Genomic DNA, 72,089 nt, shown 5'->3' with positions numbered 1-72,089 from the left:
AGTCAAAGTGTATAATACACGGCAGGAGGAACTGTGACTCTTTACAGGTAGGCAAATGTCTCATCATCTAAATGGTGACATCCATGAATTGATAGATGAGATTCCCACTGTACCTACTTCCTGCCTAGCAAAATCACAGCCAAGGAAATGGGCTTGTGAAACTCAGTGGGGAAAGAAGTCCATGTTGAACTTGATACTAGCCTGGCACTGTAAAAAGACATGAGAAATGTGAGATGAGTGGGAGACCCTCTGGCCGCTGGTGAAATATCACTACCCCTCCTGTTTTTTTTCACTTGTCCGGTGGAAGAGGGGTGAGTCCCATTGGGCTCTTGCTTCTGACTCCAAGTATCTCGCACTTGCCTGGCTTGACCCATTCCAGGGACAGTGACAGGTTGGGAATTTGACTGGGGGAGTACATCTGTCAAACAATAATGCAAATGTCCTAATGCGAGTTCAGGGAGCATAGCAATCTCCCATGAAATAGTGGGTCAAATGTTCCTTTTATTTTGATTTTTAGTATAAATACAGACCTTGAAAGCAGAACCTCATGACCCTACTGGCTCTTTGGGTTTCAAGCAGAAGGTATCAGAAAAATTACCAGAGGGTTAATTGGATTGTGGTGGCCAAGCATTTTGATCCTTCGATGTTGGCTTTTCCTATCATTTTGTAGCAAAATTCACCAATCCTTGGATTCTTCATCCTCCAATAGGAAGTGTGAGCCTGGTTTAGACAGTCGTGAGAAAGGTCAGTTTTACCCTACTGATGATGGGTAATCTTGCTCAATACGAGAGGACCCGCAGATCCAAACATTTGCTGAATGTGCTTGGCTGAAGGGAAAGTGGGGGCTAAGCTACCACCTGTGGGAATATGACTGAATACTTCTAAGTCAGAACACCCTCCAAAACAGTAATGCCACTGCAGTGCTGTGGAGTCTCAGTTGGCCTGGAATAGCCGGCCTCTGGGATGGTGCTTAGAGTCACTCACTCGTGGAATGGATTGCGGATGGAAGGGGGCCACCTTCATCACCCTTAGTGCATGTTCATGGGGCACCTGGTAATAAATCGTTTGTAGATGACTTGATTCTAGGTCAGGGGTTCATAACTAGCAGAGCAGTTACTTTGCTGCAGTCTATTGAATTTCATCCTCTGAGCCAAACATTTGTCACTGTGCATGGTTGTCTGTGCTGGGGTCCATCTGCTGACAGGAGGATAGGAGGGATGGGATGTTGGCCCATGGGAGGTGGCCTTTACCACATGCAATGCCCCACTGGGGCCTTCCTTCTTGGACTGCACAACAGGGTACAGGGATGGGAGCTCAATTCCTCGCAGGTCAGCAGGGTGACCCAATGGCTAGAGTGGGCAGCACTGGAGCTGCCCAGAGACAAGAAGCTTCTCCATAACTTGAGGAAGGGGACTCCTGAGTGCTGGCCTTATCATTGGCTGCTGCCTGGGCACACTTGTTAACAGGTTGAGTGAGCCATCTGGTCGTTGGGCTGGGCAGCCACATGATCAGCAGGTGGCTGGGCAATCAGATGATCAGCTGATTTCTAGTTGACCACATGACCGGCTGGCTGGCTGGAGCAGCTAACTCAAAGTTGAGGAAAATGGTGTTCCACGCAGGCCCAGGGGGACTGGGGGGATGGATCCTCTACCCTCCTTATCTATCCCGAATCATGCTCAAGGAAGTTGGAAGGCACCAACCACAAGCATCCTTAGCCAATGGGCTTTCGGTGACAGTCCCTAACCAGGGCATTGTGACTGCAGAATGAAGAGGACTCTCATGCCCTTTCAGTATATAGAGAGGAGACGGGACCTGTTAGACTTGGCATCTTTAGGGTGGTCTTCCCCCAATCATTTTGTGTTTTACTTCCACGCTTTGCGCTCTCTTTTTGTTGGCCTTAAGACATTGATCATTTACCACTGCTAATCAATGCTAAAGGGCATGTGCTTCTTCCCTAAACATATGTGTAATTTGTGTATACATGAATGGCATGTTTAATTTACTTGTAAGTCCCTTGTAAAATGGTATACCATATATCCAGGGCCTGTAAGTTAAATGCTACTAGTGGGCTGAAGCACTGATTGTGCCATCCACACAAGTAGTATTTCAAACCTTTCTCAGGCCTGCCACTTCAGTGCCTGTGTGCACACTTTACTACCACTTTGACTTGTATTTTAAAACTACTTGACATCGCTTAAAATTCCCTTTTCATTACATATGTTACCCTTAACATAAGCGCTAATCAACTCTAAGGGCAGGGCACTATGTAAGTAAAAGGTAGGACATGTACCTGGTTGTTTTCTGATGCCCTAGCAGTGACAATCACCCAAATTAGTTTTTCACTACTGTGAGGCCTGCTCCTCCCATAAGTTGACATTGGGTATTCCTTAAAATACCTTTAAGTGGAAATTCCTGATTGCAGAGGTGTAGCGGCTTTATGTTTTATATCTTTGGATTGATAATGACAAATCCTCTTTACTGATAAATTTGAATTTAACAATACTAGTTTAGGATTGCTACTTTTAGAAAGTGCAAAAACAACAGTTGATTGACAGAATGCAGAACATTGTCATACATTCACCCCAGTACAGAGAACTGGGCCTAAATCCATCGCTTTTAGTTTTTTTGCTCACCATGACATTCCAGTTTGAACCACAACATATGCAAATCAGTCTTGAGCCTGTGCCTCATGGGAACAGTCCAGCCCGAACTGCCAAGCCAGGTCCTTCTGGACTAGAAACAAGCATCCTAGGACGGGTTTCGGGGTTTCACCCCATTTCAGCTAGGATAGCTTTGCTCACTGTGCCATTGGAATCAAGCTATCCTGGTTGAACAAGGGTCAAACCCCAAAACCGGTCCTTGAATGCCTACTTTCTGGTCCAGGGAGGACCTGGCTCGGTAGCTCAGGCTGGACTGTTCCCATGAGGCACAGGGTCAAGACTGATTGTCTGCATATGGCCAGGTCTAAAATGGGGTGGCATCGTGAGTAAAAGAATTATGGATTTAACCCAGATCCCTTGACTGGGGGTGCATGTATTGATTTGTTCTCCCTTCCATCCATCAATTGCGTGTATTTTACTTTTAGAAAGTGAGCATTCCTTAGGGTGACAGTTACACTTTGTGTGTCACCTTTAGAATACCACAAACACAGGATACTTCAGGGCATCTGCATACTGATAGGTCTTCCTGGGCAAGAGGGAACGGAGGAGCTGACACCTATATTTCAACAGGTTGTGTGCTGTCCACACACAAAGCACTGATCAACCCCCGACAGATAGGCATGTTAGACAGGACTGGACTGAAAGGAGACCTGTGCACTTCAGTCTTTGCTTTAAAGTCACCTCCACTTCAAAGGCAATTTGCTTGGAAGTTCTGGGGCTCTAACCCCTTAAAATCAGACACTACTGGACTTGTAACTAAGCTCTGCCAGTGCAGCTTCTGTGTTGCCTAAAAGACTCAACTGGACTGCTTTTCTTCTTTTAGTCTTGCTGCCTGCTGCTCTCTGACTCTGTTGAAGGAGTGCTGGATTATGCATTCTGCCAAAGTGATATCCAATGGCTTGCTGACTTGCCCCCTGTTCCTGAATTCTCAGGGCCACCAAAGACTTTGCCTGCCTACTGTTGTCATGGGACTCTGTCAATCGTGAGTCCGGCAGCTGTTCCATTGCAAAAGTGTGTGCAGGATCACTAGTGTGCTCTGGGGAAAGAAAAAGCATTTCACTTGTTAAGAATCAAGCGCCCTATTTTCGCAAAAGATGCAGCAGTGCCGAGGGAAACCCGTTTCCAGAGTGGCCATGCCTGGCTGCCTTGACCAATATTGAGTGCTCTGTTTTGATGGGGTGGAGTGACCTGGGTCTGCAACAGATGCCACAGCACAAGGAAGCCCTTTCAGCATGGTCAAACGAGATGCCTTCTTTGCATCAGCTCTGTCCGTCCATGTAATCAGAACCAACCCTGCGCACTGAGAGGGCTCACTGCATCAGAGGAAGGTACGGTGAACAACGAAGCCCGTGAGGTCTCTGCAGCTGACCTGTGGAACATCACGGGCGGCTAGTTCTAATTCAAATGTATCGGTCATGAGCGACCGGCCATAAACATAATTACCACTGACTTTTGGAGTAATGCTTGTGCACTGCAACCTTAAGAACGCCCATTTGCTTTTTTCTAGCATTATGGCAAGGAATCTTATGGAGGAGTATGTGTTTCCCGCAATGTGTTTACTTTTATGCCTTTTAATGCCATAATTTGAAAAGCGATCATTCAATTTTTGCCGTTTGGCCCTTTTTTGTTGACAATACAATAATGTATTTTCTAAACCTATGTTGAAGCTTTTTGTGGTGTATTTCTTGTGTTACTGTGTGTGTGTGTGTGTTTCACAAGTACTTTACACAGTATCTCTTTTGATACGACTCACTGCTCCATGCCAAGCTACTAGAGGGTTAACACAGGCTATTGTTTTGTGTGCACCAGCTTACCCTGACTAGAGTGAGGATTCCTGCCTGGCCTATGTGTATACCTCAGCCAACCAAGATCCCAATTTCTAACAGGACCCAACGTGAAGGCCCAGGCTTATAATGAGGAAAGGTGGTGTTAGACTGGGGAATGAATGTGGGGCTCTTGTGGACTGAGCAGCTCTCGTAATCCCCCATGAGAGGCGCGCAAAACCATGGCTTTTGCGTGGAATGCCAGGGCTCTGTGCACCGGGCAGGGACACCTTCCCTACTAGTGCCAGGGTGGCATCAGACCAAGGAGGAGTCTAGGGCTCCTGTCGTCTGAGCAGCTCCCAGAATCTCCCTTGAGAAGTGGGTGAAGCTATGGCTTTTGCCTGAGAAGCCTGAGATCCAGGCACTGAGCAGGCCCTCTTTCTTACCTGTATCAAGGCGGCATCAGACTTGTGGAGGAGACTCTGCAGGCTGTACAGCTCCCATAATCTAACTGGTGTAATTCTTCCCAGGATAATTACTCATAATTATGGCAAAATTACCCATAAATATGCATAATTGTGTGAGAAGAGTAAACTAGCATCTAGTGCTATTTTCTTATTGCAAAATGCACCCTTGCATCCTAAATGGGTCAGAGGATGCATTGTGCGCTAAGAAAATAGCACTTAAAGCCACAGGACACTAACAGCAGTAGTCAGTAGCACTCTCAGTTTGTTGTGCCTGTGGTAGGCATTTTGCCCCAAATTACTCTTAATTACGCAAGCTGGGATAATTGCGTAGTTTTGCATCGCAAGAGTTACGCGTATTTACTGAAATTACTTCTGCCTAATTCAAATTTCACTCATACCTACCTTAATTACCCATTCGGAAGCTCTCTCCCCACTGGCCAGTGGTGCTAGTCAGCAGACAGGGTCTCTTACCTTTCCCAGCTCAAGTTGCAACCCCTTTTGAAAGGGTTTCCCAGGTTTCAATATTTCCACAAGTCATGTTTTCAACTTCATATGGGCAAATGCATCACCAGTGATGTTTCATTTTCAAGGCCAGTCAAACCTAAAGACGAGAATGTATGTGCTAGCCCTGTGGATCCCCAACTGTGTGCTGCGGCACCAGGGTGTGCGGAAATTAGGTGCCAGGGGCGCTACGCGCACACTGTGGGAAATTGTATGCTAGCGAGTAATGGGCAAGGAGTGAGTGGGTATCAGAGGCGCAACTAGAGGCAAATTTTGGGGGAGGGCTAATCAAATATTTTTGGGGGGCTGAATCTTAAGCAATAGGCACACTGAAGCTCCAGGGGTTCTTAGGAGGGGGAAACAACAACAAGGCCTCATTAACATGCAAATGGTCTTTAAAGACATGTAAAGTGCTCGGGTGCAGCTGTGTGTGTCTCGGGAAGCTGTATCATCCCGGGGTGCCACACACGAAGGGGGATGGGGGGGGGGGGGGGGGGCGGTGTTTCTTGAAGCCCTTTGAGCAGTCGCAACTGGTGACATTTGAAAGTGTTGGGGCGATTGTGTGAACTTGTGTACTGTGACGGCTAGAGAGGCCAAAGGAGGACAGGGAAACTGGCAGTTTGTGCTTGCTTTGGTGTACAGAGACAACAAAATAGATGTATAAGGGGTACATATGAAGACATAACGGGGCTTTATTAATCAAACAACATAGGGTGTGTGTGTGTGTGTGTTCGTCTCTCTCTCTCCCATACTGCAATTGAGAGACATACTATCTAAGAGCTCAGAGGTGGAAAGTTTGACAGCAAATTAAATCAAATTAATTGGCCTGATTTCTGTGTATTCTCTGCATTGTGCTTGTGTTTCTTTGATGACTGATGCCCAGTTGTGTTGTCAAGCCTAACGTGACATCATCATTCTTCCTTTAAACACTTGCTACTCCATTGCAGGATTTGCAATGGGACAAGAGGCATGTAGTGGACGCTAGAAACTCCTCTCGCCCCCACAGAACTGCACCCCTGAGTTCTGTACACCGTACACTACTGCTCTTCTACATTAATAATGCAGTGCACGTTACACCGCCAAGTCGGTCTCCTGTCAGCCGCAGCACCTACCGCCCTCTACCCCAACCGGCTGAACCCTTCTGACCTGAGCGTGCCGGGCCAGGCCCAGCTGGTAAGGTAGCTCAGGAGGTGGAGTGCTGAGTGCAAAGAGGTGCGTGTAGCCTGCATGCTTGAGTTGCAAGAGGAAAAACCAGCCTTTCATCCTTCTGAGGTCGTTCCAACGTGCTTCACTGAGTTAGGCAGCAATAGCTCCGAGTATTCAAGAGGCAAGAGGCCATTGAGTGTGTGGCCTGCAATTTTATGCGCCCTGTGATCGAGACCCACAAAACTGACACCAGACGACTGCAGGGAGAGATGCAGCATTTTCAGACAGCGGGAGTTAGGGTCAGCCCAGTTCAGAATTCTTTACACCCCAAGAAAAACTTAGTTTTAGTGGAGAAATGTGGTGACAGTGTCCCGGTTTAACCCCCGGCCTCCCCAGGGAACGGATTCTATTTCACTGAGACACAGTCATGGCCATTTATTTTTCTGCCTTCTCGCACTGCGAGAAAGCAGTGGGGCGATGCCCCCATGCCCCAATGGGGGAGCCGCCACTGCCTTTGAGTATAATGGGTGTTGCGCGCCTGGTGTGTATGTGTAAAAATGCAGTGCTGGTAAGGGAATGCATGTAACAGGCTGGTCGAGCGCTGTGTTGGTCAGGCAAGTGCATTATAAAGCGCGGGGGCTGGGGTTACCACGGAAACCAGAGGCCTCTTCGTAGGAATGAAGGGGTTTAACCAGTGATTTAAGTGGGATCCAGAGGGTGGCTGTGGGTGTGGGGTGAGTCTCTTAAAGGGGCATGGTAAAAAAAATGGTGGGAGCCACGGCCAACTGCCGATTAGGTCAAGGGTGCTGCAGGTCAAAAAAAATTGGGAACCACTGTGCTAGCCTATTGAAACACATCACAAGCCTAGCCTTCCTAATCTGAATTATGCCCAGGCCAAGTTTTGACATTCAGAAACTGAAATAAATGATACAGTCTATGAGAGCCATAAATAACAGTCCTTCACTCCTCTCTTGCCTTTTTTAATGTGTTTGTTACCTGTGTAATAGCTACACTATGTGCGAGAGAAGCTTGCGCTATACCTATTGTAACTGCCCCTTTTCTTTACTTATACTTTATGTTAGGGAAGACTGTGCTGCTGCTATCCATGCTGTCCCCTTATTGTGTTGTAAAGCTTAGCATAAAAATTTCCATTTGAAAATAGGCAAAACGACTTGTATTTCCAATGTTGGTTTAAATGCATTATATAAAAAAAGATAGACGCCTCTATTATTAGTGAGCAGAGTGCACCTTTGATTGTATATGTATATATATATATATATATTCACTGGAAAAAACATAGGTTTCAGCCACGTTATAGTTAGGAATTAGCATTTAAAAAACCTTAGAAATTCGCTGAAAAACCATAGGTTTCACACATGTTATAGTTAGCTGGACATTTCACTCATACAAAAAAATTGAAATTTCCCCATTATAGTTAGTTCAGCTAACTATAACTTGCGTGCCCGCAATGCACTGCTGATGACGTCACATATTACATCACTCATGACATGGTCAGTGACATCACTCATGACATCACTGATGACATCTCAAATGACATCACTGATGACATCACTGATGACATCATCCAGTGAATGTGGGTCTTTCTGGAAAAAAAATCTTTTTTATATATGTATATCTAAAGGTCTACGGATGAATAAATGGGTAAATAAGTGTTTAAATAGATGGGTTTTTTGTAAAATTGATTGTATAACTGACTTATTAATTGTATCTTTGTGAATATATGTATTAACGAGCAATGTTTTAATATTTAAATATCTGTATCAGTGTCTCACTTTGTGTATAAGTGGCTGCATGGGTTGGTGAGTAGCTACATGAGTGTGAATAAGGGTTATTAGTTTGTTTTTTGAGTATCAATATGAATATCTGTATGGTTCGGTGGGGGATATTACTTAGCGTTTAGATGCATGAATGCTGTTTTGATTCTAAGGATTCCGGACTCGCTGTGTTGCTTCCCGCGCTGCCAGAAGAGAAGGACTGCCAAGATCTCCGTGTCCGCTCTGCTGCCTCCCCGGGGACTCGCTGGTGTGAGCGAGAGCTGCTGTCTGCTGCTCTGACCGTCGCTCCCAGCTTGAGTCTCCAGGGTTGAGGCAAGGGCGAAATTAAAGACTACATCTAGCCCGGGGGACTGCGAGGACCAGCAACCCCTGCCTGGAGCAGCTGCTGCCTCTTCCCCCAGGCGACATGCCCACGGACACGCCCACCGGCTACACGCATAAAGCATCTTGTGGACTCACGCGACGCGGGACGCGCGCGGGACCAAGCGCGGGACTAAGCCCGGACAAAGGGCGGGCCGTCTGTGGCCGTCCGGGGTCGACCGAGGACGGGACGGGTCACCCCTCTTACATCGACTTCAGGAGACTGAGCCCACCTGTTTACTTGTCCACAATACCCCTCAATGATGGCTCTGAAAAAATTGCGCTCAAGAACAATTTACATGAAATGCATGGGTACAGATGCAGCCATTAGAAAATCTGTGGATAAATCATTGAAACCTGGCCAAATTACCAACACACCCGCAATAACCAAATACTTTTCTACTCTTTCCGAGAAAAATCACTCATCACCTCGAACATCGGTAGAAGAAAATAAACATATTTCTATCTCTATCGATAGTGAACGCCAGTCAGAATTATTAGCTGTACTAGGGAACAATAATCAAGAATCATCTAATCCAGAGTTAAATCAGTCAAAAAATCCGCCCTCGGAAGAGTATTCCCAACTGATCCTAGAAATGTCGCAAATAACACCTATCAGACAACAGGAGAACAAATCAGCTAACGAGGTCTCCGAAGAGCAGAAATTAACGTCTTCGCAAGGAAAAAAACAACCATTCACTAGTTCCCCAGATAAATCACCCAATCTGTTCACTAATCAATCCAATCTTACAAATCTTTATTTTCCTAACGCGACCCTTCCAGCTGCCTTTCCACCCCTGTCTAAAATACTCTTCTCCCTTCAAGACATTCTGGAATCAGTTCTCACACATCTCGGCCAAATCTTAGCCAACTCAGATGACACATTGGACGTCCAAATAGGCATTCTCAAACATCTGGTGGAAGAAAAAAAGAAAAAAGAGTCACCCAAAGCCTCTTCTGTGGAACTAGAAACGGTCAGTCAGGTACCATCTGATGTTGGTTGCAAAAAAAGTTCAAGATCTCAAAAAATGCAAAGTGTAAGTACGCAAACATCAGATGCGAAAATAAAGGAGAGTGAATTTAAGAATTTGCAATCTAAGGAAAACCCACCCTTAATCTTCTCTCTAAAAAAGCTTTTCAGTGAAGAAAAGGAAAACACTTCTGAAAATAGTCTCAAAAACTATCCCATCTTTTCCAATAAAGAAACTGAGATTGGTTATGGTAAGATATCCACTGAAAATAATATACATTTGTCGAATGATAGCAAAGACAATGAAACCAAACAGACAGGAAAAATCGAAAAAATCACTGATGTGAAAGAAAATATGGCCAAGAAAAAGCGAGGACGTCCCCTGAGAAGAATCCATAAGAAAAAAGGGAACAAACTCAAATTTCAAAAACATACTTATGCTAATTTGGAGATCACTCCACCGACTAAAATAACTACGCCGACGAAGCCTTTGAATCCTAATGCAGAGGAATATTGCCAGTCAATAGTAAGAAAACCACTAGAGCAAAATATCGTCAATTCAAAAAATCTACAAGACCACATAACTAGGCAGTGGGACAGAACAACATCAAAACTCTTAACTATCGAGGAACTCTTTCCAACAGATAATATCCCGCTCAATCGAGGAAGAATAGTTCAGCTATTGCAAGAAATTCCTTCCTTGATTTCTCTGACAAGTAGAGAAATAGACCTAGTAAGCTTTCCAAAAATAGAAAATACTCAATTCGCACAAGTGTCATTCTTCTCTTCAGTTCTCCCGGGTCTAATCATGAGAGAAAAAGAAATTCTACAAAAACACGGATATGATGTAATCTCAATTTCAGACATCAAAACCAACTTGCAAAATTCCGTAGTAACTAAACAACATCTCACTGATAAAATACCTAACATAGAAAGGGATGAACGTACACCAAACTACATGAGGAAAGACAAATTAAAAATACAAGTAAGGCAAGGCGAAAGGTCGGTGTGGTCAAGGAACATTAATCCAAAAGAAGATGAAGATTACCAACAATCTTGGTCGTGGTTACCTGAAGCATTAAACGGCAACAAAATGGACAATTTACATCAACGTCAGGTTTAACAAAGGTCTGAAAATATCCCTATGGAATATGGCCGGGAAAACTCACAATAAAATGAAAGGTGTAACAAAAGATAATCCAGATATTTTAGTGTTACAGGAAACATGGTCAATCACCTCCTTTACGCAAAAAGGATATTACGTCTACGACAACCCAGCAAAAGAATCTAAAAGGGGTCACGCGAAAGGAGGTATGGCAATCCTACTGAAAGAAGACTATAGCTGGTCACAAGAAAGTATTGATACATATTCACACAATCTACAATGTATCAAAATTCAACTCAGACTACAGCCCACTGACACTTATAAGAAAATATTACTCTTCAACATTTATGCACCACCAAGTAAAAAACATGACTCCTTATTCGATCATCTCTTAGAAACCATATCCAACATCCTCGAAGATCAACATAATTTACCGTATATTCTGATGGGTGACCTAAACGCCAAAATATCAAATAGCGAAATAAAGAAATGGTCATCGTTATTTAAGGAGGAATCACTGGAAATAGCACTCCCGCAACTTCCGAAAGGAGTGAAGTCGGACAAAAGAGGAAGCCTGTTATTATCGTTTCTCCCAAGTATAAATGGGATAATCCTAAACGGAAATATCAATGGAGATAAGCCAGCTTCATTCACAAGACAAGGAAATGGTGTCTCCTCCATCTTAGACTACTTTATATGTGAGAATGAGCTAAGAGAACAAATTTCCGACTTGTCTGTCAAGTTTAATGATGAAAGTGATCATGCCACTCTCTGCTTAACAACACTCTGGATGCCACCAATCACTTATCAGACCGACCCAATATTCAGTAAACCCATAATAGAAGTAAATCCAGTCCAGCGTCGGATTTACTGGGAGGCGGAAAATTTGGACTATTTGAAAGTATTAATCACACAATTCCAATTGTTAACCAATATTTACTCCGAAGATCCTATCAAAAACTATGAAATTGTACTACATGAACTCAAAAATGCAATACAATTCAAATTAAAACAGGACAGACCAGCACAAAGAAAGTGCGTCAGCAAATACAAAAACTGCAATCAGCCAACGGTTAAAATGCTAAACAGGATGATTCGGGCTCAGTACCTGTGTAAAACACCATTATATAAAGCTGAAATAAACAAATTAAAGAACCAAATCCGTAGGCAACGTGCCAGACAGGAAAGGTTGATACAGGATCGTAACTGGATGGATATCCAAATAGCAGCAAGGCAATGTAACCAACGAAAATACTGGTCCTTGATTGCAAAGATGACGGGAACTAAAAAGAAGCTCGAAGCAATTCCCGTCTCAGAAGAAGATTGGGTCACATTTTTAAAGGATCTGTATAAATCCAACATGAAGGGTAAGGCGAGAAACGCATTTGAACAGAAAAAGGAAAACAATGACACAAAACTCTCCAGGGCCTCGGCAGCGTCAATTGCCCTGAATATCAAAAAGGCAAGAAGTACGGGTGCATCCGGTCCAGACCAGGTTCCGATAAAGGTTTATCAAGCGGACTACAAAGCTTGGGGCCAGATGCTAGCGCCACTATTTAATCACATATTCGACTCTGGGAACATTCTAAACTCGTGGAAAGGAAGCACAATAATTCCTATCTATAAAAAAGGAAAAAGGACTATTGCTGGCAATTATAGACAAATTGCCTTAATGGATTCTGGCGGAAAGATCTTTGCGGCTGAAATTCTTGACCGGTTAAAGCTTTGGGCTTTTTCAAATGGACTAATCCCCATGTTCCAAGCCGGGTTCCGATCGCACCACTCGGTTACGGATAATATAGCTATCTTTCAATTTTTATTAGATAAATACGTAACCGGGAAATCGCAAACAATATATGCAGCCTTCATCGACTACTCAACAGCATTCGACAGGGTCGATCGACCGACATTATGGTCGAAACTGAGAAAAATGGGTATCCCAGAGCCTTTATTGCAACTAATTGTGAACTTACATAGCAACACCTGGTGCCGTGTCCAAATGGGGGGCGAGAGGGGCATGTCAAAAATAATACATACGTCTAATGGCCTAAAGCAAGGGTGTCTGTTGGCCCCGATTTTATTTTCTCTCTACCTGAGCGACCTGCCGTCGCATTTACAACAAGGGCATAGCACCCCACCGAAAATGGCATCTCATCCGATACATTGTTTACTTTATGCGGACGATATTGTTTTGTTTGATCTGACACCCTTTGGTCTCCAAAATCTCTTGGACACTTTATATACATACTCGAAAGATCATTTTTTAACTCCAAACATAAATAAAACTAAAGTAGTTGCATTTACAAAAAAGAAGAAAGAAGTGAGGTTCCAATGGAAACTGGGATGCGAGATCTTGGAACAGACTAAGGAATATACTTATCTTGGAAGAATCTTTGCGCATAACTTGAGTAACAGGAAGCAAATCACCCATCTAAAAAGGAAATGTGACCTACACGCAGGCGCAATATCACGCCTGTATAGGAAGACTGGAAGTAGGCACTTCTCAGCAGTAATAAAAATATACAGAGCCAAAATATCTCCGGTTCTATCTTACGCCTCAGAACATATTCCCCTAAAACAATGGAGTTATATGGATACAAATGAAGGGAAAACATTAAAAAAACTACTGAAAGTTTCCAACTCAACACCTGTACAGGCCCTAAGGCTCGAATGTACGATCACCAGCGCATTTGCAATATCAATAGCAAGCCTCATAAGGTGGGCCTATAACCTTTTGCATGCTAAGGCGGGTACCCTACGACATCTGCTGAAAATTGAGATCTTTAGAGAGGATGCCATCAACTCTACTTTTGTGAAAAACCTGGGAGAGGCGTTCAGTCTAGCAAAAATTAAAGCAGAAATGCTATCCTCTTGGACACCCGCACAACTCAAAATATTTTTAAAAACATTTTCACCAAAACTAAGTTATGAGTTAGATTATTTACATTGTACTAAACTATCCTTGTACAAACCTTATGCTGACTCCCAAGAATATAAGTTAAAATTGCCATATCTGGAATACACTCTTACCCATGGCGTAAGGCGTACGATTATGATGTTACGTCTGGGTATTCTCCCTTTGTTATCTTTTACCTCCACCTGGAAACCAAACAGTTCCTCTCAATGTAACCTGTGTTCGGGGGGTAAACAGAACTTAGAACACATGCTCTTTGTATGTCCAAATAAAGTCGTTGTTACTGCTAGGGTAACATGCCTAGAACCAATATATCGGTCCTGCAGGATCACGAAAGCAAGGGATTTCATCTTCATGTGTGCTAATCCACCTAACGAATATGTTTGTAATAAGATTTATAAATTTTTTAAAATAACACTGAAAATGTTTTAAATTAAATGCAAATGTACTATGTATTATCCTTTTAATGATTTTGTGGTCCTCGAAAGAGTACTGAAACAAAATAAACTTTTGACTTTGACTTTGACTTTGATGCATGAATGAGTGACTCACTGTATGTTTTTTGAAGACAGCATGTGTGAAGGACTGTATGGGTGTGTTAATGAGTGAATGACTATCTCAATATTGTCTTTATTAGTAAGTACATATGTTTTAAACTAGTATATGTGAGTATTGATGTATATAAGTGAGTATATGTGAGAGTGAGAGATTGGAAGAGTTCCTGTATAAATAAGTATGTGTTTCTATAGGTGATTGTTTAAGAGAGTAAGTATGTTTACGTTTCAGTAGAAGTAAGTTTAGTGGTGAGTGTATAGCTGTATATGCAAGTAAATGGATGTTTGATAGTTTGAGTATGTGTGTGAGTAACTCTATGGATGAGTATCGGTGTGTAACAGAATGTATAGGTGTATGAGTACATATGATGAGTGAGTACATGTATGAGTGACTATATAGAACTGTTGGTGAATGAGTGGATGTGTATGTTGATTTTGGAATTACTGAATAGGTTGTTGTAACTGGTATTGGTGTCTCCATTGTTTTGAATGTGTGTATCAAAGGTTATATTACGCTGAGAGGAGGTCTGCCACTCTTTCACAAGGATGATGTCATCAGAGATGTCATCAGTGATGTCATTTGAGATGTCATCAGTGATGTCATGAGTGATGTCACTGACCATGTCATGAGTGATGTAATATGTGACGTCATCAGCAGTGCATTGCGGGCGCGCAAGTTATAGTTAGCTGAACTAACTATAACGGGGGAATTTCAATGGTTTTGTATGAGTGAAATGTCCAGCTAACTATAACATGTGTGAAACCTATGTTTTTTTCAGTGAATTTCTAAGGTTTTTAAAATGCTAATTCCTAACTATAATGTGGCTGAAACCTATGGTTTTTTCAGTGAATTTCAAAGGTTTTTTTAAATGATAATTTTTAAAAGTATTAATTATTATATTTTTTCCTTTTATACTAATTTCTTTCATTTTTATTATAAATATTTATATGTATTTTATTTTATAAATTATATTTTATATTCCTAATGTAAAATAATAACCAAACTTTTTATTTTATTTTTTTATTTTCAATATATTTAAATGAAATTCAACTTTTTTTTGTGGGGGTAATCGCACCGTACGTGTACGGTAATCGCACCATACGTTGTACTGTAAATCGTCCTCTGCGCGTATCAGTGCATACGTTACACATATGCTTTCACGTTGAGCATTGCATCTACTCTTGCGAGTGACGTCATGTACGGCGCCCTGTATGTGCACTTCGCGAAAGTTTCTAATCGTTCAAAAACATATATTTATGTATTTAATGTACATATTGAGGGAAGACATTATGTAGGATACTAATGAAAAAAGTTTTTTAAACTTTTAATAAGCGTATATTACTTTTAAAAGCAATTACGCAAATCGCGGCGGTACAATGTACGTACTCGCACAGTAAGAGCATCGTAAGAGCACCGCAAGAGTACGCAAAGCCATGTGACTTTGAAAGAAGAGATTTGATTGGTTCATAATACTTCCTATCCCAACTGTTGAAAGACCACTCCTATTTTAATCATTCTTTCTTGACTTTCTCGGGAGAAGGATATCTTCTGTGGAGCTAGTGAGAAAGAACCTACATGTACCATGTCTCAATTTATAGAATCTTCTTCAGAGCATTCTTTAGAGGAAGGATTTGTTCGTGAGGAGCCTCAACCTAAAAAAACAGAGGCCATAATTTGGAATTTTTTCAGCTTCCCTGAAGGACAAAAAAAAATCAACGCCCCTAAGTTCACATGTAAAATATGTGACAGTACTTTGTCCAGTGGTGATCCTAATAAGAAGTATTCTTTTGGGACTGCAAGCATGGTTCGCCGTGTTAAAAAATTACATCCCAACAATTGGGCGAGACAAGTAACCTGTAGAATGGAGGAGGACCAGGGCTCTGCTGTGCCAAGCACATTAAGTGCACCACCACCACCACAATCACTACCGAGCAGTATGATTCCCAGTATCCAACTGGAATTTGGAGACTAACAATTCAATGCAAGATTTGCAATGAATTAATATCCTATGGAGAACAATCCATCGAGCTGATTCTCGGAAGAAGAGGAGCCAAAATTGCTCTCGTTAATTTTTTTTTTTTAAACTTTTGTGTTCCTGGTGCACAGTTTTTTAGTTTAAAAAGTTCAGTTTTTCTGTTTTAAAAAAAAATAAAAAATAAACTTCAAAAAACTACAAAAAAATATAAAACAACAAGGACAAAAAAACTGTTCTTTTCAGGACTACCTCCACTGGTCAAAAAAAAGAACTATATTTCTATGTTAGTTTGTAAAAGTTTGTCAGAATGAATGTGTAGTTCATAAATGAATGAATAAATATATATATATTTTTATAAATCTTTTTATTGCATTTTCAATTAAGTTACAGTACATTTACAAAGAACTTGATGGACCATTACACTACTGCATTCTTCATCCATGCGTAATCCATGTACAGTAAAAAAGAAAAAGACAGACTCTATACCATTACATATCTAACGATAGATGGGGAATGACACAAATAATCGAGGCAATTACAATGAAGGATTGGCACTCATATAATCAGTGATGTACTTCCAAAAGTCTTTAAGTCGAGATCGGGCACATTGACGAGTAGTCCCAGTAAACATATGCGGATGGTTCATTCAATCACAGTTTCTGTCATTTCTGCTATTAACTTGACAACCTCCCCCCAGTAATCATGGATCCTCGGACAACTCCACGCAAGATGGATAAAGTCCGCTAATTCGGAGCCGCAGCGTTTACATGGTGCCTCCTGTCAAAGCCCATATCTAAAAAGTTTAGCAGGTGAGTAGTACGCTTGATGCAAATATTTAAAATGCAATACTCGCAAATTTCCGTTGGATGTTAGCATTTGAGTTAAAGCACAAGTGTTTTGCCATTCCACCTCTGTAAGGGAAACATCTAGTACCACATTCCATCTCTCCATGGCTTTGTTAGTATTATAGGGAATTTCATTCTGTGCTACGGTGTATAGTTGGGACACTAAATATTGGGTGTTTGAGGATGACAGCATTAGTTGCAAGGTGTCCAGTTGTGGGGGTTCAGCGGGATACGTAGGGTATAATTTTTTAATCGCCTCCTGAAGTCTATAATAAGTGAAGCGAAACAGCAGTGTCTGATCTTTATTTTAGGTGAGGTCTTGCAATGATTTGAACATCCCTTCAGCTTATAGGTCCCCAAAAGTGGTTATTACAACCTGGCGGAGTAAGTCCATGCCCACCTTCTCTCCAGTAACCAAAAGCTCAGGATGTTTATGTAATGGGAGTGTTGGAGCATAAAGAGGTAACTTATGTGTCAGTCGACCTAGGTTACGCCAGGCGACATTTGTGGCATAAATGGTATTAATATCATTAGCATGCAGGGGTGGCCGTTTACGCGTAATTATAGCTGTCAAGGGTATGGGCAAAGCATCACCTTCCTCTACAGCCGTGTGCGTCAGGTACGGGATCGAATGATACCAGTAGGCTGCGTACTGCGCCTGAGCGCACAAGTAGTATAGAAAAAAGTCTGGTACACAGATGCCTCCTTTTGAGTAGGGCAATGTTAAGGTGTGGAGCTCTATACATGCCTGTTTGCCCGCCCATATCAATTTAAGCACTAACGAGGTCATACACTTGAACACTTCTCTAGGGGGGATTGGAATGTTGTTAAACAGATATAGTAATTTTGGTAATATGTTCATCTTGACGATGGCTATTCGATCTGCAAGAGATAGCGGCAATTGTATCCATCCATTAACTTTATCATCTAAGGAGGATAGGGCACGCCCATAGTTGGTATGTATGACAACCTCCGGGTCCCTATGATACCAAACACCCAGGTACCTAACGGGGTCACACTGCCATTCTAAAGGAGATTCAGTTGTGTGTGGGAGAGTGTTGTCAGTTAGTGGGATTATAGCGGATTTTGTCCAATTAATTTGAAGCCCAGAGTGTCTGCCGAACTTAATATATTCCCTTAATAATGGGTCCAAGTTTTGTTTGGGGTCACGGGCATAGAGAAGCATGTCATCCGCATAAAGCGAGATGTGTAAAGGCTGTGATGGAAACTGAAAAGCAGAGATGTGATGTAATTATCTGACTTTACAAGCTAGAGGCTCCAGAGCTAAAGCAAATAATAGCGGGGAAAGGGGGCATCCCTGCCGTGACCCACGGGCTATACTGATGGGGTCTGATATATATCCATTCACCCGGACTCTGGCTACCGGCTTGGTGTTTAGTAATTTTACCCACTGTGTAAATATCGTCGGGAAACCCATCCTCCCTAACACCGTGAGTAAGTACGGCCATTCAATTGAATCGAAAGCCTTAGCGGCATCTAGCATAACTGCCACAGCCTTGGTGGTGAGGATTAAATAGTGAGATAATATGAACAGGGTCCTAGTGTTGTGTGTGGTAGCTCTGAATGGTGTGAACCCAGACTGGTCTGGGAGGACCAAGTTGGTTGTAGTCTGACTGCAAGTAGTTTGGCCAATATCTTAGAATCAACATTAATTAACGATAATGGTCTGTATGAGTTGCACAACTCAGGATCCTTAGCTGGCTTCAGAAGTGCTATGATCATTGCTTCTCGCAACATCGGTGGAAGTATATTCTGGTCAAAGACATTCCCATACATTGGAACTAAATGAGGGGCAATCATGTCAGCATAAGTTTTGTAAAACTCACAGGTAAACCCATCCGGGCCTGGAGCCTTTCCATTGGGCAATGCTTTAATTATCTCTGTAACTTCCTCCACCGTGATCGGTAACAATAAATATGAACTCTGTGTGTCCGAAAGCCACTCAATGGCCACATCTTCTAGATACGTGAATACTTCCTCTGGCGGTGCTGTTGGGTGTGATGCATATAACTCGCCGTAAGATTGTACAAATCCCTTTCAAAATACCCTCCGCATCAGTGGATAGAGACCCATCCTCCCCCTGTGTCTGAAACACCGATTGGGAGCCCTTCCCTTCACAGATTTTCTACGCTAATATCTTACCCGGCCGGCCTCCCTCTCCAAACCTTCTTGCAGCCGGACTTTTATGGACATATTTAAGTTCGTCTTCGGCAAAGAATTGATGTTCTGTTAGTGCCGGTCTTAGTTCCTCCAGGATGGACGGGTTGTGTGTGCGTTCATATTGAGACTCTAGCAATTTCAGCCGATCTTCGCAGCGTGTCAATTGTCCCCTAATATCACGCAAGATCCCTACTGTGTTGCTAATACAGACCCCTCTCAGGGTGGCCTTAAAAGCCTCCCAGAGGATGCATGGATCCTCTGTGGATGGTTCATTTAATTGAAAATAGTCTTTAATTGCTTTGGCTATTGTGTCTACATATACTGAATCATTAAGCGCCCTGGAGTTGAATCGCCAGCTATATAGAGGGGGGGAATAGTGCGGTATCTGAAGAGACAGAATTATGGGGTTATGGTCAGAGAGAGTTTTAGGGATATGCTTGATGTCCTTAGTCCAGAGTAAGGCTTTTTCCGACCCCAACCAATAATCAATGCAAGACCAGCTCCCATACGCCGCATTCGTGAGTGTTGCCTCTGTAGCCCCCTGGTTTCTCGCCCTCCATATGTCATGCAAGTGTAATAGAGCCATAATATCTAGTACTTTCACTTGCATTTTTCTACGTGGTTCAGTGCAAGTGCCGGAGCGATCGAGATCATCATCTAATGCAAGGTTCACGCCACACCCCATGTCAGCGTGGTTTCTAGGTCATCTTGCAAATGTTTCCAAATTTTCTGGTAAAACTCTGGCGCATCAATGTTTGGCCCGTAAGTGTTAACAAGTGTCACCCGCTGCCCTCATAAAAACCCTGCAATTATTATATACCTCCCTTGACTGTCTTCTATTGTGCGCTCAATTTTGAAATGTGTGCCTTTTCTCAATAGGATCATAACCCCTCTGGAATAGGAGGAGTATGGGGAAGCGTTTATCGACGGCCTATGTGGTTATGAGTGTGTGGGGCAATGTGGGTCTCCTGCAATAATGCGATATCGATATGGCATCTGTCCAAACACGCAAATATCTGCCAAGTTTTTTAAGGATTCGTTAGTCCTCTGATGTTCCATGTTATGAGATTTAAGTTCAACATACCCATTCTTTTTTCAGACATATGCATCATATTTATCTAATAAATGAACCATTAAGTGCATATTCAATGTGCCTCCCCATGTAACAAAATCTACTGCACTCTGGTATAGTCATCTTATGATCAGATATGTATACAACATGAATATCAGCAATGCATCCTAAGTGCCTCAGTCCGTCAACCTGAATAAAACCCAACACCACCACCCCACCCACTTCAGCACCCCAAACCTGCCGAAGCCATTCCCCAAAAGTAACTTCCCTACATCCCATGTATTGTACGGGGAACACCCATGTGGAGGTCTGCCTAGGGTACACTGCACCATTCAACTTAATGGATGGGGGCAGACCGTAACGATGGATACAGAATCATTCAGGTAATAAACTGTACCGTGAAACAGCCGTAAGCTAAACATCAGATTAATAAACAGAGCAATATTCTATCAGTTTTCAAGTGTACTATCATCCAGGCACAGGTGTAACTAAGCAGGGCTATCCAGTCTTTCTGCCTATGGCATTCAATGGCTCAGGTATTCCGCAAATATTAGTAGGTCTTTACCACAGGTAGTCCGTTACAATAGATATTTGCTATTAACGACTCCAGGGTAGTAAAACATGGCACTGATAAGTTCCCAACATGCAACCATATGATCACACAGCAGTCTTGTGTGGAGCCCACAACCCCGGTCTGACCCCTGCCATCTGCAATAGGTATCACTTTCTGTCACAGTCTATGCATTTTCGGGAATATGGTCCAGTACAGCTAGTGTGTCTAAGTTGCATGTGTAAGTTCAGGCAGTTCACCACTAAAAGCCAGGCCCGTGACCCTCTGCTCAGACTCCGCACATTGGCGCAACCAGTTATCCATAGAGTCAAGTCAAGTCAAGTCAAATAACTTTATTTCGATTCCATATAGAAATCATAAAAGTGTACATAGAAAATTTTAAAAAGACATTGCAATTAATCCACCATAAAATCACAATACATGTTTACACAATTTTTAAATTTCCATCAAGACTCAGTATCTATTTCTAATCACCAAAGCTGATCTAATAAAGTTTAAAACGGCATTACAAATATGTGCAGTTGACAAAGATAATAAGAGGTCATACGCTTCTTTATAATAACGCGTTCCAAATGATTCTAATAATGGTTTGATGAAAGTGTTTCTTGGAACTTTATACAAAGTGCAAAAAAGAAGAAGGTGAAGAGTATTTTGCGAAACCCTATTATTACAGGGGCAGCAGGGTAGCTTCTCCCACCAACCCCCCTGCTTTGGAAATGCAAACAGAAAGTGTAAAGTGCCAAGGCGAAATCTTGTAAGATAAAAACGCCATTGCGTGTTCATAATATATGACAAATAAAACTGGCGAACTAGTTTTCCTCGTACACTTAGTACATGATCATTTGTCTTTAAGGAACCTAGATTACCACTATAGGCATTTTTGATAATCTCCTTAGCATCCTTACCAAGCATTTCAGGATTTGCAAACATCTATTTTATTAAAAGTCTCTCTGACATATCGTAGCCACGGGATTTGGGTGTAGTGTTCAAGTTTAAGGCAATCTTGAATAATGTCTTTTGTTAATTTCAATTCTTCAGATCGCCAAACTTTAGCCCATAATGTTAAAGGGGCAACGTGAATAATATCACTTATAAACTCAATTCCAACTTCTCCGTTGCAAAATATGTTAGATGTGCCCAATGGAACAGATAATAAACGTTTTACAAACTTATTTTCCACAATTTGTATTTGTTCACAGTTTTGTGAGCCCCAAACCCCTGCACCATAGGTCAGGGCAGAAACACACTTAGCCTTGTATAACGATGTAATTTCAGCTACACGTCTCTGGCCTAGAGTCTAGGGTGACCTGTTAGTCCCATAGCGCAACACTAGTTGTATCAAGTTATTTCCAAAAGTCCAGTCCTCTGTATGTCTCTTCCATAAGCCACCCTCTAACACTTTTAGGCAATGCACTATAACTTCCAATCTGTAGACTGTTTGTGGACAGCAGTCACTTACCATCCCAGGCGCGGTCAATTATTATTCCGGCAGTCTTACCCGGAGCAGTTACATTAGTGATTCCGGCTAACTCTCCCTTTGGATCTACTATAACCCTGGGCGTAGTGGGCATAGTGGGGCTTCGTGGAGCTACGTGAAGTGGGCGAGAAACTACGCCCACCTCCGCACTCCGCGTAGCCCCACTACGCACCGCAGGCCTCCCTCCCGCCCTCCCTAAATACTTTAAATTAAACGTGTAAAAGAATTAAAAGGCACTTACCTTGCCCCCGCTGCCCGCCGCATCTCCGGGGCACCCTCTCTTCATCGCCGCCGTCTTGTGTACTAATGCGCATGCGCTGGCGGCCGCGCATGCGCATTTCTCACGAGAAATAAGCATGCGCGGCCGCCCGCGCATGCGATTTGGAACACAAGACGGCAGCAATGAAGAGAGCGAGCCCCGGGGACGCGGCGGGCAGCTGCGGGCAAGGTAAGTGCTTTTTAATTCTTTTACACATTTAATTTAAAGTATTTAGGGAGGGCGGGAGGGAGGCGGGTGGCGGCCAGCTACGCTCCGGCTGCGGAGCGTGCGGAGTGCCGAATTCTACGCCTGCTATGCAAAATGCGTAAAAGCCGGCACTACGCACACTCCGTGCACGGAGCGTAGCTGCCCGCCCACCCTTAATCTACTACAGCCGCAGTAGAGTGTCTCCTTACTGTAGTCTCTCTATTCCGAATCTTTTTGTTGGTCCACTTGCTTCTGCTCCTTACGCTTCCCTGATATTCTTTTGATAAAATCTAGAGCCACTTTGGGTGTAGTTAGAATTGTGGATTTGCCTTCCCATGTGACCTTCAGGCGCGCTGGATATAACATAGCGTAGTCCACCTGCAGGTTTCTCAATTTCGCTTTAGCATTTGCAAACTCCCTTCTTGCCTGTTGCACCACAATAGTGTAGTCCCGGTAGAATTCAAGCTGATTCCCTTGGTACGTCACCTGCCCCTTTTCCCGTGCCATCCGCAGTAAGCAGTTGCGGTCCAGGTAGTTCAACACACCAGCCACAACGGGCAGCGGCGGGGTTCCTGGCGGTGGTTTGGCGCAAGCGATCTGTGTGCCCTTTTGACTATAAAGATCGTTGACAGCTGTTCCACTTCAAACACCTCTTGACACAGATCCTCAACATACGCCTCCATACGGCCCGTGTTTGTCAACTCCGGGAATCCTGCGATTCGGACATTGTTTCATCTCGATCAGGCTTCTAACTCCTCTGCCTTGGCCTTGATCACCTCCAATACCTTTTCCATACCCCCACATTTACCTGCAGTGACATGCGCCTCGTCCTCTACTGCCGATATGTGATTTTCAGCCGCATCAAGCCGCTCCCCCTGCTTGTCCAATTTTGCCACCATATTATCCACATGACAAGTGAGGTGGTCGAGCTTCACATTTATGTCCTGCAAGTTGGTCTGGATTGCTTTCAGGATAGCTGCCATACTAGTTTCCGTGTCCCAATGAGCTGCCGGGCCTCACGTCGTTCACCGGGATTCAAAGTTCAGTTTTGGCTTCTGTTTGTCAGGTTTTCCCATTTCGGCAATACTTGGCACTTCCTGTGTTGCTTTCTACTAGGTCGATCGCCGGTCCCACAGCTTCAAACCAGCAAGTCCCTGTTAAGCTGGGGAACGTTCTGTTCAAACTGTGAGCTTCTCCTGGAAAAGTGCTGTACAACTGCGGCAGGTGTATTACATGCAAAAATGATGTCAATAGCAGTTGGGCAGCCCCAGGTATGCAGCAGTACCTTGCAGTAGGGTAACAAACTTAAAGGCACCAAACGCTAGTTCCTTCGAGACTTGCTTGCAGACATTGGTGAGGGTAAAGCGGGATTGTTAGTTGAAGCTATTCCTGATAAAATGTATGCCTCTCAGTGGCGCGGCTACCTTCTGTACCGAGCAGGATTGTCAGATCGTCTATGGCCCAGGTTCGCAGTTATGGCGAGTGCGATAACAAAAAGCGGCTTACTACTGCAGCCTTGGCACGCCGACGAGACCTCCGCTCCAGCCCCTTCTGCACGTCAGCATTCGCACCGGGATCTTCAACCTGACCAACTGTAAAGGGTCTCACAGACGCCGTAATCAGCCCGGAGGTGACATTACTTATCGCATGCAGTGTGTATTCTTCTGTTCAGGGCAATGTCAAAATACTGCACACAGTGTTCCAGGGGTATTATGTGCCACGTCCTCCCTGCTACGCAATCAGGCAGTCAGCTGTTAGAATGGGAAACAATTGTGCCACCACCACGGAATCAGCACAGTTCAGACTCACGCAGCAATCGGTATCGGAGAGTCATATCACGCCATTTTCTTCACACTGCAGTTGCCATTGCCGTCATGCTAATTATATTGCACCCGGAGAGCCTATAAATGTGCAGAAGCAAACTGATTGGCAGGTCCAGGGCAAGCCGTACACAAATGGGGGCTCATCCACAAGCATTTAAAGTCATTAATTCCTCTCACCGTACTGGGATGGTCAGACTGGTACTGGTTGCGGGCTCCGCCATTTTAAGTCTTCTTGTCCGGCGATCCCCGACCCCCGCTGCATCTATAGTAATGGGTCCGTAATCTCCCATGCGGGTACCACAGACGTTCACGCTCGCAATCTGTGTGCCTTTCCACTTCAGATCTCTGTCGCCACTTGCGCTGCTCTCGTTTACCAGCGTTTCCATCTGTAGGAGCCCAGCTCGTTAGTAGCCGCCATGTTGCGCTTTAGTCCGTTTTCCAACCGAACTGTCAATATCTTTTTAGTTTGCTCACTATCAGCACATCTGACGCGCTCCTCAGCTGCTCTCTACATTCCCACGTTCGTCGGTGCCCTTTTTACGCTGTTTGGCATCCCTTTCGTGCATTTTATCGCGTTGAACCGAGGTCTGCCCAGCGGAGCTGTTGTTTCAGGCAGCCATCCGCTGTGCACCCTCTAGCATCCCCCCAATGAATAAATACATTAGTAGTATATGGTGAATGTGAAAGTTCAGAACTATAAGGATGTGCTACAGTATAAATCTATAAGGTGTTTACCTATAGTATACTGTAGTACCTCCGAAGCACTTGAATGTAACATATGCATATAAATATGTTACAAGTCTATTCTTCAATTTGCACTACTGGTGAAACTGCCTGGATGAATTTTTATGTATTAGAGGCGGATTTACAACCCCCTTGTGCCTCTTTTACAGAATCGTTGCATCACTTTTCTAGATGCAGCGGTGCTGCAAAAGATGTGCCATGGTGTATGGTATTTACAATGTGATACAATTGGAAGGTGCATCACATTGTAAAGCCCTACGCCAGAAGGAGGCTTTCCTGCGCAGGTGAGGGGTGTTCTGGCGCGTGAACGCTTCCTAAAAGTGACTAAGTGAAATCTATAGGATTTCATTCAGTCACTTTTGGGCTTATACTGCATCAAAACCCTGCATCTGCTTGAAGCAGGTATAAGGATTGACACAGTATTATGACCATAGGACCCCAACAGCATTGCTGGAGCTGCATTGCACTTGCAACACAAGTGAAGCAATGTGCCACCTTCACAGCAGAGATACATCACATATCTGTATGGTTTTTCCCCTATAGTGCAACACTTGTAAATACGGGGCATGCATGGTGTTGAAGTTACACTGCACAATAACTGGCATATCTATGGGGATCTACCACTTATTGTACATCTACTGATTAGTGTTTTAATGTAGTGAATGCCTTACTACACAATGATCAATGAATCACTATAAAAGTATACCAAGATTGACAGAGTGTTTTGTGGAAGTGGAAGGATAGAAACTGCGGAATTCAACATATAAAAGGCAAATTTGCAGGTGCATAGAACAGTGTGCGCATAGTCTATAGGGCTTTGAAGTATTCCTTGCCCTAAGGCCCACTTTGCACTATGAATACTTGGCTACTGACATAGCATCTCATTTATGAGATTTAGCCATAGGGAAGCACATCAGGCCTTCCTGCTGCACTTCCCTACTTCAAATGAAAAAGAGAAGAATGCGTCGTATCTATATGATACAGCACATGCCTCTCCTTTTCCCCTGCACTGGCACACAATGGTGTGCCTGTGCCAACGCAGACACCTTTGCACAATAGTGCAAGGGTGCCTGTGTTGCAGGGATAATTATTTTTGTTCAGCAAGGGAAACCTTGCTGTACAAAATTAATCACAAGAGACTTTTCTTTTTAATATGTGTGCTGCAGAATGCAGCAAAAATAGAAAAAGGTGAAACTATTTTTCCTTGTTGTACCTTCCTTACACCTCCCCTGGGAGGCATAAGCTTTTGCCACTGCCTCAGATTTACAATTTCTCGTAAATGTAGGGCAGTGTCAAAAAGCTATAGGTGTTGCTGTGAATGCTCCCAGCAACACCCATTGCATGCCCCTTTAACGCAGAACACTATGTTAAAGGGGCTGATATTTTTATGTAGCAGTATTCCCCAAAAAATTATTGGGTTATTTGTGCCTGATAAATATCACGTAGACAGCTGTGCCACAGAACATCACAAAAAGTGACGTTCCGATGGCATAAATAGCCACATGAAAAAGTAGAATGAGAGTGATTGCTGAATTCAGTTATAAAGAACTAGTTTGCAGGTACATAGAAGACTGCATGCATAGTCTATACAGGTTTAAAGCAGTCCATGGCCTAAGGCAGAGCTTTCCAAACTGTGTGTCCCGACACAGTACTGTGTCGCCTACAAATAGTGGGTGTGTCGCAGGCACTTAGCTCATAACGGCTGCTAATTAAGAGGCATTCCTTGACACTCTGCTCTATGATCTTTGAAACACCTGTGAAGTGCAGCAGTGCTAATAGCTCTCATCTCCAGGCTAGAGGAAGAGAAATGCCGCCTGTCTATCAGCTACAAAAAAAGCACACTAAAGGCTTTCGGTGTTAATCGGGGCTCGGCAATTCCTTTTGTGGAAATTTTTTCGGTGTCTTGAACTTGCAGAACAAAGCCTTAACGTTGGCCTTGGCGGCCTGCGCACAGCGAAGCCAGGGAAGCCTCTTACAGAGAAGCTGGATGTACAGTATGCATGCCAAGTTAAAAATGTGTGTGCATGCGTTCATAGTTAATCTTCACTTTTGGTGCACGCCAGAGCTATTCCGCATTGAACCATTAGAGAGACATTCCATGGCTGCTCTCTGAAAATTCAAGGCACGTTCTCTCTGATTGATCTCTCATTAATTGATGGTAGAGTATTCATGATGTGTTTTAAGCTAAAACTGTGCACAATTTAGCAAGAGTAAACCCTACTGAAGGAGTGCTCTGCGTATGGATCAAGGCTTGGCTTTTCTTGTGTTAGTGGTCTCTAAACAACAGACATCTGCTCTTGAAAAGGGCTCTAGTAAACCCCTTTCAGGGTAGAAACCAGTATAGAACTCAATTTCAGTTGGGTGTAAGGGAGGGTTTCTTGCTGGAAGAAAATTGCAAAACATGCTGGCTTCCCCCTCTGCGGCCTTGTAGCAACAGAGAGACAGGGAGACAGAGAGAGAGAGTGATATAGACAGAGAGAGAGTAAGAGAGAGGTAGAGAGCAAGCGAGAGGAAGGTAAACAGAGAGAGAGACGAAGGGAGACAGAAAGAGTCAGAGAGAGAGAGAGAGACAGAGAGAGGGAGGGAGACAAAGATAAAGACAGAGACAGACACAGACAGATAGAGACAGAGACAGGGGCAGAGAGATAGAGGCAGAGACAGACAGAGACATACAGACAGAGAGGGAGACAGAGGGAGGAAGACAGGGGTAGACAGAGACGAAGATAAAGGGTGACAGACAAAGGGAGGGTAACAGACAGAGAGAGGGAGACAGAGAAAGAGAAAGAGGGAAACCGTGGGAGAAAAACAGAAAGGGAGAGTGAGGGAGACAGATGGAGGGAGACAGAGGAATAGAGACCTGGAAATAAAAGCTATAAAACATAACTTGGCTGGTGCATAGAAGAGTGCATACATAATCTATAGAGGTTTGAAGCAGTCCATGTCCTAAGGCCCACTTTGCACCATGAGTACTTGGATACTACCTGATTGATTACAATTCTACAAGAAGAGTCTCTCAAACAATTTTTACTTTTGAATCATAAATGTATTCCTGTAACATTTCATAATTTAATAGAGCTTCTAACATCATTTTGTCTGAAATTTCCTTTTCTGGATAATCAATTTCAAAAGTCATATCATGAAACTTGATGTCGTCTAATGCTTCAACAAAATCACCATCCAATGTTTCATCTAGAAAATTGCAGGTGATATCTCCAGCAGTAATACATTCATCTTCATTCTCGCTCCCCATGAAAGATATATTTAGCTCCTCTATCAGAGTGTTACTAATTTCAAAACACTGGGGCATATTACCAACAACTAGCGATAATTTTTGTCTCTAACTTGTTTAGAGACAAAAATTATCGCCGCACATCGGCGATTTTTATCGCAGATAAACCTTGCTATTAACAAGGTTTATCGCAAATGCGATAAAAAACGGCCGAAATGCATGAATATCGCTGAAAAGTCAGCGATATTCATGCATTATCGAGCAAATGCTCTTAGCCATGTTATCCACCTCCCATTGGATAACATGGCTAAGAACTGCTCAGGGCAGGTGTTAGCTTTTGGAGATATTCCCGCTTAGCGCGAATATCTCCAAAAGTTGGTAATAGGAGATAGCGATGTTAGCGACTGTTTTCAGTCTCTAACATCTTGGCACGCCCACTTTGCATCTCATTAGTGATAAATATCACTGACATGCAAAGTGGGGCCCAAGATGGTCGCTATCTCCTCCTAGCTGTCGCTAACTGGTGTTAGCGACAGCTTGGTAATAGGGAGATAATTGTATCTCCGCTTTCTTGGCTTTTAAAGCCAAAAAAGCGGAGATAAACCCCCTTGATAATATGCCCCTAATTTCCATATTGCTCTGTTCTTCTTCCATAGTGAATTTTTTAAATTTTGTTGTTCCTTGTAGAAAAACATAAACACTTCATTTTATCATTTTTCCTAACACATAATACAAAACTAGGTTTATCCGGTATTTTGCAGTTTAAAAAATACTATGCAAAAACCATCCTCAACTACTTTATATGATTATATCAATAAAATTGCTTATATGAATTTTTAGTTTTAAAATTTCCTTACATTTTCAAACCAGTCACTCTTTATCACTATAGAAAAGAACTAGGGCTATTATAATAAAATACAGTACTTAAAAAAGTACAAAATATCTATTCACCTTACCAGTTCCAAATTAGTTGATGTGTTGTAGTTAAACGCAAAGAATACAGTTACACTCAGTATATATTTTATTAAATTTCTTCAAAAATGTTTAAAATATACAAACCGTCTTTACAAACTTATGTACACCATGGACGTTCTCTTACTTCAGCTCCGTAGAAGTACATCCCAGAGATCATTTTTAACAGTTAGTTATACTTACCTTCAAAATAATAAATTTAAAAAAAATTATTATTATAAATTTTGCATCTGTAGAAGACAAAAAAAATACAGTTCCAATGTATCTTTTACAACACAAAATCATTTGTAAAGCACTTCAGATGCCTTTTTTGCTGTTCTCACAATATATTGACATTCTCTAGAAACAGTGAGTTCAATAGTACTCATCACATAACAGCGGGCAAAAAAAAGATAATCAAGAAGATTATCTTAAAAAGAAAACAACAACAATCTCAATAACAATCTTAAATGTTTTTTTCTAAGACCAATTTCTTACGTAACTATGAGGTATGGCAAACAATCTTAAAAAAACAAACCACCATCATTAATTTTCTTCCATTATAAATAATGTTACTTACAAATATATGCGGGCAAAATTTACAACAAAAAGTCATTAAGGGTTTCACATACTTTTCCCCATGGCCAAATAATATGTGTAAAATTCTTAGTTTAAAAGTTGTTCAATTGAAACTCTGAGCATCAGCCTTACAGCCTTCTGATCCAAAACCACTGACATCATTTGCACCGTCCTCCACTGCTCATCCTTCAGTCCAACGCTATTCAAGATTTCCATGGCCACCCTTACACAAGTGGCCCATCATCTCAACCACAACATTATCTCCTACATCGATGACACCCAGCTCATTCTCTTCCTCACCAAGGAGCCACATACCACAAAAAACAACTTCCACAACGCAATTAAGGATGTCACCAAGTGGATAAGGAGCAGCTCTTTAAACATGAATTTACACAACATGAAGATACTCATCCTCAAATTCACCCCCTTAGCTTCAGATGACTCCTGCTAGTCAACTACACTGTGAACAGTACCAACACCTACTGACCATGTACATAACCTATGATTCATATTGAACTTCTCCATCTACAAGTGTAAACAAGTCTACAGCATTTCCTCATACTGCTATAACACCCTCCACATGCTCCGCAACATTTACAAGTACATCCTAAAGAAAAGAAGAAGAAACAGAGTACATTGTGGCAACACCCTCTACACAAGAAATCCAGCCAAACACCTATAACAACTACAACCAATTCAAAGCACCATCATCTGAGTGATTTTCAATGTCCCCTGCTAGAGCCACATCACCCACGACATGATACACCTACACTGCCTCAACCTCAGGTACAAAATACTATACAACACCAGACTAATCTACCTTATTAGCAGTAATCCTGAAAGGCCAAATTTTGTTCTTAAATTTTTGGCTTTAAAAATATTAGGTAAGAATTTCGTAACTCTTTAGGCAAAAGTTGCTTAAAAACTAATTGAGTATCATTACAATGTATCCAACCTTTCAGACATTTTAAATAAACAGTGTAATGTCCAGATGTTGTAGAAGGTCCATCATGAAAAATAATTGCAACAGCTACAAAAGTTCTTCCTGATATTAATAGTTGAATGGCTACAAAATTTTAAAATAAAGTTTACAATATTCTTCCATCAGCTCTACAACGTTGCAGCATTAAAATTACATACTGTCCATATCTTTGTATAAATAATGTTGATGACATTTCTGATTTACATTGGCTACACTCCATTTTTTTACTTGCTCCTCTAACAAGATTGTTAACGGACACTGATTCACAGTCTGGTAAAGTCAAATATATGAATCTTTCAGTGTCTATGTTAGTGTTATATGTAAGCAAACAATTTTGTTAGTCAAGTTGTCATTTATAAGAAAGGCCAAAAAGATTTTCAATATCTATACCTTCATCTTCCAGTACACCAAGCATGAACATTAAAAATTCCTGACAATCTTGTTGAATATTCTGCGTAAATTGATATGGCCGGGATGCCAGCCACCCAACACCAATCCCCAAGGATGGGAGAAGTCGGACACTGGTTTGAACTTTTTGGAAGGCGGGAGGGAGTCACCCTCCCGGCCGTATTTATTAAAATATGAAACAAAATTTAAAACATTAAATAAAAGTTTCATCATTATGTACAATTTTACATTTATTACATTTCGATGAAGATATGTTCTTTGACTAACCTTAACAGATCTCTAATACAAAGGTTTCCTAGCCGAGTCTAACATCCTGCAAATGCATACATTCTAAATTAAAATTGTACATCCTAGCATTAAGGGCCAACGGCAAGGTCTTAACCGGTGTCAGATCCCTATTACCAAAATCCCGCCCTCACGGTGTGAGTGGCGCATGCGCAGAGGACTCTACCCTCATTGCCAACTGTAACTTCCCTTGTCGTGGTGGGGGCCCCCTTTCCACTCGACGCCATCTAAAAGGTCGTCCGAGTTCCCGTGTGAGGTATCTGTAGGAAGGACAGCGTGGACTCCCCCCCCCATCCCCACACTCTCTATCCGCCGTCGCGGATATCCGGCCCCCGGGAAATTAGTAGGAGGGGCATCTAGCCGCCTCCCCCCTGGGAGGGGCCTATGGCCGTTTTCCCCCTAGGCGACCCATCCTTAGTGGGTGCCGCCTCCCCGTGGAAGGGGCCAATGGCCGCCTCCCCCCGGGCGCTCCCATCCATTCTGGGTGGCGCCCCCCTCTGGGGACCTTGAAATTACTGCTCACGGATCATGACCTTACCGCCCGACCAAAAAATAAATACGACAGTTGTTTACCTACTAAGGAAAGAAAAAATTCTGACATAGCCTTGATGTGTCATCAACTGCTCTCTCCTACAAAGAAAAACATTATCCTAAAGGCAGAAGTCACATCCTTATTTCAAACATTCCTTTACTTTTTCTACAAAGGAAAAAAGGCCTATACATCTATTTCTCAGCAAAACTTTATTTAAACAAACATTGCCATAAGGGGCTAGTGGGTGGGTCAAAATTGCCGCTTGTTCCGTCGAGGGCTCACGAGCAACGAGTGGGTGCAGCCTTCAGAGCACAGGAACAAGAGGACACTTCTTCGGATCCCCGCTCTATTTATTCTTCTGCGGGAGGGCGTGTACCCTCCTCCGGTACGCCTACTGGGCGTGGTCTTCTGTGTAGGTGTCTAGGACAACCCTTCTTGGGTGGGGAAAGGCGCGCCCCGGTTACGCCACTTCGGGCATACCAGCCGAGCCACGCCCCCCACCCAAAATGGTTTCCCGGGGGGATCGGGGCACCCAACCATACGTTCCGGAGGACCGAGTGGTCGCCCCTTTCCATATGGCCGGGATGCCCGCCACCCCCTCCCAACACCAATCCCCAAGGATGGGAGAAGTCGGACACTGGTTTGAACTTTTTGGAAGGCGGGAGGGAGTCACCCTCCCGGCCGTATTTATTAAAATATGAAACAAAATTTAAAACATTAAATAAAAGTTTCATCATTATGTACAATTTTACATTTATTACATTTCGATGAAGACATGTTCTTTGGCTAACCTTAACAGATCTCTAATACAAAGGTTTCCTAGCTGAGTATAACATCCTGCAAATGCATACATTCTAAATTAAAATTGTACATCCTAGCATTAAGGGCCAACGGCAAGGTCTTAACCGGTGTCAGATCCCTACTACCAAATTCCCGCCCTCACGGTGTGAGTGGCGCATGTGCAGAGGACTCTACCCTCATTGCCAACTGTAACTTCCCTTGTCGTGGTGGGGGTCCCCTTTCCACTCGACGCCATCTTAAAGGTCGTCCGAGTTCCCGTGTGAGGTATCTGTAGGAAGGACAGCGTGGACTCCCCCCCATCCCCACACTCTCTATCCGCTGTCACGGATATCCGGCCCCGGGAAATTAGTAGGAGGGGCATCTAGCCACCTCCCCCCTGGGAGGGGCCTATGGCCGTCTCCCCCTAGGTGACCCATCCTTAGTGGGTGCCGCCTCCCCGTGGAAGGGGCCAATGACCGCCTCCTCCCGGGCGCTCCCATCCATTCTGGGTGGCGCCCCCCTCTAGGGACCTTGAAATTACTGCTCACCGATCATGACCTTACCGCCACAGGCCGGATAGTTGACCGACTATCCGGCCCCCCCTACTCCTCCTAAAGGTCATGCTTCCTCAAACCCCTTAGCCACGCTATGAAGTCTCCTATGAGTAAGTCATTCCCCTCCCTGGACAGATGAACCCCATCATTCAGATACATGTGATCACCCCGAATACACCCGTGAGGAATGCTATGTAACTGCGAAGAGCGAAACAATTTACCAATTTTATTGTTAACCCTTTTTACTGAATGGTTCAGTGCTGACACCGAAAGGCCCCCCCGCCATACCTTCCTTGGAATCATGTGGGACCAGGCAATCGTGCACCCCAGGACTCTTTTAGCCAACCAGCTAACAGCCGACAAAATGTGTTCCAATAACACTCGTCTACCCAGTGTCACCAAGTCATTGCCCCCCAGGTGTACTATGACTACAGATGGCGGTGACCTTTGCCGCCCTAAGAGACCCTCAAAAAACGATCCGAATTGGTCAAAACAGAGCCGCCCTTCCCATGGAAGGCCACTCTGTACCCGTATTCCCCAGCTGCGTGAGTCGCGTCACCTGCCTTGAATATGTCCCCGGCGCGCCTCACATATGAGTGGCCCACGACCCATGCCACTCTCTCCCCAGTCGGTGATCCTTGACCGCTGGTCTCCTGGTGCTGGGTCGACTGCAAATTCCGCCCCGCGTGACAGGCTCGCGAAACTGTAATTCAAACAAAAGACAAGAAGCGTGAGTGCATGTCAATTGATCTTTACAACATGTGCAATCGCACATACCTTTTGAAGCAATTCGAGGACCAACGTCCCAACTGTTTTACTTCCTCCGCACTCTGACCCCTGGCTGTTGCCTCAGTAGCAGCCCCTATCCTAAAGGAGTGGGTCCTAAAATCGCACGGGTCCATGCCCGCAGCAGCGATTGTCAGTGCTAGCACCCTCTGGAACTGAAATCTCGTCAGTGGGGTGCCATCCTTGTGCCTCAACAAATTCCCCCCCATGTAGCCGCCCTTAGTGCCAAGTATTCCTCTATACACTTTATCGGGCACGTGGGGGACCCTCGCGCGCGCTGCACGATTGTTAGACGGGGACCCGGAGGGTCGGCCGACGACAGGGGGAGAGGCCTCCGGTGAGGGCCGTCTCCAGCGATCATACAGATGAGTAACTTCCCCCCCACAGATGGACACCACACAAGGATGAGGTCAACACTCTTTATATACGATTCTAGAAGCAAAGTTATCAGCGATACAGTGAGGTCGGGACACGAGGGTCCTCTCAATTCTAGTCTCGGAAGGGGAAAAGGTAGCGGGACAGTCTTGGTACCGGTCCGGTACGGGGGTGGCAAGATGGGTAGCTCACAATCCTCGAGCTAGGAGTTCTGGAAGGTCGGGCCGCGGCAGCGCCAGCAGGCTAGGATGATAAGTCTCGTTGGAGAAGGGCCGCGGCAGCGCCAGCAGGCAAAGGCGATGGTTCACACAAGGATGGGCCGTGACAGCGCCAGCAGGTCCCGACTAAGGTGTAGGTTGCAGAGGGCCGCGGCAGCGCCAGCAGGCAGGAACGATGGTTCACAAGGATGGGCCGCGGCAGCGCCAGCAGGTCCCGACGAAAGTGTAGGTTGCAGAGGGCCGCGGCAGCGCCAGCAGGCAGGAACGATGGTTCACGAGGATGGGCCGCGGCAGCGCCAGCAGGCAGGAACGATGATTCACAAGGATGGGCCGCGGCAGCGCCAGCAGGCAGGAACAATGATTCACAAGGATGGGCCGCGGCAGCGCCAGCAGGTCCGTCAAGGATGAGTTCTTCAAGGTGCCTCTCGACTCCAGGATACAACTGCCTTCCTGCTCTGGAGCTGCCCCAGTTATAGGTCTGGTCTTCTTTGATGTCCGGACCCTCGCGCTTGGAGGTCGGGAGGTCCGGGATGAGGGAGTCCAGACACCCAGCAGGGGGGTGGAGCCAGCGCCCGGGGAGGCTGGGGGCGATCGGCACCTGGCGGGGGAGAGCCATCGACACTCCTCTCTCCCATTGACCTGCCAAGTGGTCTCTTCACCTCCTGGGTGGATGGTGGTGCCTCGATGTCGGGGCCTGGCCAGGCCCCGGGTTGGGGTCGAGCTGAGGCCACGCGGCCTCATGGTGTAGTGTCCAAGATGGCGGCTGGGCCGGGGCAATGCTGCTGATGGAGGCCCGGGCCAGCCGATGTCGGGGTTTTCGGGAGCAGGCGTCCCGTTGGGGACGGGTTGTGGGTTGCTTCTGTGGGTTGCCGGGGTGGTTCTTCAGGGGACCCCGGGAGAGCCGGTGTTCGGGCCTTACTATGCGGGGAGGAAGCGGCTCCTTCACGAGGCCTGTCCAACATGCGTCCCCCCCAGCTGAAGGCAGGGAGAGTCACCCATCTTCTTGGGTACTCTCCTCGCCGAGGCGGAAAAAGCGTGACAGGCCGTCCGCGTTGGCGTGGTCCTGGCCAGGGCGATGCTCCACAGAGAAGTCCATCCCCTGCAAGGAGATGGACCATCGCAACAGTTTTGGGTTCTCCCCCCGCATCTGCATCAGCCACTGCAGGGGTCGGTGGCCTGTCTGTACCCTGAAGTGAGTACCGAAGAGGTAGGGCCGGAGTTTCTTGAGGGCCCATACCACTGCAAAGGCCTCCCGCTCGATGGTGCTCCAGCGCTGTTCTCGAGCTAGCAGGCGTCGGCTGATGAAGGCCACTGGTTGATCGACTCCCTCGGCGTTGAGTTGAGAGAGTACTGCCCCAACGCCATGATCTGAGGCGTCCGTCTGGACGATGAATTCTCGGCTGTAGTCGGGGGCCTGGAGCACGGGGCGGTGCACATGGCGGCCTTCAACTTCTCGAAGGCCGCTTGACAGTCCGGAGTCCAGTTGACGGTTTTGGGGTTTTTCTTGGATGTGAGTTCTGTGAGGGGCCCCACAATGCTGCCATAGTCCTTTACAAACCGTCGGTAGTATCCGGTGAGCCCTAGGAAGGCTCGGACCTCGGTTTGGGTGACAGGAGGTTGCCAGGACTGGATGGCAGCGATCTTGAGCTGAAGGGGGGCCACCAGACCGCTCCCCACTTGGTGTCCGAGGTAGGTCACGGACCCCTGGCCAATCTGACATTTGCTGGCTTTGATGGTGAGGCCGGCCTGCTGGAGGGCGTGCAGGACTTCTTGGAGGTGGTGAAGGTGGTCTGCCCAGTGACAACTGTATACAGCGATATCGTCCAGGTAGGCGGCGCTGAATTCTTCGAGGCCCGCCAATACCTGGTTCACGAGTCGTTGGAAGGTAGCTGGAGCGTTTTTCATGCCGAATGGCATCACTTTGAAGTGGTAGTGACCATCCGGGGTAGAGAAAGCGGATCGTTCTTGGGCCCTGGGGGTGAGGCCGATCTGCCAGTAGCCTGCTGTTAGATCGAAGATGCTCAGATAGCGGGCAGCCCCCATGCGGTCAACCAGCTCATCCGCCCGGGGGATGGGGTGAGCGTCGGTTCGGGTAACAGCGTTCAGGCCCCGATAGTCTACACAGAACCGGAGCTCGGGGGTAACGCCCGGGGCGGCAGCCTTGGGGACCAGTACGACTGGGCTGGCCCAGGGCCTGTCGGATGGCTCGATCACTCCTAGGGCCAGCATTTTGGAGACTTCGTCCTGGATGCAGGTGCGCACCCGATCTGGCACTCGGTACGCCCTGTGTCGAATAGGTGGACTATCCCCAAGTGTCCACGTCGTGAAGGCACCAGGGGGTGACCCCTGGGGTGAGGGAGAACAGGTTCGCAAATTGTAGCAGAAGAGCCCGACAGTCTTGGCGTTGTTCCGGGGACAAGGCCTCGGAGAGTCTGACCCCTTCCACTGAGCCATCTTTTTCACGGGTCCTCAGTAGGTCAGGGAGGGGCTCAGAGTCTTCTTCCGTCCCACTATCTGTTGCCATCAGTAGGCTGAGCTCCGAGCGTACGAAGTGGGGTTTGAGTCTGTTAGCATGGAGGACTCAGAGGGGGTTCCGGGGGGACTCCATGTCTATTAGGTAGGTGACAGGGCCCTTGCGCTCTATCACCTTGAAGGGTCCTGTCCATTTGTCCTGCAGGGCACAGGGTTCGACTGGAGACATCACCCAGACTTGCTGGCCTGGTTCGAACTCGATGGAGGAGGCATGTTGATCGTACCATTTCTTCATGTCCTCCTGACTGGCCTCCAGGTTGGCTTTGGCGAGTTCCCTGAATCGCCGGGTCTGGTTGCGGAGGGTCAGGAGATACTTATATACGTCCGGAGGGGTCTTCTGGGGGGCCATCTCCCATCCTTCCTTGACCAGGCTGAGGGGGCCCCGGACGGGGTGTCCGTACAGGAGCTCGAAGGGACTGAAGCCGAGAGATTTCTGGGGAACTTCTCGATAGGCGAAGAGGAGGCACGGGAGCAGCACGTCCCATTGGCGACGTAGGGGTTCTTCCAGGCCCATGATCATCCCCTTGAGGGTGCGGTTAAACCGCTCGACCAGTCCGTTTCCTTGCGGGTGATAAGGGGTCGTGAACCGGTAGGTGATCCCGCACTGCTGCCAGAGAGACCTCATGTACTTTGAGATAAAGTTCGTGCCCCTGTCGGTGACGACCTCCCGGGGGAAGCCCACTCGAGAGAAGATCCCCATTAGGGCTCGGCCTACCACGGGTGCTGTCACGGTCCGAAGAGGAATGGCCTCGGGATAGCGGGTGGCGTGGTCCACCAGGACTAGGATGAACCGGTGCCCCTAGGCCGTTCGGGGGTCTAGGGGCCCCACAATGTCTATTCCCACCCGTTCGAACGGGGTGGTGACGACGGGAAAGGGTTGCAAGGGTGCTTTGATCTTTCGGCCGCTCTTCCCGCTGGCCTGGCAGGTGGGGCAGGCCCGGCAGTGGTTGGAGACATCACTTCGCATTTTGGGCCCGTAAAAGTGGGTTACCAGGCGGCTGTATGTTTTATCTTGTCCCAAGTGTCCAGCAAGAGGGACATCGTGTGCCAAGTTCAAGAGGAAGTCTCCGAAGCGGAGGGGCACCACCAGCACCCGACTGGCCCCCAGCTCAGCGATTCTTTGCTCACTGTAGAGCAGGTAATTGTCCCAATAAATCCAGTGGGCCCCTGCGGTGTCTCCTGCGCTCTGAGCGAGGGCTTGCTGCCGGAGTCCCTCGAGGGAGGGACAGGTCTTCTGTTCTTGTCGGAATTGTTCCTGGGTGGGACCACCCTCTTGACTCCACTGGGCCAGTTCGGGAAGGTCCTGGAGTTGAACGGGCCCTTCTTCGTTTTGTTCTGGGGGATTGGTGCTTAGGGCGTCTCCCTCCGGGACGATCGGGGGAGGAGGTTCCGGCCGTTCGGGTTCTTCGGGACTGGAGATGGCGCGGGCGGCCATGGACCGGGTCATTATGCAGGCCCATTCAGGGAGGCCCAACATCCCCAGGTGCTCTCTTCTTTCGACGGCTGCCCAGGGGGAACTTTCGAGGTCGTTTCCCAGGAGGCAGTCCACTGGGGCATCATCGCGGACAGTCACCTTCAGCATTCCGGACACTCCTCCCCACTCGAAGGGGACGCAGGCCATCTAACACAGGCTTTCTGAGTTGTCGGCTGACCGGACGGGGCAAAGGACGTTCGGCAAGATCTGCTCCGGGGTTACCAGGTGACAGCGGACTGCCGTCACACTGGCCCCGGTGTCGCGTAGGGCTTCAGCCTGGCGCCCATTTATGTTTACCCACTGGCTGTTTTTTCTCGTATTGGCGGGTAGGAGAGCCCGCGGAATCATGTCTCTTTCCCCTAGGCAGACCAGGGACATGGCGGCTCGTTCCCACTCGGGCTGGTCTGGTTCGTACTCTTCAAAATCCTCTGGGGCTTGCTCTTCTCCCAGGGCGGCGGCAGCGACCTGGCGGGGTATATGATTCTGGTTCTTCGGGCAATTAGGGTCGTTGGCATAGTGGCCGGGCCGCTGGCACCGGTGGCATGTAACGTTGGCTCGGAACCCCGGACGCATCGGGGGGTTTCCCCTGCCGGCCGGGGGCGGGGTGTTGCTGGCGGGAGCCGCCGGGACGGCGTCTCTGCCCCGACCCTGGCCTCCTCCTCCTCGGGGGCGATGGGGACCTTGGTTGGTTCTGTTTGGCTTGCTGGGCCCGCTTCGGGCAACTCGAGTGCTTTCCCATCGGTCAGCTTCGGCGGCGAGTTGCCGAGGTTCAGTCAGTTTACTGTCGAGGAGGTGCTGCCTGAGCTCGACGAAGCAATTGTTGGAGAGGTGCTCCCACACAATGAGGTTAAAGAGTTGTTCATAGGTGGTTACCTGGCTGCCCTTGATCCATCCCTCGAATGCTCTGCTGAAGAAGTTCACGTACTCCACCCAGGTTGTACCCGGGATCCGTTTGCAGTCGCGGAACCGCTGGCGGTACATCTCGGGTGTGAGTCCGTATCGAGTGAGAGGGGCGGCCTTCATGTGGTCGTAGGACGTCATCTTATGGTCCGGGAGTTGCAGCAGGGCGTCGCGCCCTTCGTTGACGAACCTCCCCCATAGCCCGGCTCCCCAGTCACTTCGAGAAATCCGGTGCGAGGTCATGGCGATCTCGTAGGCTTTGAACCATTGCTGGATATCGTCGTTCCGATAATATTCTCTGACGACATCCTTGGGGATGTGGACTTTAGGGTCTGTAGTGCCAGGAGTGTTCGGGCGCTCGGGCACCCCGAGATCTTTATTCTGTTTCCGAAGCTCTATTTCTGCTAGATTGCGTTCATGTTCGTAGGCTAGTTTTTTCTCTTCTAACTCCCTCTGTTTTTGCTTCTCTTCCCGCTCCTCTCGGAGCCGCAAGTGTTCCAATGTTATCTTTTGTTCTGCCAATTTCAGTTCTCCGTCCAACCGAAGTCGCGCCAGCTCTAATTCATGGAGCCTGCTTTTTTCTCGTTCTCGGATCTCCTCCGGGGAGAGACCCGATCTCCTTCCTTCTGTCGGAGTGGTGCTTGTTTCTGGCGCCTCGAGGTTTTGGTTTTGGGGTACGGTCGTACCCGTCTCCGCCCAAGATTCTAGGGCCTTTTTGAAGTATTCTTTCGTGCTCAGTCCTGTGGTAGCAATGCCTAGTTCTATGCAAAATTGTTTTAGCTCTCTGTGGTTGTACTCTTCTAGTTTCTCCATCTGGAAGTTTTCTGTGGTTCCGCTCTCTTTTGTTGACATTGTGGTTGAGTCGTGGGGTGAGTTATTCTCTGTACGATTACGCGTTGGTTCGGATCGCGCCGCTGGCCACCAATGTTAGATGGGGACCCGGAGGGTCGGCCGAGGACAGGGGGAGAGGCCTCCGGTGAGGGCCGTCTCCAGCGATCGTACAGACGAGTAACTTCCCCCCCACAGATGGACACCACACAAGGATGAGGTCAACACTCTTTATATACGATTCTAGAAGCAAAGTTATCAGCGATACAGTGAGGTCGGGACACGAGGGTCCTCTCAATTCTAGTCTCTGAAGGGGAAAAGGTAGTGGGACAGTCTTGGTACCGGTCCGGTACGGGGGTGGCAAGATGGGTAGCTCACAATCCTCGAGCTAGGAGTTCTGGAAGGTCGGGCCGCGGCAGCGCCAGCAGGCTAGGATGATAAGTCTCGTTGGAGAAGGGCCGCGGCAGTGCCAGCAGGCAAAGGCGATGGTTCACACAAGGATGGGCCGCGGCAGCGCCAGCAGGTCCCGACGAAGGTGTAGGTTGCAGAGGGCCGCGGCAGCGCCAGCAGGCAGGAACGATGGTTCACAAGGATGGGCCGCGGCAGCGCCAGCAGGTCCCGACGAAGGTGTAGGTTGCAGAGGGCCGCGGCAGCGCCAGCAGGCAGGAACGATGGTTCACGAGGATGGGCCGCGGCAGCGCCAGCAGGCAGGAATGATGATTCACGAGGATGGGCCGCGGCAGCGCCAGCAGGCAGGAACGATGATTCACAAGGATGGGCCGCGGCAGCGCCAGCAGGTCCGTCAAGGATGAGTTCTTCAAGGTGTCTCTCGACTCCAGGATACAACTGCCTTCCTGCTCTGGAGCTGCCCCAGTTATAGGTCTGGTCTTCTTTGATGTCCGGACCCTCGCGCTTGGAGGTCGGGAGGTCCGGGATGAGGGAGTCCAGACACCCAGCAGGGGGGTGGAGCCAGCGCCCGGGGAGGCTGGGGGCGATCAGCACCTGGCGGGGGAGAGCCATCGACACTCCTCTCTCCCATTGACCTGCCAAGTGGTCTCTTCACCTCCTGGGTGGATGGTGGTGCCTCGATGTCGGGGCCTGGCCAGGCCCCGGTTTGAGGTTGAGCTGAGGCCACGCGGCCTCGTGGTGTAGTGTCCAAGATGGCGGCTGGGCCGGGGCAATGCTGCTGATGGAGGCCCGGGCCAGCCGATGTCGGGGTGCTCAGGAGCAGGGTTGTGGGTTGCTTCTGTGGGTTGCCGGGGTGGTTCTTCTGGGAGACCCCGGGAGAGCCGGTGTTCGGGCCTTACTATGCGGGGAGGAAGCGGCTCCTTCACGAGGCCTGTCCAACAACGATAACACTATTTCCCATAACTCCCTGGTCAGTCTTGGACCTGGCTATCGAGACCACCATTGAATCACCCCTAATTCGGACGTGATCCCTGCACAAGCCTCCCTCAACATCTTTCTTGTTCCTTGCGACAAGTTCGCTCACCCGCATAGCCCCATGGAATGCCAATGCGAAAGCTGCCCGGAACAGAACTGCTTCGAAATGGGAGGAGCACGTCTCGTCCAGTTTTGCAACGAGTAGAGACAACCTGTCTAAGCCAATCCGGCGCCTCGCATCTTGCTTGCGACCCTCGAGGCGCTGCCAGCCGCGAAGGGCTTTCTTAACCAAAAAGGAACCCGTCGGGTCTTTAATGCCATGCACCTGCGCCATGAATGAAATGGCCGCCCTATGCCTACTGGCCGTTGCCGCTGATTGGCCTTCTCTGTGCAGCGCTACCAGGAACCCCAGGAAGGATTCCTCCTGACCCCAGCTCTGTCTCCCTGTTGGACCCAAAAATGTGCAGTAGGAACGAAACGATCCTTTGTATGCCTTCCTTGTCCTGGGGGCTAAGCTTGCTGCCACGAGGTCTTGTAATCCGGGGCACCGATTAGCCCTAGCACTTTGGGGAACGGTGCCGCCACTAGGTCCGCTGTGGGTGTAGATAGCCCCTGAACGCCTGCATATGTGAACGAGAGAGTGCATCAGCTGCATGATTCAGTACGCCTGGCACATGTTTCGCCCTGAACTGTACATTCAATCTCATGCAAAGTAGTACAATTTCTTTCAACAATCTCAAGATCCACTTGCAGCGGGCTGCCTGCTGGTTAATGCACTCGACCACAGTCATATTATCAGACCAAAACACCACTGAGCGGTCCCTAAAGTCGTCTGGCCATGCCATCTGAGCAACCCAAATGGGGAATAACTCCAAGAACCCAATGTTTCCTGTGAGACCGCTGGAGTGCCACCACGTCGGCCATACTTGCGCCGACCATCGGTTACCAAAGATGGCGCCAAATCCCACGCTCCCAGCTGAGTCAGTCCACAGACCAAGTTCGTCTGAAGACGCTGGTGGCTTGTTCCACACAACTTGACCGTTGAAGTCCGCCAGAAATGCCAACCAAATGCGCATATCCTGGCGAACCTCTGCCGACAGTCTCGTACGGTGGTGTCCCTCCTTGAGACCCACCATCGCTTGTGCAATAGAGCGGGAGAAGGGGCGGACCATTGGCATCACCCTCAAGGCAAAGTTAAGCTGACCCACTGTTTGCTGTAACTGGTGCAGGGTCACTTTCTCCTTGCCCAGGCAATGTATTAGGGAAGCCCTGAATTTGGCTACCTTTTCCATCGGTAAACGGAAACATCCTTCCACTGAATCGAGCTCAATTCCCAGAAACTCCAGTGAAGTAGATGGTCCGACCGTCTTACCTGGTGCCACAACTCGTATCGCCGGCTGCACCCAAAAACAGGAAGTCATCTAAATAGTGCATCACATGCTTATGGCCCGTGGCCTCAGTGAATACCCACTGTAAAAAACAGCTGAACATTTCAAAATAAGCACAAGAAATGGAGCAACCCATCGGCATGCATTTATCCATGTAATAACTCCCTTGAAATGCAAAACCTAGCAAGCGCTGATCCTGTGGGTGTACCGGGAGCAACCGGAACGCCGATTTCGATATCTGATTTCACCATCAGCGCCCCGGGGCACAGGCGATTTAACATGATCACGGCATCATCGAACGATGCGTACCGCACTGAACAAATTTCCGGGTCAATGGCTTCATTCACCGAAGAACCCCTTGGGGCGGACAAGTTATGAATAAGTCTAAACTCCCCAGGGTCTTTCTTCAGGACAACCCCTAACGGGGAACATATGAACTCCGCCACCGGCGGGCGATGAAAAGGCCCCGCCACCCGCCCCAAGCTGACTTCTTTTGCAATTTTCTTTGCTGCAACGCTTGGGTTGTGTTGAACAGATAACTGGTTTTTACAAAATGAGTCCCCCCGAAAATCCCCCGCCGGGATGTGGAAGCCATGTAAGAATCCCTTCCTCAACACCCCAGCGGATACATGATCAGGGTATTTGTTCAACCAAGGAGTCAGAGCCATGATATCAACAGGTGTAGGCAATCGGTTACAAAGTCTTACCTCACTCTTGCTTAGACCCCCCTTTTCCTCCCGTCCCGCTGTTTTTAGATCTACAGCTACTCTCCGGGTGTGAGGAGTTCCCACAGCCCGCACACGCATGCCTGAATCTACATGTTCCCTGGGGTCTGTTACAGTTGCCTCTATTGAAGCCCCAACAAACCCCACGCTTGCCGCCATTCCCGCCGGTCTTGGGCTGATAGTCCCCACCGGCGCCCGCTCGAAAGGGCACCGCGGGCTTTTGGCGGACGAACCCCGACCCGCTCCCGCTCAGCGAGGACGTACCTGCCGCCCCTGGCAAGAGCTGCTTGTGCCATGACACCGAGTCAAGGCAATCCCAAGTCAAAGTAGCATCAAACTCTTTCGCTTTCCGGAATTTCATATCATAACCTTTCCATTCATCCCCCTCATACATGGAATAAAAATCCATAATCCTATTCTGATAGCAAGTCAACTCGGTCATCAGTTCAGGCTTTCGTTCCCCCATGACTGAAATGAATATGGAAAAGGCCTTAACCCAGTTCGTTACCGTCTCATCAACCCTGAATTCTGCCATCTTGGCGCGCCATACACTGGGATGCCATAAATCTTTCTGGGATTTTGCATATTCCATCTCGCGATGGTCAGTCAATAATGAAAACATGTTAACATATTTCTCCCCCCATATTAGTTCTTTTGTGGCCATAGGGATGTGCTGTGCCACCCTTTCCCGCCTCGAGGGTAATGAATCCTCCCCCGCCATTGGCAATGTGTGCTTACCAGGTTCGGCCGTTGTTTCTGACGCCTTTTCCTGGCCAACCGCAGGTACTCCCGGCGCCACCTGTGGGGGAACAAGAGGAACATTCGCTGTTGCGGCTTCTCTCGACTGCCGCAATTGCTTGATTATTAGTCTGGCCTCCTCGGCCGGGTCCCCCGCGGCCACTGCCCCCCCTGCTTTCTTCTTGAGCCATGGCAACACCGCCGCTAACTGGATGGCCAACTCGGGAGGCATCTCCTCATCATTAGCGGGAGTAATTACAACCGGGATTGGCAAACCTATATCTGGGTTTGGTACCGGGATGTCTGCCGGCGTGACTGGGGCGACTGGGGGTACCTCAGGAACCGGGACCTCCCCAGAAACCACCCTCCTCTTGACCCGCTTTCCCCTACCCTCGGGGACGACTCCCGGCAAGGCCGGGCCTATTACCTTCTAAGAACGACCTGAGTTGTTCAGGGCTGCCAACTGTTTCTTAACCTCAGACAAACCTCGACCAATCGAACCAACTTTTTCGAGCTTTCGGTCCATGCCAGCCATTCGGTTCGACAACAGGCGCAATACCTTCTCCATCTCGGAGCCTTTTCTTGCTTTCTTGCCAGCCATGGTTTCGAGTATTCTGCTCTTAGTCGATCAACGAGGTCCTGGATCCTTCGTACTCCAAATAACTGAAAAAGAAACAACAAGATTACAAGTTCTCAAAATTGCCGCTTGTTCCGTTGAGGGCTCACGAGCAACGAGTGGGTGCAGCCTTCAGAGCACAGGAACAAGAGGACGCTTCTTCGGATCCCAGCTCTATTTATTCTTCTGCGGGAGGGCATGTACCCTCCTCCGGTACGCCTACTGGGCGTGGTCTTCTGTGTAGGTGTCTAGGACAACCCCTCTTGGGCGGGAAAAGGCGCGCCCCGGCTACGCCACTTTGGGCATACCAGCCGAGCCACGCCCCCCGCCCAAAATGGTTTCCCGGGGGGATCGGGGCACCCAACCATACGTTCGGGGGGACCGAGTGGTCGCCCCTTTCCAGTAGAACCAGAACACATGTCCAAAACATTTCGAATTTTAGAAACACTTTGTATTTTACTTTTATCACTACTACATTTCTCATAAACAGAATACAACAATGAGCAGAATCTTTCGTCCCGATTTTCAAAAATTTGCTGTTGCAAACTTTCAAGAAAAAAAACAACAATAACAACTACATTAGCATAGCAGTTGAAACCACAACTATTTTCAAACTGATAACCTACATTCTCTTCAACACTGTCCTTTTTAGGGCTCGGCCTACGTCACCACTCCGTCAGAAGTGGGGCGGAGCTCCGAGCCATTTTGTTACGCGGCTCAGAATAGCGAAGTAAAAATTCCCCACTGGGCGAGATTTTTCTGTAGTTTATTTTGGCATCTGCATGCTAATTGGTCCTCGCAGTGCTGTGTTTCTAGTAGCCTTCAAGCAATATGCCATATGGATTTCAGTTTGTGCACTTCCTGCATATTCTGTGCGGTTACGCGCAGGGGAGTGCAATAAATTGTCAATTACGAGCTGTCAGGGTGCCGCGGTAATTGAACCCAGATGTTTGGGGCGCGTTCACCAGTCTGCAGTGAGTTTGGTGGGCGCGCGATCGTCTGCATCCTTTCATGTGTAAGTGTTGGCCTTTGGAGAGCTGGCTTGGTCGTGCGCCTACAATGAGACACACAGTCTTCATTACCCCACAAAGTATGTAAGTGCGTTTGTATTGGAGACAGTAACGTCCAGGTACGAAACTGAATTCTTTTCACTGGCTTATGAACAGTCCCACATTTTGCCACATTCTCCTCATCTCATCAAAGGGGCTCATGTCTTGTTCAGCAACAAAACCAAACCTCCGAGAGCAGGAATGTGATTCTACATGGAGGGTCCTAGCAGCCGAATTGCAACAGTTGTGCTTGTGTGTCTAACCTTGGGCCTCATGACAAGTAAGTTGATTTTAGGTGCAGGAATACACAGGCACTGCTCACACAGACACTGTTGACACACACGGACACTGCTCACACACACAGGCACTTCTCACACACACACCGGCACTTCTCACAAACAGGCACTGTTAACACACAGACACTGCTCACACACAGATACTGCTCACACACACAGACACTGTTCACACACACAAACACTGTTCACACACACAGAAACTGTTCACACACACATGCACTGTTTGCACACACAGGCACTACATACACACACAGGCTGCTCACACACACCGGCACTGCGCGCACACATAGGCACTGTTCACACACACACAGGCACTACATACACACACCGGCACTGCACATACACACAGGTGCACTGATCACACACAGGCACTTCTCACACACACAGGCACTTCTCACACACACAGGCACTGTTCACACACAGACACTGCTCGCACACAGACACTGCTCACACACACAGACACTGTTCACACACACAGACACTGTTCACACACACAGGCACTGTTTGCACACACAGGCACTACATACACACACAGGCTGCTTACACACACCGGCACTGCGTGCACACATAGGCACTGTTCACACACACAGGCAGTACATACACACAAAGGCTGCTAACACACACCAGCACTGTGAGCACACATAGGCACTGTTCACACACACAGGCACTGCATACACAAACTGGCACTGCACACACACACAGGCGCACTGATCACACACAGGCACTTCTCACACACACACAGGCACTTCTCACACACACAGGCACTTCCCACACACAGGCACTGTTCACAAACAGACACTGATCGCACACAGACACTGCTCAGACACACAGACACTGTTCACACACACACACACTGTTCACACTACATGCACTGTTTGCACACACAGGCAATACATACACACACAGGCTGCTCACACAACCCGGCACTGCGCGCACACATAGGCACTGTTCACACACACAGGTAACACATACACACAGGCTGCTCATACACACCGGCACTGCATGCACACATAGGCATTGTTCACACACACAGGCACTACATACACACCGGCACTGCACACACACACAGGTGCACTGATCACACACAGGCACTGTTCACACATAGGCACTGTCCACACACAGGCACTGTTCACACACAGGCACTGTGCACACACAGGCACTGTTCATGCACACAAACACTGCTCACAAACACATACACTGCTCACACACACAGGCACTTTTCACACACACAGGCACTTCTCACACACACATGCACTTCTCACACACAGGCACTCTTTACACACAGACACTGCTCGCACACAGACAGTGCTCACACACACAGACACTGTTCACACACACAGGCACTACATACACACACAGGCTGCTCACACACACCGGCACTGTGCACACACATAGGCACTGTTCACACACAGAGGCAGTACATAGACACAACGGCACTGCGCACACATACCGCCACTTCACACACACACAGGTGTACTCATCACACACAGGCACTGTTCACACACAGGCACTGTTCACACACAGGCACTGTCCACACACAGGCACTGTCACACACAGGCACTGTTCACACACAGGCATTGTTCACTAACACAGACACTGTTCACACACACAGACACTGTTCACACACACAAGCACTGTTCACACACACAGGCACTACATAAACACACAGGCTGCTCACACACACCGGCACTGCGCACACACATAGGCACTGTTCACACACACAGGCAGTACATACACACACAGGCTGCTCACACATACCGGCACTGCGCGCACACATAGGCACTATTCACACACACAGGCACTACATACACACACCAGCACTGCGCAGACACACAGGTGCACTGATCACACACAGGCACTTCTCACACACACAGGCACTGTTCACACACAGACACTGCTCGCACATAGACACTGCTCTGTTCACACACAGACACTGTTCACACACACAGGCACTGTTTGCACACGCAGGCACTACATACACACACAGGCTGCTCACACACACTGGCACTGCGTGCACACATAGGCACTGTTCACACACACAGGCAGTAGATACACACACAGGCTGCTCACACACACTGGCACTGCATGCACACATAGGCACTGTTCACACACACAGGTACTACATACACACACTGGCACCGCGCACACACACAGGCGCACTGATCACACACAGGCCATTCTCACACACACAGGCACTTCTCACACACACAGGCACTTCTCACACACAGGCACTGTTCACACACAGACACTGCTCGCACACAGACACTTCTCACACACACAGACACTGTTCACACACACAGACACTGTTCACACACACAGACACTGTTCACACACATAGGTACTGTTTGCACACACAGGCACTACAAACACACACAGGCTGCTCACACACATCGGCACTGCGCGCACACATAGGCACTGTTCACACACACAGGCAGTACATACACACACAGGCTGCTCACACACACCGGCACTGAGCGCACACATAGGCACTCTTCACACACACAGGCACTACATACACACACCAGCACTGGACACACACCCAGGTGCACTGATAACACACAGGCACTTCTCACACACAGGCACTGTCCACACAGAGGCACTGTACACACACAGGCACTGTTCATGCACACAGACACTGCTCACAAACACATACACTGCTCACACACACAGGCACTTTTCACACACACAGGCACTTCTCACACACACAGGCACTTTTCACACACAGGCACTGTTCAGACACAGACACTGCTAGCACACAGACAGTGCTCACACACACAGACACTGTTCACACACACAGGCACTACATACACACACAGGCTGCTCACACACACCTGCACTGCGCACACACAGAGACACTGTTCACACACACAGGCAGTACATAGACACACCGACACTGCGCACACACACCGCCACTGCACACACACAGGCGTACTCATCACACACAGGCACTGTTCACACACAGGCACTGTTCACAAACAGGCACTGTCCACACACAGGGACTGTCACACATAGGCACTGTTCACACACAGGCAATGTTCACTAACACAGATACTGTTCACACACACAGACACTGTTCACACACACAGGCACTGTTCACACACACAGGCACTACATACACACACAGGCTGCTCACACACACCATCACTGTGCGCACACATAGCCACTGTTCACACACAAAGGCACTACATACACACACCGGCACTGTGCACACACACATGTGCACAGATCACACACAGGCACTTCTCACACACACAGGCACTTCTCGCACACACAGGCACTTCTCACACACAGGCACTGTTCACACACAGACACTGCTCGCACACAGACACTGCTCACACACACAGACACTGTTCACACACACAGACACTGTTCACACACACAGACACTGTTCACACACACAGACACTGTTCACACACACAGGCACTGTTTGCACACACAGGCACTACATAAACACACAGGCTGCTCACACACACCGGCACTGCGCACACACACCACCACTGCACACACACACAGGCGTACTCATCACACACAGGCACTGTTCACACACAGGCACTGTTCACACACAGGCACTGTCCACACACAGGCACTGTCACACACAGGCACTGTTCATACACAGGCATTGTTCACTAACACAGACACTGTTCACACACACAGGCACTGTTCACACACACAGGCACTGTTCACACACACAGGCGCTACATACACACACAGGCTGCTCACACATACCTGCACTGCGCACACACATAGGCACTATTCACACACACAGGCACTACATACACACACCAGCACTGCGCACACACACAGGTGCACTGATCACACACAGGCACTTCTCACACACACAGGCACTGTTCACACACAGACACTGCTCGCACATAGACACTGCTCACACACACAGAGACTGTTCACACACACAGACACTGTTCACACACACAGACACTGTTCACACACACAGGCACTGTTTGCACACGCAGGCACTACATACACACACAGGCTGCTCACACACACTGGCACGGCGTGCACACATAGGCACTGTTCACACACACAGGCAGTAAATACACACACAGGCTGCTCACACACACCGGCACTGTGTGCACACATAGGCACTGTTCACACACACACAGGTACTACATACACACACTGGCACTGCACACACACACACAGGCGCACTGATCACACACAGGCACTTCTCACACACACAGGCACTTCTCACACACACAGGCACTTCTCACACACAGGCACTGATCACACACGGACACTGCTCGCACACAGACACTGCTCACACACACAGACACTGGTCACACACACAGACACTGTTCACACACACAGGTACTGTTTGCACACATAGGCACTACAAACACACACAGGCTGCTCACACACACCGGCACTGCACGCACACATAGGCACTGTTCACACACACAGGCAGTACATACACACACAGGCTGCTCACACACACCGGCACTGCGCGCACACATAGGCACTCTTCACACACAGGCACTACATACACACACCAGCACTGGACACACACCCAGGTGCACTGACAACACACAGGCACTTCTCACACACAGGCACTGTCCACACACAGGCACTGGTCACACACAGGCACTGTTCAGGCACACAGACACTGCTCACAAACACATACACTGCTCACATACACGGGCACTTTTCAAACACACAGTCACTTCTCACACACACAGGCACTTCTCACACACAGGCACTGTTCAGACACAGACACTGCTAGCACACAGACAGTGCTCACACACACAGACACTGTTCACACACACAGGCACTACATACACACACAGGATGCTCACACGCACTGGCACTGCGCGCACACAGAGACACTGTTCACACACACAGGCAGTACATAGACACACCGACACTGCGCACACACCGCCACTGCACACAAACACAGGCATACTCATCACACACAGGCACTGTTCACACACAGGCACTGTTCACACACACAGGCACTGTTCACACACACAGGCACTACATACACACACAGGCTGCTCACACACACCAGCACTGCGTGCACACATAGGCAATGTTCACAAACACAGGCACTACATACACACACAGGCTGCTCACACAAAACGGCACTGTGCACACACATAGGCAATGTACACACACACACAGGCACTACATACACACACCGGCACTGAGCACACACACAGGCACACTGATCACACACAGGCACTTATCACACACACAGGCACTTCTTACACACACAGGCACTTCTCACACACAGGCACTATTCACACACACAGACACTGTTCACACACACAGACACTGCTCACACACACATGCACTGTTTGCAGACATAGGCACTACATACACACACAGGCTGCTCACACACCCCGGCACAGCGAGCACACATAGGCACTGTTCACACAGACAGGCAGTACATACACACACAGGCTGCTCACATACACCGGCACTGCGCACACACATAGGCACTGTTCACACACACAGGCACTACATACACACACCGGCACTGCACACACACACAGGCGCACTTATCACACTCAGGCACTGTTCACACACAGGCACTGTCCACACACAGGCACTGTTCACACACAGGCACTGTTCACACACAGGCACTGTTCATGCACACAGACACTGCTCACAAACACATACACTGCTCACACACACAGGCACTTTTCACACACACAGGCACTTCTCACACACACACACGCACTTCTCACACACAGGCACTGTTCACACACAGACACTGCTCGCACACAGACAGTGCTCACACACACAGACACTGTTCACACACACAGGCACTACATACACACACAGGCTGCTCACACACACCGGCACTGCATGCACACATAGGCACTGTTCACACACACAGGCAGTACATAGACACAATGGCACTGCGCACACATACCGCCACTGCACACACACACACACAGGTGTATTCATTACGCACAGGCACTGTTCACACACAGGTGCTGTTCACACACAGGCACTGTCCACACACAGGCACTGTCACACACAGGCACTGTTCACAGACAGGCAATGTTCACTAACACAGACACTGTTCACACACACAGACACTGTTCACACACACAGGCAATGTTCACACAAACAGGCACTACATATACACACAGGCTGCTCACACACACCGGCACTGCGTGCACACATAGGTACTGTTCACACACACACAGGCGTATTCATCACACACAGACACTGTTCACACACAGAGACACTGTTCACACACACAGGCACTGTTCACACACACAGGCACTACATACACACACAGGCTGCTCACACACACCGGCACTGCATGCACACATAGGCACTGTTCACACACACAGGCAGTACATACACACACAGGCTGCTCACACACACCGGCACTGCGCGCACACATAGGCACTGTTCACACACACAGGCACTACATACACACACCTGCACTGCACACACACACAGGCCTACTGATCACACACAGGCACTTCTCACACACACAGGCACTTCTCACACACAGGCAATGTTCACACACAGGCACTGCTCGCACACAGACACTGCTCACACACACAGACACTGTTCACACACACAGACACTGTTCACACACAGAGACACTGTTCACACACACAGGCACTGTTTGCACACACAGGCACTACATACACACACAGGCTGCTCACACACACTGGCACTGCACACATACATAGGCACTGTCCTCAACCACAGGCAGTACATACACACACAGGCTGCTCACACACACCGGCACTGCACGCACACATAGGCACTGTACACACACACAGGCACTACATACACACACCGGCACTGCGCACACCCACAGGCGCACTGATCACACACAGGCACTGTCCACACACAGGCACTGTTCACACACAGGCACTGTTCACACACATCAATCAACAAAGGGAGAGATAGGGTTACAGGGCACTCTTAGTCCCCAGTCAGTAAGCAAATAAACAAAGGAAGAGTGTCTGTTAGACGGACCGGGAGGGTCGGCCGAGAATAAGGGGAGAGGTCTCCGGGGAGAGCCGTCTCCAGCGATCGTACAGGCGAGTAACTTCCCCCCCACAGAGGTACACCACACAAGGATAAGGTTTAACGTTCTTTATAAGCACAGTGAGTACGGTGAAATGGTACAAGGAGGTCTGGACTCAGGGGTCCCCTCGGTTCTAGTCTCTTGGTTGGGAAAGGGGGTAGCGGGACAGTCTTGTTACCAATCTGGTGGATATGGTGATAGATGGATAGCTCACAATCCTCGAGCTCGGCGTTCTAGATGATCGGGCCGTGGCGGAGCCAGCAGGTCCCGAGATGGTTGAAGGTAGCGACGGTCCGCGGCGGAGCCAGCAGGTCCCGATGAAGGTGGTAGTTACAAACGGTCCGCGGCCACGCCAGCAGGTCCCGACGACGATGAAGGTTTCAGAAGGTTGCGGGAGCGCCAGCAGGCAGGACGATAGTTCGCAAGGCAGGGCTACGGCAGCGCCAGTAGTCCGTCAAGGATGAGTTCTTCACTGCGTCTCTCGACTCCAGGATACAACTGCCTTCCTGCTCTGGAGCTGCCCCAGTTATAGGTCTGGCGCCCTTTGATGTCCGGACCCTCGCACTTGGAGGTCGGGAGGTCCAGGATGAGGGAGTCCAGACACCCAGCAGGGGGGTGGAGCCAGCGCCTGGGGGAGCTGGGGGCGATCGGCACCTGGCGGGGGAGAACCATCGACACCTCTTTCTCCCATTGACCTGCCAAGTAGTCCGCTCACCTCCTGGGTGGATGGTGGTGCCGGGATGTCGGGGCCTGGCCAGGCCCAGGGTTAGGGTCGATCGGAGGCCACGCGGCCTCGTTGTGCTGTGTCCAAGATGGCGCCCAGGCCGGGCGAGGGGGCCGGTAGGGAATCGGGCCCATGATGTGGAGATGTCCAGAGGCAGGGGTCCCATATGAGACGGGAAACGGGTGGTTGTTGCGTGTAACACCTGGAGAGCCGGGCTCGGGCCTGGTCGTGCGGGGAGGGAGCAAGCCTTTCACGTGGCCTGTCCAACATGCTTCCCCCCCAGCTGAAGGTGGGGAGAGTCACCCATCCTCTTGGGGACTCTCTTCGTCGAGGCGGAAAAAGCGTGACAGGCCATCTGCGTTCGCGTGGTCTTGCCCGGGTCGATGTTCCACAGTGAAGTCCATCCCCTGCAGGGAGATGGACCAACGCAATAGTTTCGGGTTTTCCCCCCGCATCTGCATTAGCCACTGCAGGGGCCGATGATCGGTCTGTACCCGGAAGTGGGTACCGAAGAGATAAGGCCGGAGCTTTTTGAGGGCCCACACCACGGCGAAGGCCTCCCTCTCGATGGTGCTCCAGCGTTGTTCTCGGGCCAGGAGCCGTCTGCTGATGAAAGCCACTGGCTGGTCAAGTCCTTCGGGGTTCAGCTGGGAAAGGACTGCCCCAATGCCATGGTCGGAGGCATCCGTTTGGACGATAAATTCCCGACGGTAGTCGGGGGCCTGGAGCACAGGGGCGGAGCACATGGCGGCCTTCAGCTTTTTGAAGGCCGCTTGACAGTCTGGGGTCCAGTTGACCTTCTTTGGTTGGTTTTTGGATGTGAGTTCCGTGAGGGGCCCCACAATGCTGCCATAGTCCCTCACGAACCGCCGGTAGTAGCCTGTGAGTCCCAAGAAGGCGCGGACTTCGGTCTGGGTGATGGGGGGCTGCCAAGACTGGATGGCAGCGATCTTGAGTTGCAGCGGGGCCACCAGACCGCTTCCCACCTGGTGCCCGAGATAGGTCACGGACCCCTGGCCAATTTGGCATTTGCTGGCCTTGATCGTGAGGCCGGCTCGTTGGAGGGCCTGCAGCACCTCTCGGAGGTGGTTGAGGTGGTCGGACCAGTGGCGGCTGTACACAGCGATATCGTCCAGGTAGGCGGCGCTGAATTCTTCGAGTCCCGCCAGGACCTGGTTTACTAGCCGCTGAAATGTTGCTGGAGCATTCTTCATGCCGAATGGCATGACCTTGAAGTGGTAGTGGCCATCAGGGGTGGAGAAGGCAGATCGTTCTTGGGCCCGGGGTGTGAGACCGATCTGCCAGTAGCCCGCTGTCAGGTCGAAGATGCTGAGGTAGCGGGCAGCTCCCATGCGGTCGATTAGTTCATCTGCTCGGGGAATGGGATGTGCGTCGGTTCTGGTGACCGCATTCAAGCCCCGGTAGTCGACGCAGAACCGGAGCTCAGGAGTGGTGCCGGGGGCGGCCGCTTTGGGGACCAGGACCACTGGGCTGGCCCAGGGGCTGTCTGAGGGCTCGATGACCCCGAGCGTGAGCATCTTGGCCACCTCCTCTTGGATGCAGGCCCGTACCCGATCTGGTACGCGGTAGGCCCGATGTCGGATAGGGGGACTGTCTCCCGTGTCCACGTCGTGTAAGCACCAGGGGGTGACCCCTGGGGTGAGGGAGAACAGGGTGGCGAACTGCAGTAGGAGGTCTCGGCAGCCTTGGCGCTGTTCCAGGGTGAGGGCCTCCGAGAGTCGGACCCCGTCCATGGAGCCGTCCTTCTCCCGAGTCCGTAGGAGGTCAGGGAGTGGTTCGGAGTCCTCCTCGGCTCCGTTGTCTGTTGCCATAAGGAGGCTGAGCTCCGAGCGCACAAAGTGGGGTTTTAGTCTATTGGCGTGGAGGACCCGGAGTGGGTTCCGTGAAGATTCCATATCGATGAGATAGGTGACAGGGCTCTTGCGCTCGACCACTTTGAAGGGCCCTGTCCACTTGTCCTGCAAGGCGCATGGTTCGGTGGGAGACATCACCCACACTTGTTGGCCGGGTTCAAATTCGATGGAGGAGGCATTTTGATCGTACCACCTTTTCATGTCTTCCTGACTGGCCTCCAAGTTTGCTTTTGCCATTTCTCTGAACCGTCTGGTCTGGTTGCGAAGGGTCAGGAGGTACTTGAAAACATCTGGAGGGTTCTTCAGAGGGGGCATCTCCCAACCTTCTTTGACTAGGCTGAGCGGCCCTCGCACAGGGTGTCCATATAAGAGTTCGAACGGGCTGAAGCCGAGGGACTTCTGGGGGACTTCTCGATAGGCAAAGAGGAGGCACGGCAGTAGCACATCCCACTGGCGACGGAGGGGCTCTTCCAACCCCCCAATCATCCCTTTGAGCGTACGGTTGAACCGCTCAACTAGTCCGTTTCCTTGAGGGTGATAGGGGGTCGTGAATCGGTAGGTGACCCCACACTGTTGCCAGAGGGACTTCATGTATTTTGAAATAAAGTTTGTGCCCCGGTCGCTGACGACTTCTCGGGGGAAGCCCACCCGGGAGAAGATCCCCATCAAGGCCCGGCCGACTACCGGGGCTGTCACAGTTCGCAGGGGAACAGCCTCAGGGTAGCGGGTGGCGTGGTCCACCAGTACCAGGATGAACCGATGTCCTTGTGCTGTACGGGGGTCCAGGGGCCCCACAATGTCTATCCCTACCCTCTCGAACGGGGTGGTGACCACTGGGAAAGGTTGCAGAGGTGCTTTAAGCTTGCGGCCGCTCTTCCCGCTGGCCTGGCACGTGGGGCAAGACCGGCAGTGCTGGAGTACGTCGTTCCTCATCTTGGGCCAGAAAAAGTGGGTCACCAGGCGACTGTAGGTTTTGTCCTGACCCAGGTGACCAGCCAGGGGGACATCGTGGGCCAGGTTTAGCAAGAAGTCTCTAAAGCGGAGGGGCACCACTAGCACTCGACTGGCCCCTAACTCCGCGATTCTCTGTTCGCTGTACAACAGGTCGTTGTCCCAATAGACCCAATGGGTTCCGGAGGTATCCCCTGCGCTCTGGGTGAGGGCTTGTTGGCGGAGTCCCTCGAGGGAGGGACAGGTCTTCTGCTCGTGGCGAAACTGTTCCTGGGTGGGCCCCCCCTCCTGACGCCACTGAGCCAGGCTGGGAAGGTCCTGAGGCTGAGCGAGCCCCTCGGGAGTTTGCTCTGGGGGGACGGCACGGTCGGTGTCTTCTACTGGAGCGACCGGGGGAGGAGGTGCCGGCCATTCAGGTTCTTCGGGTCGGGGGATGGTACGGGCAGCCATGGACCGGGTGGTTATGCACGCCCAGTCCGGGAGGCCCAACATCCCCAGGTGCTCTCTTCTCTCTACGGCGGCCCACGGGGAACTCTCAAGATCATTTCCCAGGAGACAGTCTACGGGGGCATCATCTCGGACCGTCACTTTCAACATGCCGGAGACTCCTCCCCACTCGAAGGGGACGCAGGCCATCCGACATAGACTCTCCGAATTGTCGGCTGAACGGACAGGGCAGAGAACGTTCGGCAGGATCTGTTCTGGGGTCACCAGGTGACAGCGGACGGTTGTTACACTGGCCCCGGTGTCACGTAGGGCTTCGGCCCTGCGTCCATTAATGTTCACCCACTGACTGTACTTCCGGGTGTTGGCGGGTAGGGGGGCCAGTGGGACCATGTCTCTTCCCCCTAGGCACGCTAGAACCATGGCGGCTGGTTCTCATTCTTGGTGTTCTTGCTCACATTCCTCGTGTTCTTCGGAGATTTGTTCTTCCCCCAGGGCGGCGGCAGCCATCTGGCGGGGTCTCGGAGTCTGGCTCTGTGGACAATTCGGGTCATTTGCGTAGTGGCCGACTCGCTGGCATCGGTGACACGTGACATTGGCTCTGTACCCCGGGCACGCCGGGGTGTTGCCCCGGTTGGCCGGGGGTGGGGTGCTGGTAGCGGGAGCGGCCGGGGCGTTGTCTCTTCCTCGTCCTTGGCCCCCTCCTCCTCCTCGGGGACGGTGCTGACCTTGGTTGTTCCGGTTCTGTTCATGTGACCCATTTCGGCCCACTCGGGTAATTTCCCACCGGTCAGCCTCGGCGGCGAGCTGCCGTGGATCAGTCAATTTACTGTCGAGGAGGTGCTGCCTGAGCTCGACGAAGCAGTTGTTCGATAGATGCTCCCATACCATGAGATTGAAGAGTTGCTCGTAGGTCGTTACATTGCTTCCTTTGATCCAACCCTCGAAGGCTCGGCTGAAATAGTTCACGTACTCCACCCAAGTTGTACCCGGGATCCGGGTGCAGTCTCGGAACCTCTGGCGGTACATTTCGGGTGTGAGCCCATAGCGGGTGAGGAGGGTAGCTTTCATGTGGTCATAGGAGGTCATCAGATGGTCTGGGAGCTGTAACAGGGCATCGCGGCCCTCATTGACGAACCTCCCCCATAGACCGGCTCCCCAGTCGCTTTGATCGATCCGGTGGGAGGTCATAGCGATCTCGTAGGCCTTGAACCATTGCTGTATGTCGTCATCTCGGAAATATTCTCGAACGACATCCTTGGGGATGTGTACCTTCTTTTCTGTTGCTCCCGGGGTGCGCGGTTGCTCGGGCACCCCTTATTCTTTGTTCTGCTTGCGTAAGTCTATCTCAGCTAGTTTGCGCTCGTGTTCATACGCCAGTCTCTTCTCTTCGAGCTCTCTTTGTCTCTGTTTCTCTTCCCGTTCTTCTCGGAGCCGCAGATGTTCCAGGTTCAGTTTTTGTTCGGCTAATTTGAGTTTGCCATCCATTTTGAGCCGGGCCATTTCTAGTTCATGTAGTCGGCTTCTTTCTCGTTCTTGGATCTCATCTTGCGAGAGACCCGTTCTTTGCTCCTCGGGAGCCGTGGTGTTTTTCTCTGCTGCTGCGACATTTTGGTCCGGGGGTCTGACGGCCCCGGTTTCCGCCCATGACTCAATGGCGTGCTTGAAATCGTCTTTAGTACTCAGACCGGTGGTAGCGATCCCTAGTTCAATGCAGAATTGTTTCAACTCACGATGGCTGTATTCTTCCAATTTCTCCATCTGGAATTTCTCGGTGGATCCGCTCTCTTTGGTTGTCATTGTGGTTTTGTCGTGGGGTGAGCTACTCTCTGTACGATTACGCGTTGATTCGGATCGCGCCGCTGGCCACCAATGTTAGACGGACCGGGAGGGTCGGCCGAGAATAAGGGGAGAGGTCTCCGGGGAGAGCCGTCTCCAGCGATCGTACAGGCGAGTAACTTCCCCCCCACAGAGGTACACCACACAAGGATAAGGTTTAACGTTCTTTATAAGCAATTCTCTAAGTACGGTGAAATGGTACAAGGAGGTCTGGACTCAGGGGTCCCCTCGGTTCTAGTCTCTTGGTTGGGAAAGGGGGTAGCGGGACAGTCTTGTTACCAATCTGGTGGATATGGTGGTAGATGGATAGCTCACAATCCTCGAGCTCGGCGTTCTAGATGATCGGGCCGCGGCGGAGCCAGCAGGTCCCGAGATGGTTGAAGGTAGCGACGGTCCGCGGCGGAGCCAGCAGGTCCCGATGAAGGTGGTAGTTACAAACGGTCCGCGGCCACACCAGCAGGTCCCGACGACGATGAAGGTTTCAGAAGGTTGCGGCAGCGCCAGCAGGCAGGACGATAGTTCGCAAGGCAGGGCTACGGCAGCGCCAGTAGTCTGTCAAGGATGAGTTCTTCACTGCGTCTCTCGACTCCAGGATACAACTGCCTTCCTGCTCTGGAGCTGCCCCAGTTATAGGTCTGGCGCCCTTTGATGTCCGGACCCTCGCACTTGGAGGTCGGGAGGTCCGGGATGAGGGAGTCCAGACACCCAGCAGGGGGGTGGAGCCAGCGCCTGGGGGAGCTGGGGGCGATCGGCACCTGGCGGGGGAGAACCATCGACACCTCTTTCTCCCATTGACCTGCCAAGTAGTCCGCTCACCTCCTGGGTGGATGGTGGTGCCGGGATGTCGGGGCCTGGCCAGGCCCAGGGTTAGGGTCGATCGGAGGCCACGCGGCCTCGTGGTGCTGTGTCCAAGATGGCGCCCAGGCCGGGCGAGGGGGCCGGTAGGGAATCGGGCCCATGATGTGGAGATGTCCAGAGGCAGGGGTCCCATATGAGACGGGAAACGGGTGGTTGTTGCGTGTAACACCTGGAGAGCCGGGCTCGGGCCTGGTCGTGCGGGGAGGGAGCAAGCCTTTCACGTGGCCTGTCCAACAGTTTCCATTGGAGAAGCGTTCAGAATGGTTATAGCACGTGAGATTTGAGGCCAGTTATAAGTTGTCGGATGGACAGACCAATTTCAAGAAAAAATCCAGGATTTTTTCAGGAAACCCTCACTCACCCTAGTGGTGACATGCTTCATCATCGGGTCCACCGGGAGAGATCGAATACCTCCCTGGTGTGCTGCGACGCCAGGAGACTGCGGAGCAGGTTCTTGTGAGGGTGAAGAGTGAAAAAAAGGTTTAGTGTATTTAAAAATGTCTGAGGTTGTACCAAAAAATCATGTATTGGCTGGTCAACCCAACATATTAAAAACTAACTATGTGTAGGGAGAACTAACCAAATAGAATATACTGGTGTTTCCCTGTTAGAGAAAGGTCAACATGTTTCTGCCCGTGGTATGTGTGAATTTACAGGGCTTTCTTCAGGACCAGTTTGCGAGTGTCACCTTAACAGGTATGGGCGCGCTAAGGCCCACCCTGCCAAAGGTGGTGAAAGTTAAAAATAGCACTATGTGTAAAAAGGGTGCATAAAAGATACAAACTAGTAAGTTTGGGGAATTACCTCTGTTACGAGGAACCTAGAAGTCTGTGGACAAATAGGGAGACAAACAGACAAATAAACAAAACAAAAAACATAAAATCAATCAATATTGATCATTTTTCATTGCAATTGATGCAACTTGGTGGCGTGACACGTGCTGGCAAACCTATCAAAGGCCGTGGCCGAAATGAATGGGATGCGAAGAAATAGTTGTGCCACAAGCCGGGGTGTTGGGTCTCAACTAGCGCTGAGGAGTGTGGTCCAGCGCGATCTGTTGCACGTTCGATAGGGCAACAGTTTGATAAGTGGAGACTTACAGTGTTAAGTCCATCCGTGCGGGAAGCCAGGAGAGGCTAGCCGTTATTACATGGCTACCTATAGTAGGGCGACGGAGAGATAATCCCCGAAGTGTTGAGCGAAAAAAGCAGGGCTACAGTGTAAATACCGGTAACTCTGCTGGCCGTGACTTATAGTTCTGATTAAGCACACAAATAAATGAGCGTAACAGTGAAACAATCCTCACTTGTACAAAAAGTGAACCACGCCCCATAGATTCAGGAGGGGGGTGGGAGCGACAATGGCACACCCTAATTGGGAAGGAAAAACAAACAAACACAGAGGATTTAGAGATCTGGCAGGATCTCGAGCACAAGACTTATCTTATTAAAAGATGTCCGGAGAAAAATTCTTACGCCCGCAACGCTCAGCACCCTCTCGGTACCTAGCTGTTCCCTCGCTGGATCTCGTGGATCCTGAGCGAAGGGCGAGCCCGGTGTTATGAGGGAGGTGACAGAGCACTGGCCAATGGGAGCCGGTTATTCGAAGCGAGGCTTGGAATGCAAGTCCTGTAATCCCGCGAGAGGTGGGTTCGAAGCGGGATTTCATTGCGGGTTGAAAATGAGGCTTGAAAAGCAAGCTCTGGATTAAGTGACTTGACAATGAGGCTTGAGAGGCAAGTTTCGGTGTAAGCTATAGTAACAATCATAGCCAAAGTACCCTGGCTAGAGATAATACAAATGGTTGTCACTGGTAAAAAAAGGGGTACTGGTATAAAAAATGGTTATTGTATTCAAAATAAATACTGGAGTCTTGACATAAAGTATATTAGAGTTATCAGCTTTATGTCTCAGCGCTGATAGAGGCAGGATTTGTCGAGTTAAAATTATTCCATATTACTGTAGAGTGGATGCTCAGTGTACTAAGAGCCCTCTGAATACGTGATTCTAGAAACATGGTTTTCATGGTGTTAAGGTTCGTCCCAGACTCGGGGTACTGAAGAGAGATAAAATGCAGTATTAGAATAGAAAATCACAAACCTGACTCGTGATAAATCTAATGTTTTAAGACACTAGCCCAAGGTATTTGGTCATTCAACCCATGAATGTGGGTACTGAGTCTGTATACCCAGCGCTGTTCTTTCTCAAACAGGATGCTGTCTCTGTTCCTGGGGTTGCTGACCTGTTCGATGACTGTCCAGGTCATATCATTAGGGGTGTGATGTGCCTGCAGAAAATGTTCGCTGAGTTTGGTGGTCACTTTTTTACAACGAATGTTGCTGCGGTGTTCGCCAATGCGTGTCTTTACTTTTCGTGTTGTCATTCCCACATAGCGTTTCGCACATGGGCAAGTAATCAGATAGACAACATTAGCAGAGTTACAGTTGGTATGAGATTTTTGAATCCATACTTTACCGGGTTCCAAATTGAGTTGTTTGGTATGGGTGGTAAGATGACAAACACTACAGTCAGTACAGGGAAAATGGCCTGTAATGGGAGGCAGGTGCCAGGGATCTGTAACAGACCTAGTGAGTGTGGATGATGTTGAGCATGGTAAAGGTCTTGTATGTACCAAGGCATCTTTGAGGCTCCTGCCCTTTTTGAAGGAAAAAAGGGGTTTCTCCCAATCACTCATGTTGCTTGTGATTATTCTCCAGTTTTTATTGATAGATTTTTTGACGTTATCTGAGAGGGTGCTGTAGGTGGTTACACATGTGAGTGGCACCTCTGTGTTTGTCTTCACATTCTCCTCAAGGAGGGCATCGCGGGGTTGATTTCGTGCCCGGGTCTGGCCTTTGTTGAGGATTCCTTGCGGATATCCTCTTTGTTTCAATTTTTCGGTCAGTTCTTTGGCCTGGGCTTTATAGTCAGTAGTGTTACTACAATTCCTTCTCAGGCGGAGGAATTGTCCATAGGGCAGATTTTCTCGCAGGGGTCTTGGGTGGAAACTGCTGAACTCCAAAAGATTATTTTTTGCTGTAGGTTTGTGATGAGTCACAGTGGTGAGAGATGTTCCCTCTATCCTTATCACTACGTCAAGGAAGACAATTGATTCTTTGCTATGATTGTGAGTGAATCTCAAGTAAGGGTCAAGGGTATTGACCCAGCTCAGGAACTGAGTAAGACTGTCTTCATTCCCTGTCCACAGGAGGAGAATGTCATCAATATACCTCCTCCATAGTCCTATGGAGGAGGCAAAGGGGTTAGTTGTAGATAAAATGTGTTTGGTTTCAAAATCATGCACATACAACCCCGCTATGCTAGGAGCAAAGGTACTCCCCATTGAGGTCCCTGTGCATTGGAGGTACAGTTGTCCTTTATATTCGAAATAATTGTCTCTGAGTGCCATCCTTGCACATTGTAAAATGAATTCCTTTGGGGTGGTGTACTCCCAGTTGACTGTGTCTAGTGCTTTGGCCAGTACCCGTAGTGTTTCTTCCTGGGGGATACTGGTATAAAGACTCTCTATGTCCATGGTGACCAGTATAACAGAGTCTTGTGCAAAAGAGATGTTGTTCAGTAGTCTGAGTAGACGTTTTGTGTCCTTCAAGTAGGTGCTGGAGTTCTGCACTATTGGTTTTAGATAGTGGTCGCAGAATGTAGATAATGGTTCCAACACTGAACCGATACCAGACACGATAGGCCGACCTGGAGGTGGTAGCACATTTTTATGTGTTTTTGACAATGTGTAAAAGTAGGGGATCGTTGGACCTCCTGCCATTAGGTATGCAGCTTCATGTGGGGAGATATGCTCATTCATCTCTGCCTCTCGTACAAAAGTTGCTATACGTGTTTTCATTTCTGCGGTCGGGTCTGTAGAAAGGGGCGAGTAATTGGTTCTATCGTTCAAAAGTGTCATGCACACTTTGTCATATTCAGAAGTATCCTGAAGGACAATCCCGCCACCCTTGTCGGCTGGTTTAATGGTAATTTCTCTGTCATTTTTTAGACTCTCGAGGGCTTTGTGTTCCGCAGCTGTGAAATTGTTGAACCGCTTGGGATTTTCAGTGGTTTCTAGATCTTTCGTAACAGCCTGTTCAAAAGCAGTAATTGCTGCAGGTATTGTGTGTGGAGGTGGCATGAAGGTGGATTTCAGTCTGAAGTTGGTATCGAACTCCTGTTCATTTGTTGTAGACTGGTCTTTTGACTCAAAAAATGCCTTTAATTTGAGTTTCCTGAAGAATTGTGAGAGTTCGCAGTGGAGTTGGAATTTGTCGGGGCGTGAGGTAGGGACAAAACCTAGACCTTTTTCCAGGACTTTCGTCTCCTCTGGGGTTATAACTTTCTTCGAGAGATTTGTCACAAGACTTATATTGCGCTCGTGCTGGCTGTTGCTGTTCGACTGCGGGTGTGCTTCCCCACTGCATCTTCGTCTTCCCAGGTTACTTGCGTATTGCCTCTGCTCCGTCCCCGTCCCCACCCGCCTCTCCCTAAAAAAGGCATGGGTGGATGGTTTTGGGGAAAAAGAGGTTGCATATATGGGTTCCAGTTCATCATGGGGAAATGGGGTTGCTGGTAGAACAGCGGTGTAGGGCCATTGTTTGGATGACCATAATTCTGCCATCTTGGTTGTTGATTCGGGTAGTTGAATCTACCCCTCCCTCCTCTTCGTCCTTTTTGTCTAGGACTTTGATTACTAGTAGTGCTCCCACTAGAAGAGTGACTGTCTGAATCATCAGATTTATTAGTGTCCTTTTTAGGAACACTATAGTTAGGGTCGGAGTAAGGGTGTACACTTTCGAATTTAAAACTTTTTAGGTCTTTTTGGAATTTGGTCAATTTTGCCTGCATGAGATTGTCCTTGTATTCTGTGAGGTCTTTATTGATTTCATCCAATTTTTTCTTATAACCTGTTATCGTGGTTTTAAACTGGGCTTCTGTTTGTTGGATCTCAATCTGTAGAGCTTCAGATCCATACTTTACCGGGTTCCAAATTGAGTTGTTTGGTATGGGTGGTAAGATGACAAACACTACAGTCAGTACAGGGAAAATGGCCTGTAATGGGAGGCAGGTGCCAGGGATCTGTAACAGACCTAGTGAGTGTGGATGATGTTGAGCATGGTAAAGGTCTTGTATGTACCAAGGCATCTTTGAGGCTCCTGCCCTTTTTGAAGGAAAAAAGGGGTTTCTCCCAATCACTCATGTTGCTTGTGATTATTCTCCAGTTTTTATTGATAGATTTTTTGACGTTATCTGAGAGGGTGCTGTAGGTGGTTACACATGTGAGTGGCACCTCTGTGTTTGTCTTCACATTCTCCTCAAGGAGGGCATCGCGGGGTTGATTTCGTGCCCGGGTCTGGCCTTTGTTGAGGATTCCTTGCGGATATCCTCTTTGTTTCAATTTTTCGGTCAGTTCTTTGGCCTGGGCTTTATAGTCAGTAGTGTTACTACAATTCCTTCTCAGGCGGAGGAATTGTCCATAGGGCAGATTTTCTCGCAGGGGTCTTGGGTGGAAACTGCTGAACTCCAAAAGATTATTTTTTGCTGTAGGTTTGTGATGAGTCACAGTGGTGAGAGATGTTCCCTCTATCCTTATCACTACGTCAAGGAAGACAATTGATTCTTTGCTATGATTGTGAGTGAATCTCAAGTAAGGGTCAAGGGTATTGACCCAGCTCAGGAACTGAGTAAGACTGTCTTCATTCCCTGTCCACAGGAGGAGAATGTCATCAATATACCTCCTCCATAGTCCTATGGAGGAGGCAAAGGGGTTAGTTGTAGGTAAAATGTGTTTGGTTTCAAAATCATACACATACAACCCAGCTACGCTAGGAGCAAAGGTACTCCCCATTGAGGTCCCTGTGCATTGGAGGTACAGTTGTCCTTTATATTCGAAATAATTTTCTCTGAGTGCCATCCTTGCACATTGTAAAATGAATTCCTTTGGGGTGGTGTACTCCCAGTTGACTGTGTCTAGTGCTTTGGCCAGTACCCGTAGTGTTTCTTCCTGGGGGATACTGGTATAAAGACTCTCTATGTCCATGGTGACCAGTATAACAGAGTCTTGTGCAAAAGAGATGTTGTTCAGTAGTCTGAGTAGACTTTTTGTGTCCTTCAAGTAGGTTCTGGAGTTCTGCACTATTGGTTTTAGATAGTGGTCGCAGAATGTAGATAATGGTTCCAACACTGAACCGATACCAGACACGATAGGCCGACCTGGAGGTGGTAGCACATTTTTATGTGTTTTTGGCAATGTGTAAAAGTAGGGGATCGTTGGACCTCCTGCCATTAGGTATGCAGCTTCATGTGGGGATATATGCTCATTCATCTCTGCCTCTCGTACAAAAGTTGCTATACGTGTTTTCATTTCTGCGGTCGGGTCTGTAGAAAGGGGCGAGTAATTGGTTCTATCGTTCAAAAGTGTCATGCACACTTTGTCATATTCAGAAGTATCCTGAATGACAATCCCGCCACCCTTGTCGGCTGGTTTAATGGTAATTTCTCTGTCATTTTTTAGACTCTCGAGGGCTTTGTGTTCCGCAGCCGTGAAATTGTTGAACCGCTTGGGATTTTCAGTGGTTTCTAGATCTTTCGTAACAGCCTGTTCAAAAGCAGTAATTGCTGCAGGTATTGTGTGTGGAGGTGGCATGAAGGTGGATTTCAGTCTGAAGTTGGTATCGAACTCCTGTTCATTTGTTGTAGACTGGTCTTTTGACTCAAAAAATGCCTTTAATTTGAGTTTCCTGAAGAATTGTGAGAGTTCGCAGTGGAGTTGGAATTTGTCGGGGCGTGAGGTAGGGACAAAACCTAGACCTTTTTCCAGGACTTTCGTCTCCTCTGGGGTTATAACTTTCTTCGAGAGATTTGTCACAAGACTTATATTGCGCTCGTGCTGGCTGTTGCTGTTCGACTGCGGGTGTGCTTCCCCACTGCAACTTCGTCTTCCCAGGTTACTTGCGTATTGCCTCTGCTCCGTCCCCGTCCCCGCCCGCCTCTCCCTAAAAAAGGCATGGGTGGATGGTTTTGGGGAAAAAGAGGTTGCATATATGGGTTCCAGTTCATCATGGGGAACTGGGGTTGCTGGTAGAACAGCGGTGTAGGGCCATTGTTTGGATGACCATAATTCTGCCATCTTGGTTGTTGATTCGGGTAGTTGAATCTACCCCTCCCTCCTCTTCGTCCTTTTTGTCTAGGACTTTGATTACTAGTAGTGCTCCCACTAGAAGAGTGACTGTCTGAATCATCAGATTTATTAGTGTCCTTTTTAGGAACACTATAGTTAGGGTCGGAGTAAGGGTGTACACTTTCGAATTTAAATTTTTTTAAGTCTTTTTGGAATTTGGTCAATTTTGCCTGCATGAGATTGTCCTTGTATTCTGTGAGGTCTTTATTGATTTCATCCAATTTTTTCTTATAACCTGTTATCGTGGTTTTAACCTGGGCTTCTGTTTGTTGGATCTCAATCTGTAGAGCTTCAGATAGGCGAAGTGCTGTTTTTATAATCAACACTAGCCAATCTCTTGTACAGTGCCATGCAATCATGGCCCAGTCCCTTCTAAACGTAGCATCATTTAGAAAGATCCTGGGAGCGTTTGTGACCAAAAGCCCTTTTGGGGCTGAGTTGGAGGTGAGATATTGTTTAAGTATGGTACCATGAAGTATGGTCCTTATTCTATCACGTTTGAGTTCAGTCAATTGTTCCCATTCCGCTGTGTGTGAAATCGCTTGAGATATTGCTGGGTCTGCAAATATATTAGGATCTGCCAGTAGTTCATCTATTTCCTCCGTAGAGTATGTGAGTCCCAAGTTAGCCATAGCTCTATGTTGTTTTCTATCAACAGATACAGTTTACACACACATGCACTGTTTGCACACATAGGCACTACATACACACACAGGCTGCTCACACACCCCGGCACAGCGAGCACACATAGGCACTGTTCACACACACAGGCAGTACATACACACACAGGCTGCTCACATACACCGGCACACATAGGCACTGTACACACACACAGGCACTACATACACACACCGGCACTGCACACACCCAGAGGCACACTGATCACACACAGGCACTGTTCACACACAGGCACTGTCCACACACAGGCACTGTTCACACACAGGCACTGTTCACACACAGGCACTGTTCACGCACACAGACACTGCTCACAAACACATACACTGCTCACACACACAGGCACTTTCCACACACACAGGCACTTCTCACACACACACGCACTTCTCACACACAGGCACTGTTCACACACAGACACTACTCGCACACAGACAGTGCTCACACACAAAGACACTGTTCACACACACAGGCACTACATACACACACAGGCTGCTCACACACACCGGCACTGCGTGCACACATAGGCACTGTTCACACACACAGGCAGTACATAGACACAATGGCACTGCGCACACACACCGCCACTGCACACACACACAGGTGTATTCATCACACACAGGCACTGTTCACACACAGGTGCTGTTCACACACAGGCACTGTCCACACACAGGCACTGTGTTGGACCCGGCCTCGTGGCGTGGTCCTCGCTGATCTCCGAAGCTCCAGGCCTACGGGTGGAACTGATTCCCGTCCACCCAGACTGGACATGACACTACTACCCCGGACCTGAGACAATCCCCAGACCGCGTGCCTGCACTCGTGCACGTGACCATCAGACTCCATGTTTGGCCACCCCGGCCGGCCGCCTTCTTTCCTTTCGGCAGCCCCTAGCCACTCCTGGCTACAGCCAAGCATGTGCGTCCGGCGCGCCCAGATCCGCCCGGGGGGTGAACGACTCCCCAAGTACCCGAAACCAAGACCTCCATCACACCTCCGGCCCCCTCCCGAGGAACTGGTTTCCCTCACACCTCTGAACTATCCCTGGGGGCTGGTTTCGATCACCCCTTGGGCCTCCTAGCGAGCTGGCTCCAGGCCTTGATGGGCGTCTGTGATTCCCTGGACGCATGGTCCAAAGCATCAAAGAACCAACCGCCCAGACAATCGGGCGCCTGGCCCTCGGACCTCCGGCCTCCTGCCTCTGAGGGTCCGGACATCAAAGAGCTCCAGTACTGTAAGACAGCCTGCCTTCCATATAGTCAGCAGTTGTATCTTGGACAAGAAAGCCCTGCTGATCTGATCGCGGCTGACTAGAGGAGAACAGACACCTGACCCACCTAGCCCTGCTGACGTCATCGCCGCTCATCCTAGAACCTACGGAACGGAACCACCGGAGCCCTGCTGACGCTGTTGCGGCTCCCTCTCAAAGCACAAAGACCTGATCCATCGGAGCCCTGCTGACGCTGTCGCGGCTCCCCCTGGCAGCACAAGACCTGAACATCGGAGCCCTGCTGACGCTGTCGCGGCTCCATCTGCTTACGAGTACGACGGAGTACTCCTGCCCAAGCCCTGCTGACCTCGTCGCGGCTTGACGAACTCTCTGGTCCGGCTGGACCATCGACGCTACCCTCACGATCATCTTGAATCAGAAGTGAGTAGGACAGCTAGTCCCATCGCCAGTCCCCGTACCCCCCAGTTCGAGGATTGAGAACTGTGCGCAGGGTGCGTTGTGTGCCAGCTGGCCTCTTAAGACCGTCCCGCTTCCCCAATCCCTCGCTACGAGACTTTCGCGATCCCTCGATCGCTGTGTATTGCTCCGTACCCTTAATCTTGATAAAGTCTTTCTTGATAAAGAATCACGGTGTTGTGTCCGTTCATACGTGTGGTGTGTCGACAGTGTGTACGATCAGTCCTCCCCGGCGGGGACTCCCCCTTCAATAAGACTCGGCAGTAATTGTGGGAGAGGAGGTTCCAGGTGGTTAGGAGAGTCCTCTTGACCCCTGGGGTCACCGCCTTCCAACATTGGTGGCAGCGACGCGATACAAACCTACGTCTGAAGATCGTACCACTGACACACTACCTGAACCCACACGCAGCAAACACACAAGAAAAGAGCAACAATGACGACGACAGAATCTGGTGTAAAGACAACCTTCGAAATGGACCTCCTGGAAGACTACACACACAGAGAGCTGAAGCAGTTCTGCAAAGAACTGAGTATCCCGAGTACTGGACTAAGTACTAAGGAAGATTTTCAGAAAGCGCTGACCGCCTGGGTAGAGTCCGGAGCATCTCTTCCCCCGATTGAAGACGAGGGAGGGAGGCCACAGACTGAACCCGGTACGCCGACCGGTGAGAGAAGCCAGCAATCGACCCGGAGCCCAGCAACCGGGAGAGATCGGACATCAGAGGAGATGGCCGATCGAGAACGTGACCGAAGCCATGAGCTCGAACTGGCCCGCCTCAAATTAGAGGGGGAACTCAAACTCGCAGAAAAGAAGTTAGCGGTGGAGCAGTTGCGGCTCCAGGGAGAGCTAGAGGAGAAGAAGCTCCAGAGGGAGCATGAAGGACGGAAACTTCAGCTCGAGCACGAGCGCAGCCTCAAAGAACTCGAATTGAAAGCCAGACAAGAGGCAACCGGATCACCAGGCCTTGGGGAGCAGGTGACCCCCAAAGAAACAAAGGTACATATCCCCAAGGACGTTGTAAAGGAATTTTACAAAGGAGACGACATCCAGCAATGGTTCAAAGCATACGAGGTGGCCATGTCCGCTCACCGGGTCCCGGAGAAGGACTGTGGGGCCGGCCTGTGGAGCCGCTTCTCCAGCGAGGGGAGAGACACCCTGCTGGACCTACCGATGGCACACATGAACGCCTACCCACACATGAAAGACGCGCTCTTATTCCGCTACGGCCTAACGCCAGAAATGTACCGCCAGCGGTTTAGGGAGTGCAAGAAGATTCCTGGCACCATATGGGTGGACTATGTGAACTACTACACCCGGGCCCTAGATGGGTGAATCAAGGGCAGCAATGTGACCACCTTCGAGGGCCTAGTCGACCTAGTGGCTTACAAGCACCTGTCCGCAACTTGCTTTGTGGAACTAAGACAGCATCTCCAGGACAGCAAGCTCGCCAACCCACGGAAACTAGCTGTGGAAGCCGATCGATGGGTGGCCACCCGAGTCCAGAAGGGGCTCGGGGGAGACCCCCCACGGAACGACCAAGGATCTTCCCGCCAGCGAGGTGAGGGAGGTCGGGGCAAGCAGCAAAGTTCCCAGTCAGGGCCCCAGCGTAGTCCCCCCAGAAACCAGACCCCGCGCTCTCCCTTCACGACGAGAGCCGCCCCGAGTGCAGGACCCCCGGGGCTCCGCCCCAGCTCCACGTGCTTCAAGTGTCAGCAACCCGGGCACTATCCCGGTGACCCCCGATGTCCCCTGACCCCGAAATCCACTCCCACTGGGCCCTCCACTAGACAGATATCCTCAGTAGCCTTAGAAGAGGAAGAGATAGAAGAACAGGGGGAGT

The sequence above is a fragment of the Lissotriton vulgaris genome, chromosome 6 (genome assembly GCF_964263255.1).
Source record: "Lissotriton vulgaris chromosome 6, aLisVul1.2, whole genome shotgun sequence".
NCBI lineage: Eukaryota > Metazoa > Chordata > Amphibia > Caudata > Salamandridae > Lissotriton > Lissotriton vulgaris.
Note: the sequence above shows the minus strand (reverse complement) of the source record.